Genomic DNA, 69,649 nt, shown 5'->3' with positions numbered 1-69,649 from the left:
GTGCTGACTCGCCCTTTGTGCTCACAGGATTTGCATTTTGCAGTCAGCTACAGCCCGGCGACTGTCTCGTTGGTCCAGTTTTATTCCCGTGTGCCCGAGTGCCGATTACGCCATATGAGGAAGTGATGAATGCCCCCATTGTCACAGATCAGCCCGTTGAAGAGGAGCGTAAACATTAGAGTCTCATGTTGTCGTGTCGGAGTTTCGCCAAGACAAATTTGCGCTCGACTACAAACAATGTTTAGTCTGAAATGCACCTGCTATCTTACCAAGGATTAGATGAGAAAACTGACACCGCTGTAACAGCAGGGCGTGTAATTTAAAGCTCGGGCACAGTGCGAGACCACAAGCAGTACTTATCTAGATGGTTGGTTCAGATGTTGGTGTCAGTTTGTCTGAGCATCATCAGAAGGGCTTCATTTTAAAAAGGATGGGGGGGGGCAGGCTTCAGAGCAAACAGAGCGGAGTCGTTCCCGCGCCCCCGGGGTCTTTTGTTCCCCTGGACTGTTCAGCACATCCGGTGGAACCTGAAAAACACGTCGCCCGGCTCAGCCTGACATTTGCTGTTGTCACAGTTAGTCAGAGGCTTCAGGGGAAATCAGAGAGCCAATGATGATCAGCGCTCATGTGGTTGTTTAATTGCTTTTATCAGAATCAGAAGACTTTATTGGAGAAATTATTTTGGTTACAGTGCTCCAGCAGAAACAGTAACAAAGACAGACACCACACTAAGTAAGAAGTAGACACGACATATACATGACTTATATACATATAAGTCACTGATTGATAAATAGCTGAATAAGAGGAGAGCGTGTGTAAAAAGGGCGCAGCTATTGCAGTGTACAGTGTGTTCAGTGGATGAGTTGGACACATTATTAGATACTCAGAAATGTGGATTTGGTCATCTGGACGTTTCAGTGGGTGAAACATGAGACCGTGGTTGAAGGTTTCTCGCGCTCACAAAAACCTGACGTCCAGATCCACCCTGCTGGTACTTCGTTCTCTGTGTTATTGATTCAACGAGGAGTCCCAATGAGACGTTGCTCCATGCTGACAGCATCTCACAGCTGCTGCACATTAGTTTGTTTCACCGCAGCCCAAAGGTGCTCTGTTAGAGGCTACAGTACATTCATGCTAAGTTCATGTTAAAGAAAGCAGCGTGAGATGATTTGATCATGATCATGGTCGGCAACAATAAACTGCTGTTTGCTCGCTTGCATATTTTCTCTTCTTCTCACCAGTTTTCGGATGATTCTCTGTTTGGAAAATCCCCGATCAGCAGATTCAGGCCCAAGTCTACATATCCCAGTGCACTGAGGTGCTGCCATGTGATTGGCTGATTGGATGTTATTCCTCTAACATGCAGTTGAACAGGTGTGCTTAGGAAATCTGTTGGATGAGCTCATCTTTGTGCTGTCTTATTGTTAGTCTGTATGCTGGGCTCTGTGAATAAGCTGAAATGAGTGATTCAGTGATTGAAGCCTTTTCTTCCATCACGTCGGTGCCAAACTGCATTCTGTTGTTCCCACTTCTCAAAGCCGATCAGTTTGCAGTTGTTTCATAGCCAATAAAGAGCCTTTCAACATTTTACAAGGTGATTCTCTGTTCGCAGCTTTTTTTCATCGGTGCTTCAGGATGCAGTGTTGTTCAGGGCTGATGCGGGTGGCTGGGAGGTCTCTGTGGCATTTCAAAGAATTAAAAAGAACTTCCCCCATCCACGCACACGCGCGCACACGCACTTATTCAAACACATTTTCTGGTAGTCCAATGCTCGTGGTGCCAAGGCAAATTAGCCTCCTGGCAGCAAGCATGGAAAACCTCCTTCATGTCAGAATGTGAAGATGTGGGCAATTTAAGAAGCGAAGTCTCTCCCTGGAAAGACCCGGGGGCTTTGTGTAAAAGTTTCTCGCCATTATCAAAGTTGTTTTTGAAAGTCTGGAGAGCATGTGTCATGTTTCCAAGTAAATGGCTGCATGCATGTATATGTAGGGTAAAAGGGAACCTTAATGCCTGAAGGAACCCTTCTGCACACAGAGTGATGTGCAACGAATCAAAAGGGAATAAAAGCAAGCTGAGAGATTCTCTCACCAGGTACACATCAGGTGAACAAGATGCACTTTTGTTGATGGTGCACTTAAACTCTGCGTGAGGATTTGTTGTTTCGAAGATTGCAGCCTGAGGCGGTGCACTTCACTCCAGTCGGACCATCAAAGCAAGCGAAAGCTGTTTCCTTTGTCTATATGAGCTGCCTTTGTGTCCTGCTGATGGTGTTATTTGAGATTTTCTTTGAGTACGTCTCGGCGTTCAGAAGCAGCTCTCTGGGTTTGGTTTCATAGTCTTTTATAAATGTAACTAGAAGGTGAGGATTTAAGCAGGCTCGTAAATCTGAAGGATAAACAGGAGAGAATAATTGCATCGTCCTTCGTTCATCCTGAAGACAGCGGCGCTCCCGGTGCGAGTGCAGCTCAGCTCTACACGGGGGATCTAAACACAGCCTCTCTGATTTAGGAGCTGGAACGGAGCAGTCGCCAGCCTCCCACCAGAGCTGGCAGGATCGGTTGGCTGTCTGGCGGCTGTTGCTGATGAGGGGAAGGCGGGTGGAGTGGGGGAGTGGAGACGGGCAGACGCTGCCAAAAGACCAAAAGGCCACTAACTGCTGTAACGGCAAACACCAGACTAGGACAAAGCCGGGTGGATTTCCTGCACGCAGGGAAAATTATTTTGTTGCTAAAAGTCTGTTTATATAATTACTCAGTAGTACTGCAGCAATTACCTCTATAGAGTTACATCCATGCAGTTCTACAAATCCAATGAGGAAAGTTGTCACAAAGCTGAGACCATGACTGAAAAAGTGTGAACGGACCCTGAGACTCCAACTAATGCAAAACCCCCCAAACTCAGCCCCAATAACACATCACACCTGCATATCAGTTCCTGCGAGCACCTGAGCTGTTCAGCCTATGAGTGATGTTTATTCAGAGCTGCTTCCTTCTGTTCAGCCACTGCACCCATGTTTGAGGGATGGAGCTGCATGTGGGTGTACACAGTTTGCTTCAGGTAATAAAAGCAGTTTGGCTAAGGTTAGATCAGGATATTGAAGTTAAACATTAGCAAAGTCATGCCTCGCATTGCTGCTGACTTCAACCTTCAAAAGTATTCCCTATTCTTTATAGGCAAAAGAAAATTTAGCAGATGTGTTCATTAAAAGGTTTCCTTCTTATGTTGAAAAGAAAAGCAATCAAAGTGTGGTTTCTCCTGCAAGTGTTAAACATCCATTTCAAATCACGAGCAGCTGATTTCAGCTACTTTAAGCACTGGTAGCATCGATCCGTGATCAGCGGTCCTCTGGGTTTAAATGCCTTGTTGATGCCAGATGTGAGAAGCGAACCTCCCGACTGTTGGAGCTGTTAGGAAAGCAACAGTGACTCTAATAACCGCTCGTCACAGCCAAGATATGCAGAAGAGAATCTCTGAATGCACAACGCAGAAGACCACACCTGTCAGCTGAGAGCAGGACACTGATTCCCCTCAGGCTCACCAGAATTAGACAAAATAGAAGCTTGGAAAAAGTCGCCCGCTCCGATGAGTCTCGACTTGGGATGGTGGGGTCGGAATTTGACATAAACAGCAGGAGCGCAGCTGGATCCCCGAGTATTGATTACGTGTTGTTTAAATGCAACACTCTGCCATGTCTGCTGACGCCGGCGTGTCACAAAGCTGAGATGATGTCAAACTGGTTTCTTGAACAGTGAGTTTACTCTACTTAAATGGCCTCCACAGAAAGCTGATTTCAACAGAAGGTGTAAGGTCAACCCACAAGCCTGCAGCTGTGTGATGCTAGCGTGTCACCATCATGGTGCCGACAGGGTTTAAGGCAGGACCACCCGGAGTCTAGACGCTGATGTGGTGGTGGAGGTGAAGAGGTGAATGATGGAGGGCACAGATTTAAACCATGAGAAGCGGCGCCTGATTGGTTCAAAGAAGGTGGGCGTGAAGATGATTGGACTAGAATAATGACGTCGGTATTGAAAGCAGTAACAAAAGCAGCTGAACACCCAGGAAAGCAGGCAGATGACTGATTACAGATCTTAACTTAACCATAAGCTTCACTTCTATTAGACAAACAAGACAAAGTTCAGTTTCCAGGCAGACGCCACCAAGTATCTCCTACTCGACAGTTAACACAGCTGTGAGTGTCCCGAGGTTTTCATCACCTCTGAATTTACCTGATGCAACAGAGGCGACACTGTCTGCTGTGAAACCACTCTTCATGGTGCAGACACATGAACAGTGTACTTTAAATCACACAGTGTCTCTTTTGATCCACGGATCTTATTTCATTTGCATTAAGCAGGATCACACCTTACTGTCACTCGGCTCGGTCATCTACTGTAACTTGCACCCGAACCTGTTCCACACAAAGGCAGACTGCTCTATTGTTAGTAAAGAAAACCTCTCCCTGCCGTTTCTGCTCTTTATTCCTCCCCTCGGCCCTTTGGGAAATGGTGTGTGTAACCAATCAGAGAGCAGCAGCTGGGTCCTCGCCTTCTTTGAACGTAACCTCGTCAGTTCAGTTTCCTCCTTGAACAACGCGCCCAGCTACAGTGAGATTTGTCATGAATCATTCAGCGGTTTGCTTGCTTGCAGCGGCCGGCCTCCGCCGGGCCTTTCCTCCTGACTTTCCTCCTGACTGGGAAAATTATTTTTGTATATCAAAAGCAGAGCGAGCTTCTCGGGGGAATTCGAGGGGTCTGAGATGAGATGCAGGTCATGAAGCTGCCACATGGCACCTTCTGCACTCACACTTGTTTGTCTGTCTCTATATGTGTGCATACATCCATGAGAGTGTTAATGCAGCGTGTCTGCTTCATTAGTTTTGTATAAGCCTCTGCGCTCTGCTGTGAATGAGGAGGGAGGACGACACACGTCAGGCCCAGACGCAGACAGATGCTGCTGACACATCTGAGTGTCTCTATTGTATTTTTCATCCTCGGTGTCACGTCTCATCCGGAGTGGTCAGCCAGACACGGCTCAGCAGAAGGGGTCGCCTCGAGCGCGCACGCACACTTGTGGTTTGTTTTCATAGTTCTGTTTGGGTGGGACTTTCTGCGGCGTGTGTGTGAGAGAGGGCGGGTTTAAATCTGCCACGCTGCAGCTCCGAGCCCTTCATCAGGCTGTGGACGATGCTTTTGATGTCCGTCTCTCTGAGCAAAAGGGGGCTTCTGATTGGAGAGGCTGCGTGTGTGTTTTTATGTGTGTGAGCATAAATTTGTCACCTCGGGCAACCTATCAACCCCTTCCATGCCAACCCAACCTTGAGCAACCCCCTCCTTGAGCCTGGCTCCGTGCCGACTGGGAATTCATGTCTGTTTTATTAATGAGACTCGGAGGAAATGGCAATTACATGAAATAAAATCTCAGTGCATGAGATAAAAGAAGGAGCTTGGGAGTGTTTTTAGTTGGTAGAGGAAGAGAAAGGCATCTTTTTGTACCACACGAATCCAAAAATGCCCGGCTTGCCTGGAATGTCCGCTGGCTCGACTCCGCTCTGCCCACGGTCTTTGCTCATCGGCTACGATCGGCGGATGAAGCCATTGTGTGTGTTTTTTTTTTTTTTTCCTGTGAATGAAATTGTCCCCGTGTTGACTTTGTGACGTGACTGCATACCGCTCCTCTGCCAACGCACATACTTCACATGGTCCTCCCACCTTTGTCTTCAAAGCGGAGGAGAAAAATCTATAAAATACTTCTATTTATTTATTTATTTTAGAGAGGCACGCAAATATTTTGTTAATATCCCATTTTATACAGAACTTTTGCTTGAAATCATATTTTTTGAAGGAGAAAAGCTGAAAAACATCAATGAAAGTTTTTGCACTTTTCTCAGTTTTGCTGTTTTGTGCAGTTAAACCACTGAAGAAGCTCAGAGGACCCGTCACTCTGCTGCACGTGCCAGCAGCATGAGTGCCGTATAAAGACAGCTTTGCAGAAGCCAAACTCTTAAATATCTGCAACAGCTCGCTGACGTGTCCAGGGTGAACCCTGCGTCGCGCCTCGTCAGAAGATCGGCTAGAGTTAAGGTTTTGCTCCAGGGCCTCTGCAGCTCTGGACAAATGTCTTTTTTAGAGAGCACTAAGATCCTCCAGCCAACTGCTCCTAATGCAACCAAGGTCTCGTTTAAAAACCAGAGGTGACCGTGCATTTGCCATTGCGCCCTTAGACTCTGGAATAATCTCCCAGCTGACATCAGGACATCGGAATCAATTCAATCGTTCAAATCCCGTTTAAAAACACACTAGTTTAACGTAGCTTTTCTCAAATTAGTTTGACGTTCATTCGGCCTGCAGCACGCCGTGTTAATGCAGTTTTAAGTATAATTGTACTATTTGTTCTTTGTTCTGCCCGCACTGCGGTTTCATGTGAAGCACTTTGATGTACACTAGCCTTTTAAATGTGCTACATAAATAAACTTTGACTTTTTATTTATAGATCATCAGTTAGATAAATGTAGAGGAATAAAAAGTGTAACATTTTCCTGCCATACGGAGCCAAGTAGAAGCACGAGCAGGAAATGGAAATACTTGAGTATGTATACAGCACCCCAAAATTGTACTTGCAGTAAGTGCAGCACTTAGTACCATTTAGTCCCACAATCAGGGGTCGTTATCGTCATGACGACTTGAAATTTGAATCTGCAGGCAAATAGCAGTAAAACGCAAGATGCTTGTTTGGTGGAGCTCGAGCCTGAGTGCAAGGAAGCAAATATATGAAGCCCATCAAAGACCTGAAAGCTTTGATGGGCTGTGTCCTCCTCCTCTCGTTCCCCTGCAGTCTACCGGGTAATTACTGCATTGTGTAAACAGCTATTTCTGTAGCAAGTCGGGATGCTTCCATCACAATGCTCACATCTCCCTCTCTCTCTCCTTCACAGCCACAGCTCCTCGCTGCACTCAGAAATTAATCTGGTGGAGAGAAAGTGAGAGAGGGAGGGTCAAAGGTTGCACAAGTCTACAGGAACAGGCGCAGAGTGAAATGTTCATACATGTGAATGCAGTTTTTTTCAATGTCACGCATGCATAAGTTCAGCTGCACAGCATGTGTGTTTGTCACTGAGATCTTAATTAAAGGTGCCAAACAACACTGCACGCATAGGAGTTTACTTTTTATTGTTCTTTCCATTTATAGAAACGTTGGAGGACAAAGATGATTACAGGCTTCCTGAACGTCATGGCAGAACACCTGTATTGGATTTCATTAAAGTCTACCTAAAAATGCAATTAAATCAAAGCTTTCACAAAGCTGCAGACTGGAGGTAATAAAAGCTTAAATGTAGGAGTAACGAAATAAACAAGTAAGTAACAAGCCGTTACCAATAACAGCGATAGTGATACTTTTAACTCACAACAATAATGATCACTGTGATTTTGAAGTACAAACAGCTGTAGACGTTTTCCATAGTGCATGTTTCAGGTGGAAACCCCGACTTACGACATGAATTCGTTCCCGAGGGTCTTTCGTAAGTCGAAGCACCCATCGCGCCTTTTGAGTGAGGCGATGCTGTACGATAGATTGACAGACCACGTGACTTTCGCGCATTGCATGCCGGGTACTAGTGGCAAAACAATGAAAGCAATGCATCAAACGCAAGCATTTGCAGCGCCGCAAAACGTTCATTCTCGGTTCCAATAAATTCTTGCTTTTTCTTTGCCCCCCAAAAAGGTTATGTACAAAACGAAGGAAACAATGCCGGACCGTACAAAGACAGACTTGATGAAAAGTCAAAGAAAAGATACGAGGAAAAAATCAAAGGAGTGAAAGGGTCAGACCCTCACGAGCACACAGAGTGGACAAAAGACGTCAGCATGCTGCCCAACTTTCACCACGCTCAGATTTATAATCATACGGTTCTTGGAGTGAGTGCATAAACTCATGAAGTTTAGTAACTTCATGCAACAAGCCCAGGTACAGTTTACCGACGGATGGGTGCAGGACCTTGAAATGCACCGTGTAGAACGAAAGACCATCGTACATATCATAAGTTTACCAGTCTCACAAATCGTCGTCATAAATACACATTCGTTAACCGTTTATTAATTGGACCTTTAAGCTCACGGTAATTAATTAGCAGTGGAAATAATTTCTGGTAGCATCACAGAAATGTAGCAGTGACAATAATACTGTATGCTGTAATCGTACTGGACAATTAGTGATACAGAACAATACTGTTTTATCCTGTGAATAAAAGTATATGTTTTTGTCAATGTACCATAATAACAGAAGCGAAACGCAATATTGTGTCAGGACAATTCACTATTTATGCACAATAAACAAAGGAGCGACAATTTCTGTTCAGCGCCAGACTTGCTTGTAACCTATATCACCAATTATGTTATGAAAAATGACGCATTAACTACAACAGAAGACTTGCCTTCGTGTAAATGCTTGGAGCAGACTAACCTGTGAGCTGGAGTGTTCTGGGACGTTATATTTGCTCTTTGAATGGCTGCAATCCAGTCGCCTGTTTGTTACCTCGGAAACATGGCTCGAACAATTTCTCTTCAACGACGTAATCCGATAAAAACGATCTCTTTACCCGTCGGCTTCCCGTGGCTGTCATGCGACCGGCTATTGCAGTTAATAATACAACAGCTTCTTGACATTTTTGTGTTTCTTTTCATCGCTGTGTGACTGATTTCGATTGAAAGCCTGCGTGCGCTAGTACCGCTTGCCACGAGTTCCCAGAATCCTTTGCGGTTTTACCCCTGAATGACGTCACATTTTCTAATTGTTGTCTAATTGGCTAATTGTTAACTAGAACAACGATACGTCGTTCAAGTGGAACAGCGAAGCGCAAGTACGGAAGCCAAGGGGTTGTCACATGATTGTGGGCATTGTAGGCTCAGCCAATCAGAGTTCAGCCTTCCTAACTTGAATTTATCATGAAATGGGGTCTTCGTTGTACATGTTTTTATTCCCCATTTCATATTGGTACCAATATCGGTACTGGTATCAGACCACCTCTAGTTTTAAGACTAAATTCCACCTCGTTAAATCAAATGTCCTGTTTTTTAATGTATATTTACTTTAAATTCCAAACACACAACACTCTGCATATGGCTCAGTCTGCTGCCAGCACACATTTAACTCAGGAGATTCAGTTCTGCCTTGCTTGGTGCTAGCCGACCTGTCAGCTCCTCAGAGCCCCTCACACACACACACACACACACACACACACACACACACACACACACACACACACACACACACAGAAAGCAGAGACGAGACAAGCCCTGCATTCGCTCCAGTGGTTAGACTGTCTGACTGGCTGTCTAACTGTCTCACACTCTGTTTACTCCTCATTTGCTTACCCAGCCAGCTCTGAAGCCGTGGAGCGGCTGCCAGCAGAGATGCCCGCAGCTATGGAGGGGGGAGGGGGGGGATAACAAGGGGGAGACAGAAGGACAAATTTGACACCAGTAGCAGAGACGGCACAGACACAGAGACGGGGGACGGCATTGTTTGGTAATTGTATACTCTTACAGGCTGGACAGGCTTGTGGTCATTTTCTCAGTAGTAAAACGAGGTAGACGGTGAGGCGGGGCATCGGTTGATGAAGATTGATTTGTGCCTGTGCAACCAGGGAGACTTATGTAAGACTGAAGGAGGGACGTTTCCTCCCTTCTGCAGTTCGACTCGCCTGCTGATTTTTTCAGTCCTGACAAACTTACACATGCAGACATGCAGTCTGCAAACTCCCCTGTGCGTCCACACTTGGACCACATATTTGTAACTTTTCTTATAAACGATTGCAAGTTTTTGTATGCAAGTTGGGGGATCATGTTAAATGTTATTTGACAGGACAGAGCGGACAGTAGACTGGAAAACAGGGAGAGAGTGAGAGGAAATGACATCAAACCCAGGCCACCTAAACCAGGTGAGCTATAATGGAGCCGTTCACAATAATATCTCGAGATCATAGGAAGCCTTGAAGCATCTTAAGATGAAGATTTAAGCACTTGAACAATCTTGATGCAGACCGATAGCCTTGATTTATTCCCCTCTGAATTTAAAATTCAGAATTAAAGCCCCTTTACTCTCGGCTCAGATCTGAGCTGCCCAGAAGGCCTTTATTGATCCATCGATCGGGCTTCCTCCTGCCGACGCGTCATCAAGGCGTCTCCTTTTGTTCCTGTCCAAAGCAGGCGCGGCCCCCAGCTGAGGGGGTCTCAGGCCAGCGCACGCATGCCAATATTTGGGTGAGGCAGAGTGCAACGTCTCTGTCCGTTCCACCTCACTGCTCCTTTTCTTATGGGTTCACAACAACCCCCCCGCTTCACACACAAACACACGACCACAGACACACATGAGGATGAAGCATAAATGCATATGTGCACAAAAACCACACACACATAAACAGAGACTCCACATATCCTCCAATCCAGTCATGACAGCTCATCCAACCTTCCATCCCCCTTTCCCTGTGTGTGTGTGTGTGTGTGTGTGTGTGTGTGTGTGTGTGTGTCTCTGTCTGAGGTTCTTTTGTGTCCAGCGGACTTTGAAACGTCTATTTATTCGCCGTGGTTTAATTGTGTTGTCGGCAAGTTCTGTTAGCATCACAATAGGAGCCACTGACCGACCGGCTCATGGTGCCAGGCCTCCTTTCAGAGAGGCCGTTTCATTTTTAATGCGCCTTTGCATTGTTTCCAAAAATTCATAAATTAACCTTTTGATGAATCTCTTACCCACAGTGGCACAAACGTGTGCACATGCTTGACTGGACACGGCCCGTTACAGCCACCATGCAACGGCTGCAGAGGCACATTTTTCTTTGCTTACATCCAATTAACAGCACTCAGTGCACTGCTGAGCAGTAACAGCACACTTTGAAGTTTCTTTGTCTGTCTTTGGAATATTTTAACGACGCTGTTGCATTATGTCACTCGCGTTAGGCCAAAGACTGAACATGTTGGTGTACAGAGAGTCTTTTGGATTTTTTTTTATCAACCTTTTAGACATTTAGAACTATGCAGACAAGAATTCAATGCTAAGAAAATGAAAAACCTTCAGACGATCTGTTTTCCCAGCTCCCTCTTTGTGTCTGACACTCTCAGGCAAACACAGGCGCACTCACTGATGTCTTCATCCATCTGTCGTTCTCAAGCATTGTCAGGGTAGCTCATTTCATCTCCACTGAGGCCGAGGCGAGGAGAAAACAGAAAGAAAAACAGAAGGGGATGAAAATAGTGACGGTCTAAACTGAGAGTCGGTGTGTTATTCTGCAGCCAGAGGACAGAGAGTGAGAGCTGGGGAGGAAGCTTGGACGAGCTGGACCGTGATCTGAGATTTTCCACTTTTTTCTCTAACTTTGTGTTTGTGAGATCAGGAGTCTGATGCCATCGAACTGTGACAACTACAGTCTCTGTGTCCAAAAAGCCAAAACGAAAACACTGTCACTGTTTGAATGCTTGATTCACGAGTGCAGGTTATCCAATAATGCAATTGCAATGTTTTTGTTTTAATGACAGGTGTGTGTGTGTGTGTGTGTGTGTGTGTGTGTGTGTGTGTGTGTGTGTGTGTGTGTGTGTGTGAAACATGTATTTTCTGTTCTGATCTAGTTGATCTATGTCTAACTTAAAATCTGTCATTGTGCAGTAATTCCTTTTTTAAAAAGTACATATATCAGGGTGTGTGGTGGAGCTATGCTACAGTATCTAATTTACAGAGTTAACAGTCAAGTCTCTCGTTCCTGTGACAGTTTTCTAAATGTCCTCTTTAAACTTTGTTATCTTTTAAAGCACAAGTCAAAGCCCTGCTGCCCGACTGTTTAAACACCTCAGAAGTGGAAATCCTGCAGGTTTGTTACAAACCTCGAGCTGTAGGCAGCACTCACAGGCTCCGCCCTCACGTTGAGTGTGGGTACATTCCTCTCTGGTGGTTCTCCTCCCTCTTCTACGCAAACGTGCCAGCCCCACTTCCTCCCACCCAACGCCCCGACTGCACTGTTTGTCACAGGAGGAGCATCTCCTGACTGCTGGTGAGAATCATCAGGGTATATTTTAAAGATCTGAGCGTTATGATGGTGATTTTAGAAGGGTTTTCTTCTCTGCTTCACATACCATGTGATCCTGACGCGTGATATTGTCAAAGAGATCAAATATGAGCAGTTAATCTGAGCGACTCCTCGGTGCACAGAGAGCAGGAAGCTGGTAAAATACCAAAAGCGCTCCGAACCTGCATTTGGAAACTATCTGAAGCACCTGTGTGATCGTACAGCTGCTGAACTCCACAGAGGACGAGCACGAGTCCAACAAGATGACATTTATTGAAAAGTAACAAACTATAGAACAAGTAGTAACAGACTGTTTCAGTAATAGCTTAATATATCAGTATATCCGGAGCATACTGCCATACATCGGAGACTTGCACAGAGAGCAAATTAACATATTTTTGACGATTTGCTACAAAAAGGCTTCGATTACTCACACTACCCGACCGGGTTAAGACAAAAGATACAAAATTAAGACAATTAAGAGAGTTGTGCAAATTTAAAGCCTTCTACAAATGAATTACGAGGCAAATGTACAAAACTATACACACCAAAGACTTCTGTAAAGACACGGAAAGAAAAAAACACTATTGCAGCTACAAGGCTATCACACTAAGTTTTGTTATTTAAATCCATAACAACACTAAAGTTAGATATTCAGGTTTTGGCAACATTTCTGTTTCAGATATGACCGACGCTTTTAAGCACAATCAGACATTTTCCACTTGGCAAAACGACATAAAGAAGAGTTTGTATCACAAAAAAAAAAAAGTACATTCACTAGAATGAAATCTGTTTTCAGACGAGCGATAACAAAAGATGTAACCCTTCCTTCAGCAAGTACACATGACCCTGAGACAGATAAGAACAGACAGAAATCATCATCTGAAAGCCGACACAGACGAGTGTCTCCTTCAAGTCGTGATGGGCCACGTTCCCTCTTTTTTCTTCCTTTTTTTGCGAGCTTGTATTTTCAGTTAGGAAGAGGATACAAATTTAGCTCAGCAAGATTGAGGGAAGCCCAAGTCCAACTTCTAAAAACACAGACAGGAAGATTGTTTCTGTTCACAAAATCATACACTTCCCCAAACGTCTCCTCTCCCTCTGCACATGCCGGCCGCAGCAAAGGTCTAATTCAGTCTGAATAAATTACACCTGAGTAAACAGTGTCAGGAGTGGGCGGGGACAAAGAGGGACATCTCGACTTCCTTCTTCGCGGTGAAACAAGCTAAAGTGTCAGTTAGAGCGGTGATGCACTGGTGAGAGGATGCACGTCTCCGGACGAGCAGTGCAGGGCTGACAGAGCGACAGCTACAGAGAGAGAGACGTGCTCACAAGGCCCTGCTGGACACGCACCAGCGAGTCCACTTCAGACTCGGGGACAACACGGCAAAGTTACACAAGAAGCACGAGTAAACACATCGGGTAAAAAAACAAAAGTCTCTGTGCTGTTTCCAGGCCTTCGCTCGTGTGCAGTTGGAGATAATGTGAATCAGTCTGGATGGAGAAACGACGGGAACACGCAAAACCCCCTCCTCTTCCTCTTCCTCCTCCTCGGAGCCGCCGAGGGGAGGCACATTCCTGCATACCAGACTCCGAGGCTCATCTGAGGGAAAAAGACAGAGAGGGATTAATGTGCTGGTCCCGTGAACTCTGCTGTACAAGGACCCTGTATGAGAACGCCGGGCACATGACCAGAGGGCCTGGACGTTCTCAGGGAGAGGAAGGCAGAGACCTCCAGGCTACACAGCAGCTTATCACTGTGCTGTTTTATCAGGCTTTGGCCACAGAGCATTAATAACACCTCTGAACGCAGCAACATTTAACCACAGTCCATTTAACCATTTATGTGGCTTAGTGATGAATATCTGAGGGTGCAGAAGTTGGGACCTGTGAGTGAAAATAAGCTTCAGTGAACTCAGATAAAAAGCACATATTCCAAAAACCATCTGCTTTATCCTGATAGGAGGCTTTATGCTGCAATTCCTGCATCTGCAAGCTGCATTTTTAAAAAATACAAACACTGTAATGAATTCTTTGGAATCTCATATTCCTCTGCAACCTCACTGTCTAATTTTCCTCTCGTGGCGGTATGAGGAAGTCGTCCTCTGGATGTTTGGGACGCTGGACAGAAACCTGAACCTGGTGGTTTGCATACTGCACATTTGCAGAGATACTGATAACCCGCCTGCAGCGTGAGGCAGCGAGTTCGTACTCGGGCTCTGCTGGGGGTTTGTTTGAATAACCTAAAGACTCTAATTTCCACGGCTGACAAAGCCCGATGATACTACAGAAGCCTTCACTGATCCACGCACATCTGTGACTGTTGTGAATACTTTGCCTGAAGCGTAACAGTCAGACACAGTTGGAGAATATTTGTTTGCACGTTTAAACTCTTGATTGCTGTGATAGGCTGGAGCTGTTCAGGCTCTAGTTGTTTATCGCTGCGAGCGTGCTGATTCTACCACTGCAGCAGACGTGGCGGTGACATTTCCAAATCTCTATAAAAGCTTCCTTTGAAAAGGAGCTTTATTGTTATGCTGCGTTCCACCTCCTGATATTTATTCTTGAACTCTGTCAGAGGAGTTTTGCCTTGTGAAATGAGTCGTCTGTGATTGGCTGCTTTTCACAAGCGGAAGATGTTAAAACAGCAGGTGGGTGGAGCTCCAAGCGTGGAAGAGAAAGCCGTCCGTCGAGCATTTGAACAGCCTGAAGCTTGCAGTGATTACTGGCACACACACTGTATATACACAAACCTTGGCTTTGTTAAATTGTAACCACTATTTTATCTTTTTTTGGCTTTATTGCAAATAATCATATCATTCCAATTTTACCTGTTCATGGTTCAGTAAGACTCTACAGCTAGGCTCCTCAGCTAGCTTAGCTCATCCTGCCTTGAAAAGCAAGAACAGCAGCACTCCTTGCATCGCATGCAACTTTAGGCCTCTGCTTTCTCTGTCAGTGCACATGTGCACGGCTCACCGGCAGCACCGGTTGCTGTGCAGATGATGAAACCCAAACACGCCGCCACTTTGCTCAGACCGTGACAGCTCTGTTTATCAAAGCTTCATAAGAACTGCGGCGTCAGGCCGTCACGTCCAGGGTACGACGAGCTGAACCGCGGCCCAGACAGTGAAGAACATTCACCAAGTGCTTAAAGACACCAAAGCAACAAAGAGGTAATGTACTGCCGTGGTTAGTTCATCCACTGAGAGATAATATCCTCGTCTCACATGACCAAACTTTAGCTCGCTGTCACCTTGGATGAACTCCAGACCGTCACTTCCTCGTTACCTGTCACATCAAGGTCAGTTTTGCGCAACACCGTGCTGCATCGTTTACAGCGTTCACCTTTCGCCCGCATTTCAAAGTACGGCTCTTCATTAGACACAGCTGTAACCCAGGAATTATCCAGGTGCGCTGTGTGCGTCCAATCAGGAGCAACTGCTGCGTGCCTCTGCAGCCCAAACAGATGGGCTGGGACTAAATGCTGCTCTGCTTGGATCAGCCAGGTTCGCCTCATGTTTTCACAAAAGCTTTCGTCTCATGAAATTACACAACGTCCAGTTTGAGACACCTGGAGAGGAGCGGCTCACAGAATGACACCTGGCATGTTGCAAAAGCTGCATTTAACTAAAACCCACATCTGCATCTTCTAGAAGCCCAACGAACCAAAGCCAGTCCTTTCTTTAGCCCAGTCCTTTCTTTAGCTGTCCCCTGTGTGCAACAAGGTCTGTGCCATGTTTACTAATGACCACCTGAAACTGCAGCGTATTGACCGATGCATGAATCGCAGTCACTTCATTTACATGAGTTTGCATTGTTTTCAGGGATGCGTGAAGGACTCTGGGAATGAGCTCCGGCTTACAGGCATCTTGGTACGGCTCTAAAGCATAATGAGGCGCGCCTGATGAATCGCTGCAGAAACAAAGAGCATCTCTGTGACTGGACGAGCCTCACTTTCAGCACCACTTCAGCAAATATTACGCAATTTGGATTAATTACCAGGCAGACACACTGTTTCCTTCCCCAGCTGGCTCTCTGAGGGGGGCCGCTGTAACTGTATGACAGCTCGTCTCTTTTTAAGGGTCTAATCGAATTAGTCTGGGTGATTATTCAGCCATTTTAAGCATCGTCTTCCCTTTTCTCCTTTTGTTAGTCCCAGCATGGAGAAAAGACCAATAAAAACACCATTAGGTTTATGCAAATTTCAGCATTTGTGCTGAGGGCTGTAATGTGGCAGATTGATTACTCGAGGGACCCGAGACCAAGTGTGCGTGCACGTGCTAACTCTGACTGTACGTGCACGTGTGCGTGTGTGTGTGTGAGCTGGGGGGGCGGGCCTTGTTGTACACAGATGCCACAATAAAAGCTTCATTCAGCCCGTGCTCCTGGTGGCCCTCACAGCGAGGCATTAATAAAACATTAGTATTGAGTGACTGAGGCCTCTGCTGTCCTCCTCCCCGATCCCACCGTGACCTTTCCATTTCACAGCAGCTGTTTGGGGATGAAGAGAAACCACCAAGGAGTCCCTCGGTGACCTCTGACCTCTCCAGGTGTACCCTATCACAGAGAGCCATGCCCACCTCACAAGAGCGTCGGTTAAAGCCGTTAAAAAGCTGAATTGGGGGGGGGGGGCAAAAGCTCAGGCATCATAACAGGCATTTCAAGGCTATTACAGTTCAGTGGTGAGAGAGCGGGATCCAGTTACGTGTTGTCTGCCTGTAGTCTGGCACCAACGACGGACCAGGCTGCCCCCCCCCCCCCGGATGCCATCCAGCTTATCATTTCCCAAAAGACGCACTAAATATACGAGTCTAAACAAAATTACACGCGTTTAGTTCTGCGTGTTTTAAACCCGTCTGTGAACGTCACAGGCTCTTACTCCCATTCCCAGAACAAACACGAGCCTTTACAAACACTCTTCCCCCATCCACAGTGGGTTCTGGCTTGGCCTTGAAGTCTGCGGTTAGTCACATCTGGTGGAAATGCACAGGGCAACAAACTGCAGTAGATAGTGACAAAAAAGAAAGACACAGCACGGCTGGTAATCCCATACAGGCCACGCAAACCACAAGGCGACATTAACAAATCTTTACTAATGGGAAAGCAAGCCACACCTTCATTCCTCCCAAATTAGAGTGAGGACGGCTGGTTTTTACTAGGAAGGGCAATGCCAGCAATGTGTGTGTGTGTAAGTGAAAAACAAGTGATTTTACTATTGTGTAAAGTCTCACCAGACTGCTGGGAGGAAACAAACACACACACTTGCAGAAACACAGTATTCTTCTCTCTAACCCCGGCTGAAAGTTGAAAACTTTGGAGCAACGTATTTTTAGGCAGGCGTTAGACTCGGCTGCCAAGCGCTGGAAAATATAGCTTTGCTTCTCCTGGTCTTACTCGCTTATCTCCTCCTCTCCTTCAGTTTGTGCGTACATTTGTGTTTGCCCCCCTCCTCCTTTCTTGGGTGTGTGAGAGAGAAAGTCAACAAGGGTCTGGGGAAGGAGTGTGTTTAACAAGCTGGAAATCTGAGCTTTCTCCATCTGTGCAGTAATTAAACATAAAGGCAGTCAGCAGCAGGACGGCAGCTACTGTAACTGCGAGGTTCATAAAGACGCGGTTCCTTGATCTTTCACAGGCAGCCTGTCTGTCTCCATCCCAGCCCAGAAACCTTGGCTACCATGGATACAGTGGCCCATACCAGCAGCCCCATAATGCTAAGCCCCCAGCCCCATCATCTCCAGCTGTTTACTGTCGACACAAGTCACACATAAGCCTCCGCTTCTCGCTCGCCTCTGCTTTACTCTACTTTCAAACTCTCTGGCAGAATAAAAAGAGGAGGTGCCTTTACTGTTGCTTTTGCACTGTGGGGGAGGAGGATTTACCCAGGATGCACCTGGGTCTGTCAAACAGAAAATAACAAAATATGCACAGAATTTTAACTTGAGCTGTATCCACTCTGGCTATTTTCTAGCCAAACATTCGTCAAGCACATATAAGAACAGCTCACATTTACAGCTGCATTTATGATTATCTGATCGAGTCCGTCTAGTTTCAGTCAACTTGGTTCTTAATCACGATCTCTCAGTCTCATGGTGAGGCGCACAGCATATGAAGCTGGAGGAGACCAAGCAGTAAACCCCCAGGCTGGAAAGTAAAACCAGCGCAAAGCAACAAAACCTGAAGTTTCTCAAGAGGCCACTTGAGTCTGGCCCCAAAAGCGAGTCAGTCCACTTATGCCTGGATTATACTTTGGTTATGGAGGTTATGGACAACTGGAGACCCGAAGGCCAAGCAGTCACTCCTGCTTCTCTGAAGTCGGCTTGTTTTCTTGTTTTGACGTCCTCAGTGCAGCCATCAAAAATACAGATCCTCATGTCACTGCTTAGGCTTCAGACTCCCACATTAAAACAGCCAGGAGTGAAAACATTTGCTCTCTACAGACAATTTCAATTTCCATCACAACAGCTATTTTTTCCAAAACACGGGATGGCAACTGCCAGACGACTGAAACTGAAACTTTGTAGTCGACATTTACAAAGAAACGGCTGATGTCATATTAGCCGTGTCCATTTTTTGTTTACAGTCTCTGTAGAAAGCAATTAAGTTAGCATGAAGAGTAGAAGTTAGTTGGACCTCTTCTAACTTTAGTTACTTTTGCAGAGTCACATGCAAACACTCTTGTTAGCTTTAGACAGAGCAGATAGAGCCAGGCTAGCTCTTTCTACTCTCTGTGCTAAGCTAAACTACACGACCGCTGGCTGCAGTGTCGTAAAACCCCTCCTTGTTTTTTCCTTTACAGTTTTATTACTGTAATAAAGATAAAACCCTTTAATTTCAAATTCAATAACTACTGCAGCACTCAGCTGTTTTCCACGGATCGCACCAGAACTGAAATAAGGTCACAGCACGGGCCTCGTGAAATTTCAAACCACCGGGAACGTGTGAAAATTAAATAAATAAAGCTGCTCACTGCGCTTGTCATTGCACCGTGTAAAAGCAGAAAACGCCTCAGGAGTAAAGCATCAATCGATAGACTCGCATGAAACTGAAAACTGCCCCTGCCTTCCCTTCAGGCTAGTTGGCTCCTATTATTCTTGAGTTGTTGTAGTCAGTCATATTTTTATACCCTTTAGACTTTCTCTGTTCCTGAATTCCTGATGACTGGTTTGACTGTTTGTCACCATGGGAAAAACTCGTCAGCACGTATGGAATTCATTTTTCTTTTTTCCTTTTTGAAATCCTTCAAAACCTGGGATCAAGTCGAGGACTTGTTTGTTTCCCCGTCCTGTAAAATGTCCAAATCTTAAGTGTTGCTTCACACGAGCTAACAAACAGAATGTCTCTGATCTTATCTAAAGCACAGCGAACGTGACGCATCGACTTTTCAAACTGCCTCGTTACAGGCACCCCGTTAGCAGCATCGGGCCTGCAGAGCTCCCTGCACCCTTTTGCCGTTCACTACAAGCACAGACCTGATGCCTGCCTCTCCACCTCGCTCCCGTCAGTGTCAGAGGTCTTGTTGTGCAGCTCTCGCTCTGTAATTATCAGCACCGCTGACATTCCTCCTGCTCTCTAAACCAAGACTCCTCCATGTTTACCCGACACCCAGCCGGCACAGCAGCTAGATAATGTGTAACCACTGTAACCATTAGCAACCCTGAAAACACAGAAGAGTCTTTAAACTGGACGGTTTAAAGAGGCATTCACCTGGACTGTGTAACAGTGTAACAGTGAAACTGTAACAGTGTAACAGTAACAGTGTAACTGTGTAACAGTAACAGTGTAACTGTAACAGTGTAACTGTAACTGTTACACAGTGTGCTTTATGCTAGCCAGGTCCCACACATGATCTGAAGATTTAAAGGGGAACTATGAATAGCACACATACAGTAATTGACATCTTGTTTGTTTGCGTCACTTTAAGAAGCTACAATTACTCACCGCAAAACCTCAGAGAGTCAGTGCATCTCTATGCTGAGAGGTACTTCCATGTGCTGACGAAGGCAGTGGGAATGAGCGAGTAGGGCACGCTGGTCACGCTGTCCCAGGAGTCTGACGCTGGATCGTAACAGTCTAGCGTCTTGCACCTCTGAGCCCCAAAATACCCTCCGACCACATAAAGCCTGTTTCCCGACGCCACAGCGTGACAGCTGATCCGCTTGGCTGTCACGTCGCCAAACTTTGACCACTGATACGTCTCGCTGTTGAACCGATACGCCGAGCTGGCAGAGAATTCGGTGTCGCCGCCGATCACGACGACGTGGTTGCCGACCACGGCCGCTGCCGTGTATCGCCACAGCTGCGGACAAGCGGCCGGCACCGACCACCGGTTCTGGCAGGGGTCGAAGCACTGCACCTTGGGGTATTTGTCTCTGTTTACGCTGGTGCCCCCAAAAGCGAAGAGTTTGTTTTTGGCGCCGACAACGGCAGCGTTGCTCACTCCTTCTCTGAGCGGGGCCACGAGGGTCCATTTATTGGTCTGAGGGTCGTACTGTTCCACCTGCTTGAGAGAGACAGATGGAGAGGCGGGGAAGGATCCGGCGAGGGAAGTGTGTCCTCCCACTACGTACAGCATGTGGTCGAGCTCCGCGGAACCGTGTCCGAACCTGGCTACCAGCATCGGCGCCGCTTTAGACCACTCGTCGTGTAATGTGTCGTAGACCCAGACATCTTTGGACGCTCCATTCTCAGATCCACGTCCTCCAGTAACATAGACCTGAGGGACAGAGAGAGAAAGCGTGTTTACATCGTCGAGGGGTCATAAAGAAAAATGACACATTTAAGTCGATTCATTGCTTAAATACCTTGCAACCAATGGCGCAGGCGCTGCACTCTTTCCTGGGACTGGGGATGTCTGTTTTGGGGGTGATCTCCTTGGTCTTGTTATCAATCACGTAGACTTTATCACACATGAAAGTCTGACCTCCGAGCAGCAGCAGGGCCTGACTGACTTTTCTTGGACGTGCACAGAATCCAGTTACGATCCCATCGTTCTGGAGGATCCGCATCTTACACCGCACAGCGTCTTCGACGATTTCCCGGCACACCTTGTGGCACATCACCAGCTCCTCTGAAGCGACGTTCTTCAGCAGGTACGATTCAGGCAACAGCGCCAAGCGGACGCAGCGCAGCAGCTCGGGCAGCTCGCTGTGCCTACGCTCCATGTCCGCCTTGACCCAGTCGATAACGGCCTCGTACACCAGGCTCTCGTCCTCCACCTCCAGTTCCTCGCTAAGGATGAGCTCCTGAACTTTGTCCTTGGGGAGGCTTAGGAAGTCTTCTGTCCTAAAGAGAGTAGCAAAGTTCGCCAGGCACATCCTCCACGACAGCTCATACAGTCTCTGACACTGGTGGGCGTCGGACAGCAGCATCATCCCGAGACAGTTGGACTGGTGAAGGTTCTTTTCCAGAAACTCTGCCGCCGCGTCCCTGATGTCGTGAAACTGAAGCATGTCTCCAGCTTCCAGCAGTGACTCTGCATTTTCCTCATTGATGATGACCCGGGCTGAGTAAGCGTAGTCAAGCAGAAGCTCCAGCACTTCCGGGTGGAGAGAGTCGTGGAAGTTGACGTCACCGTCGTGACTCTCCCTGAGCCCGCCGCTAAACATGGCCTCGAAGTACCGGCTGCAGGAGGCCAAGACGGCGCGGTGGCAGGGGAAGGAACGGTTGCCGGCCTTCAGCACGACATCTGTGAAGACTCTGCGTTTGCGTAGCAGGTTGAGCTGAGTCAACAGGCTGTCCGCGTGGGACGTCTTGTGGAAGAGTTGGATATTCATTGAGCCAGAACTAGAGCGAGACTTTCTGTTTTCGTGGTTGCTGACAGACATCTTGACTTGAACCTGGAACACAGAGACAAAAAAAACATGGATAAGTTACTCTTACAGCTAATTCTAACATTTCTATTTTGATTACAGTTGGCCAGATAGAAATCTTTTGATGTGAGCACTCCTCCCATTTGATGATTAAACAAAAACTCTGCCGCCACCGATGAATGGGCTGTACATGAAATACTCTTATCAGTATGTCAGGCTGCAGCGGAAACGGACTTCAGACTGTGGAGAGATGAAAGGAGATCAGATAAGGCGCACTCCCACGTAAACCCAGTGTGTGTTAGTGCACCAGTGATTTACACAGTGCAGAAATCTATAAAGCATGCATCACTGTCAGAGCCGTGAGAACAACCGGCTCTTAGAATAACCTTCAACGATTAAGGTTAGGCTAGAAGCAACACCTGGGTGTTTCCACCCTCTTCCATTTCAGGGCTGTGAGTCACCTCCAAACTCGGCAAAGCCAATAAATTCCTGCCAGCTTGTTGTGTTTCTCAGCTGGCTCACATACAGGAGCTTTCAAGCCCACATAAGATGTGACACCTCAGAGCAGCTCCTCCAGGATAAAATTATGTAACCGCAGTGCAACAAGGGAGAAATAGAGGAGGGGGGGGGGCATTTTCTGATCGTTTATATATGAAGCTTGAGTGGGAGTGACATTATATGGTTTGTTTAAAAATTCTAGGAAATATTTCAGCTACCCACTTGTCCTGGCACGGCGCGGCGGGCTAACAAAGAGCCCACATATAACTTGAAAACGACCAAATAAATATCTTCCGCTTTAAAGCGCCCATTGTTTCACAGCAGATAAATTTAAATCGGCCATTCAACCCAGCTGAAAGAGGGACGGTGGACTTCCGTGCAGGGGGGGGGGGGGGAAACAGCGTGAAATCCAATTCGTTGTGTGCAGTAAATGTGAAACTCTGGTTAGCACTTCCAGCATGCGCTCAACTTTCCTCCCAAGTTAGCAGCTGCAAAGCATCGGCCGAGATCAAAGGAAACACTGTTACAGCTCGGTAATAACGCGCGCGAGCGCTGTGGTACGGTTGGGTCTTACCTCGGTGGGAAAGGCAGCGATCCCGACTCCTTTCTTTATCTCGGCTACAACTTCCACCCGTCGTCGGGTTTGTGTTTGAAGTTGTGGCACACTTCAGGCGAGTCCGCTTCCCGACTTTAAAGCTGTATCACACCCTAAACTCGCGGGAGACGGTTCAGCCATCTGTTTGTCTTCACACTCTTGGGTTTGTGCCCGAAACAAAACAATTTTTGGAAAGTTAGCCGCTCGCTGTTTTCTGTGGGTGAAGCCAAGCAGCGTGCCGGAGAGCGACGAGCTGAGCGCAGAGAGAAAGAGTCGAAGCAGCAGCGGTGGTGTTTCCTCTGGCTCCTCCCACTCCTGCTCCCGCCGGCCAATGGGCTCAAGCATCAGCGCAAAGCTTTCCTTTATTCTCCAGCCAACCTGGATCAGTGTCCGTCATTATATTCAGAAACCATCGCCATGAATCACCCGAAACACCTGTCACTGTATGTTTCACCTGCCTGCTTTGTTCTCGCCTTTCCTTGGCTTGCGCGTAAAGAAGAAAATCTCCATTTCAGCGCTATCAATGAACGCCAAGAGCCTGTGTTTGTAAAGGATTTAGCGGAACAACACAATGGAAAAGGGGTGTCTGTGAAAAAAGACATAACGATAGACAGAAAAACTATCCAGGACGGCATCGATGCTGGGTGTAAATACGCACAGGGTTAAAACTACACGTGTAATACAGGCTGATGTTTAAGAAAGGTTTTCCTGAAAGCTGTTGCTGCTGAGATTTTTACACTTTGATGTCACAAAACAGTCTAAAGATCACTTAAAATGACCTTCATTTCACAGACCAGTCTGCTCACCCAGCTCTGAGTCAAATGTGACCGAGATGAACAGCATAAACATAATTTCATGAAATAACTATTGTTTCTAGAAAAAATCAACGCATTGATTGTGAAAGACAGCGGTGTGAAGTTGTAAATAACTAACCACGATTTTTAACTGAATGAAAGGTAAAAAAGTTACATGGAGGTTACATCATATAAGATTTAATAATCTGCTCTCTAGAAGGTTTTCAGAAAGTCACAGGTCCACCCAGCACACCCATCCCCACCCACAGACAGACCAGAAACCACACAAACATTTTGCCTAAATTACTGAGATTTTTTCAGATTTTTTTCCAACTCGGTCAGCTACTGCATTATTTTGCACCATTTTTATAACACAGAGGTCTCAGTGTTGCACAGCTCTTCCATAATGCTCACAAGAATAAACATTGTGGCAGTAAATCCCAAAATTTTTGATTATTTTTGAAAACCACAAAAATAGCTACCATGTAGATAACAGAGCCTATTCCATGCAGTGGGATGGGCTGCAGCAGCCCCCTCGTGAAGCCGAATAGGATAAGTGGGAGAAAATGGACAGATCAACTGTGTACATTTTAATTTTGGAATGTAAACTATCCACAGGTTGACAAAGAATTAAAAATTAATGATTAGAGTAAGAAAACTGCATACTGAAGTTCTTAAAGGATTTTCGCACATCATACAAGATGGCCAATCAGTAAAATATCTGGAACAACAGTCTTAGTGATCATATGATTGCAGGTTGAGCGCTGTGAGATTGTTTCTTCAGCTGAATTCTTGGCATTTTCTGCAGGAATTAAGCACTCGTGAGGTTTGCAACAATTCATAAAGAATGCGCCTCGGATCCAAGCAGCCTCTCAGGATGAGAAGCAGGTCAGTGAGGAGTCGTCTAAGTCAAGCCCGCTTGTACTTGTCTGCAACTCAAAGTTTTAGAAAAGAGACTAAAGTGAGAAAATGTAACAATTAAGCGTCTGTGAGCGCCAGCCTTTGCTGGGACATGCCCTGACATGTGTGATTGATGATGTGAACAATTTATTCTGTTAAGGTGTGTCAGTTTCAAGGCTCTCACGTTGTTCCAGTGGGTGAATTTAAATGGATTTGAATTTCTGCTAATGTTATTAGTGATTGTCGTGCTTTGACAGGCCACAGTGTCTGCTGTGGAAAAGCGTAATAGAAGTCAGCAGAGAAAACCTCATGGATTTAAACAACACTGGTTTGTTTGTGCACCGAGAAGACTGAAGTCCACCATCTCGGGTTTCCTCTGCCTCTCTTCCTGTTTTGAACTCCTTCTTAGTGTCGCTCAGCAGCTGCTTTTGAAGATTACAAACTGCTGCTGCTGCTTAGCTTTCAGAGTTTGTGTGGATGAGAGAAGCAGCGTTTTAAGCCGTCTTCCCTTTTATCCACTATTTCCTCTCCTATTATTTGCTTGACAGGGGATTTACATTTGAGTGCATCTCATTTATCAAGTAAGCAGACGTCTCTTTCTTATACAGCGAAACGTCCTGGAGTAACCTCACACCCTGGTGCAATACCTCAAAGTCTGACAGTCATAAACTGGCTGGTAATTCACAATTTTATAACAATTGTAGCCGCTACTCATTACTGCTGGAAGAGCCAAATGCTTTTATGCACACAAGTGCCTGAAGGAGATTAAGAATTTAAGCAGATTAGATTAATGAACTCATGATTGTAATCTAGGGTTAATTCATTTTGCTTTAACCCACTCCTCCCCGCCCCCGGCCCTTTCGACCCCCAGGGCTTGAAGCCTAACTGGTCTGTGGAGTGTGTGTGTGTGTGTGTGTGTGTGTTGTTCCAAGCTTTGTATGACTGGTCATTAATTACTGTTGGGCAGGCGCAACACTAATCAGACCCCCTACGATTGTTCATCAACACCCCCGACAGTGCAATAAACCACTCAGTGAGCGTCTGTTTAGATGACAGTAACCGCCACTCCATTGTTGCCTACACTGTACCACTTATTTGTTCGCTCAAGGCAGGTGGTCTTCTTAGTGAGGTCATCGAGTCTGAAACATAAAGCTGGGGGTCCTTGGAGAGGCCATCCTTAACCCTGGGCCCCAACGCAAACAGCACAGAGCTTCTTCTGACTTTCTATTCCTGTAGGCGACTCTGGCTTTTCATTTATTTTAGCCTGCAGTAAATGTTTTGGCTCATGACCTGCTTATCAAGGACAGCTGACATGTTTAGTCCTAACATTTATTGAAAATGATGTTATCTTTAAACAAGTAGATTTGACAGAATTGTCCCTCCTTTTAGAGTGACAGCCCATCCATAGATGGAAGAGAAATGCAGTTTAGTCTTTAGAAGGATAAAGTGTATCCTGATCAAAGTAACACACAGAGGATCAGGAAAACTTGTGCTCAGACTACAATTTAAAGAGTGACTGCTCCTTTCAAAGGATGTCCGTGTGTAACTATTTTAAATAAATCTCACAATCTAAATTTAAGGGGTGCATTAAATATTTTATATCATTATTTTTAGTTAATAATAAAATAAATAAAAATTATGACTTATGGGTGGAAAATAAATGAATACAAAATTAATTTCAGTAGAGGAAAATCAGCCTCGTTACAGATTAAAGTCTTATTATGTGCAGTGACAGGAAAGTTGACCTCACATGGTGTTGATCTGCACAAAGAGCATCTGCTTCATGAACAGTCACAAACATGTGTCGACACATGTAACTGTTTACAGCACACTAACTGAACTTAGTCAAACTCGAGGGAGTATTTAGCGGAGAACAGCTCCACCGTGTGGCAAACAAAAGCACTTTTGTTAAGGTGGATCACGTGCTGACCAGGCATGTCCTTCTTCATGTTGGACTGCACCGCATTTTTTACCCCTTGCGCTCCTGTCACGCATATTGAGACAATGTGCCGCACTTTGACCGGCTCTGCGGGATGCGTTAAAGTCTGGATTTTTATGCCCAACACTCTAATGCGCTAACTCTGAAACCAATAGGGGGGGAAAGTCACCTAAACGTTACACGCTTTGCAGATTTTGAATCAAATTATCCAACAGAAAATTTAGCCGCAGTTTATATCGTTTTTTTTTCCTCTGGATAATTTCATTAGTTTCACACAAGGAAAAATGTGGCGTAAAGTGACACTACACGTGTCTCTTAATTGGCTAGAAAAATGCTAACGTTGGCTCAGTAAACATTGCATAGATGATGAAATCTAATGATGATTAACAGACAGGAGAAATAACAGGACATAAAGTTCAGATCCGCTTCATCCTTATTTTATTTACTTAGCAAGAATTGCTTTTAAATACCATTTATTTGGCCTTTACATGCCTCCCTGTATTGCCAACATGTCCCACAAAAACACCGTTTTTAAATGTTCAAATGTAAATATACATAGTAGTACTGATCTGTAGGAGAAATGCTACTTGTAGCAGTACAACCTATGTTGGAGGGAAAAACTACATTTCCCATGAAACCGAGTGGCTTACACGGAAATGACGCAACAAGCACAGCTTCTGTCAAGGGCAACGGAAACTAACGCCGGCTAAGGCTAGCAGCGGCTGTTTGCACGTGTATTGGAAAAAGCTCCGCAAAGGTGAGTTTGAAGAACACGACTGAGGCGGAAATGGACGGCTTTGGTTCAGACTTCTCAGCAGGAGGGTCCGGCGGGAAAATGGACACCGGTACCATCATGGAGCAGGTCAAGGTCCAGATCGCGGTGGCTAACGCTCAGGAGCTGCTGCAGGTAGATCAATGAACACGGCTGCTAAGCTAGCAAGCGCACATTGAGGCTCGAAGAAGTGCTGACTGCTCTTATCCTCACGGGTCAGAGCTACACAGCTTTACAGTAGCTTCGTTTTTCGTTCTGTGTGTAAGACTTTTATTTTTTAGCCCGCAATAACTTCCATAAGGTTGATGGATCCTGCCAGCATGTAAATACATGGCTCATATAAACACGAGCCAGCACTGAAATGCTGCCGACACAAAAAGATCCTTTTGAGCCACAACGTTGGAGGGTCTTTTAATACATCTGTTTTTTTTAAAGTCATGCAAATATTCTGCGCTGCTGCTGTCAGAGTAGTAAATGCTAATAAAACACTGTTTCTATTTCAGAGAATGACCGATAAATGCTTCAAGAAGTGCATAGGCAAGCCTGGAAGCACACTGGACAACTCTGAGCAGGTATGCACTGGCTGAGTCGCTTCAGTGATGCCCTGCTGCCCAGAGCAAAGAAGTGATCACGTTTTAAGAAAGCAGGAGGGCATAACGGAAGTGCTGCAGGGCTCTAAGGCTTACGTGACAGGTGCTTTTGAGTGGGGCAAGCGCAAAAACATAAGGTGCTGCTGAGGTACTGCATCATCTTGTAGAATAATATATCAGGTTTATCGTAGGATAAGGTGGACCAACATGTATCCACTCCTGAGTCTTCATCAGTGTCTCGTTTCCAGGTTAGAGTTGATCTGGGTTGGTCTATCTCTCTGCAGAAATGCTCCTAGCATATATATATATATATATATATATATATATATATATATATATATATATATATATATTTATTTATTTATTTATTTATTAGGGGTGCAACGATACACAAAATTCACGGTTCGATACTTTGGTGTCACGGTTCGATATTTTTTCGATACAAAAAAATGTTCATGCATTTTTAATTTGTCATTTATTAAAATTATAAATATATATTTTAACTCAAAAGTACAGTTTTTAAATTTAACCCTAACCCTTGTGCGTGTTTTTTATTTTGACAGCGAATGCGCACCTGCGGACCACTTATGTGCAGCCCTGGTTATTTAGCTCATCATATTGCAGCCACAGAAATTCTTTTATCCATGAAACCATAAAGCTGCACTTTCTTTTTGCCTTATAGTCTGATTTGTCATAACTTCTCCGTTTTGCGGTAAGCTTTTCTTTGGCTGTCACTTCTTCACCCTGACCTGTCTTATTTGGCTCAGCAGAACTGAAATGCTTTTACACGCTCACTCACATAAGCTCAGCGATTCTCTGCGCGATCAACCTCTCACATGTTTAAGCTTGCTGCGGGAGATTTCACTTGTCATGTTTGCATAGTAAGCTAACGATTAATAAGACGATGTCAGAGGAATTGGTGCACAAATTATCATCACTCACAGATCAGTGCTGTCGCTCTCTATACACAGTTCGCACGATTGCAAAGTGAAAGCAAAAAAAACAAGCACAAATTCAAACGCGATTTCAATATGTCACATATTGACAGTGGCTCACCGATGCCAATGACATAATTACCCAGCTACATTTCTGAAAGAATGCAAAAGCATTGACATATATTTTTCCTACAATAGCCCGACGGGCAGGGCAGAGATAGATTTTGGTAGCCCGACTGAAAAAAATCGCTAGCCCCGGGACGTCGGGCTAGCGATATTGCAAGCCCTGTATCTGATTGAGGAATCACTCATCTTTGGAAAAGAGAGTTTATTACAGAGAAATGGCTCTTTCCAAAATAAAAGCTATACTATCCGCTTCTTCTGGGCTATATTCTCAGCAGCATAAGGAGAATCATGTGCTAACAGCTGTCTAAATGACTCTGCTAAAGTTAGTAGCATGCTTGCTTGTTTTTTTTCTGCTTCCACTTGTCTTTGCACTAGGATGATGTCGGCGTAAATGTGCAGTCATATTCGTTGTGTTCCCACTAGTGCTTTCAGGTTAATCTCGTTGAAATGACCTTAACGCCACAACACGGCAAATCTCCGTTAACGAGCTACCGCCGATCGCTCCGTGCATGGGGCTAGACGGCAAACACGTTAACGAGCTAACTGCGCTAACACACTAGTTCACACCAATGTAATTGAGCATTGCATGGCACATCCAACATACTGTTTTACTTTAGTCCATGACTCGCTTACCTTCAGGGTCATACGTCACATGAAAACCAAAATAATTCCAAACGCCAGATCTGAATGTTGCAAGGAGAGCTTAACTTCTGTCTCGCTAGCTTGCCCTGCGCTCTTCCTTCTGACGATGCTGTCTGTGTTGAGCGCTCAGTGGATCTGCGCTCGACAGTGCAGCCTAGGCGGAGTAGTCGAACACAGATTCACTGAGCGCTCAACACAGACAGCATCGTCAGAAGGAAAATTGATAAAATAAATTACAAATGTTGTATTGTTCGATACATATGCGTACCGAACCGAAAGCACTGTATCGAACGGTTCAATATCGATACGAATATCGTTGCACCCGTAATGTCAAAGGAGCTTGCAAAGAAAAGCGTCTGGACTTCTTTAAGTTGCTTGAAGACGTTTCACCTCTCATCCGAGAAGCTTCTTCAGTTCTAAGGTCAAATGGTGGAGAGTCCCAGATATAAACCTAGTGGGAGTATCCCCCCACAGAGGGACAAAAGGACCCCCTGATGATCCTCTAATCACAGACATATTGCACCATATATATATATATATATATATATATATATATATATATATATGAGGAGTGCATCAGAAACATTTGTTTGTATTAATCACAGTTTTAAATCGGTTAAACTCTTTGTAGACCACGAGTGGTTTATTTCTCTGGACTCTTTTTGCTTTGTCCCTAACAGAAGTGTATCGCCATGTGTATGGACCGCTATATGGACGCCTGGAACACCGTGTCCCGAACATACAACTCCAGACTGCAGCGAGAAAGAGCTCGCATGTGAACTCTCTTCATCTTTCCCTTCTTCAGGCTGCTGCACACAGCGAGGGCCGATGCAGTGCTCTGCAGGAGGGCCAGCGCCGTGCACGACTTTGCCACGCAGCGGCGCAACATCTGTCACAGTACCTCTGACAGGCAGAGCACAGCCTGTGGACTGCAGCCATAACGGTGTCTCTGTGGACAGTTTTTATTTTGCTCTGAGGAACAGTTCACTACCAATGTTAAATCGATTGTGTGTTTTACGTTAGAAATATAATCAGTCATCTTCTGCGGGTTCTTGCCATGCTGATTGGAAACACTAAATTACCTGCTTAGGTGTGAATGTGTTTTAAAGTGTTTGCTGATGCTGTGGCAGGAGGCGGAGCCTGCTGTGCTGCTAAAAGGACTCCAGGTGCAGTTTGGCTCAATAGGCCCAGCTTACTTACTGTGACTCATCTCCCTGCCCATCGAATGCTTCTGCCTGTAATACCAATAACAGTAAACTTCTCCCAGTCACTGCAGACTCTCCTTTAAACACTGCTTCACATTCTTTGCCGGGTGCTTGTGCTTAGAGATTAAATATTTCCTGGAGCCTTAAAGGAAAAAAGTGCTTAAAAATCATCAGGAAGAATCGAAGCGTTTTGGTGTTTTCGCCAGCATGAATTTGACATTTCCAAGCCTCCAAACAGACCTATATCAAAGTACACCTGGAGAACAACACTGTTTTGTCTGACATGTTTTCTGGTTGTCACTCTATCTGCTGCCCTCCACAGTAGTGGGTTTGTTCCAGCGGGGTCTCCCTCGCCCTGACGGGGTACTGCACCTTTCTCAGCTTCGTGTGTGTGCGGTTTGTTAGATGTCTGGGAACCTCCTGAGTTTGTGTGAGGAGCCAGAAAAGCTGTGAACATCATTTGCAATCAGTGATTTTTTTTTTTTCCCCCAAGAAAAAATAATAAATTAATCAATCAGGTGTTCTCTCGTTTCTGATCAAAAATATCCACCAACAGAACGACACCGAGTCCCACGTCACTGACTTTGTACAGAGTAGACTTTCCCCACAAATCCACGTTGCAGTAAAAGATCACAATACCCTTACATTTACCCATAAATGAATCCCATATTGTCCACACAAAATACACAAAGCCACGTGCAGTGTGTTTACCATCCATGACAATAAATAACTAATAAATACTCCAAATGATCCGTGAATGAATGTTTAAGGCACAGATCAGGATTGTTTCCTCAGTTCAGGTAAAGCACAGCACTACCGCCAGCACCCGTGACCGGAGGGTCACAAAGGTCAGGGCTGTGTACACAGTGTTTGTGTGTGGCTGTTTAGCATGACCTCAGTTCTCTGCAGACACAGTTCTTCCTTCATCAGAAGGGAAGGTATGTGGATATCCAGCTCCTGATAGACGTCACACGAGTGTAAACTCCCGGGAAACCGACTCGGCCGCATCCGTGTCCCCAGCTGGTTACTCCAGCGATAAACCACTGACCGGAGGGCTGACGACACGCCAGCGGCCCTCCAGAGTCTCCCTGCAATATCAAAACACATCAACAGTTTCATTTGGAATTTAAATAACTTTAAATTCTATATAAATGTGCTCTATAAATACAGTGATGATTGATTAACTCATTTATAAGAGCCGACTGAAGATGAGTATGGCAGCAGGGGAGTAAATGTCAGTCAGTCTGCAGCTGAGCCCGGTGCTCTGACCGAAACAGGAATGCGTGAGGGTTTCGTTACATAAGACGATTATGGAGAGGGTGCAGCGGGGTGGCCTGCCTTCGCTGAGGAAGACAGCGATAGAAAATGTTTTCTATCAGGTCAGCGTTTGTGAGGCTAGATTTATTCTTTTTGGAGTTTTTTCTCTTACATCTGATTCTTGTTTTTAAACCTTAATTTATTCGTCAGCCTTTTTCCAAAGGTGAACCAGAGAAGCCTGTAAGGGGGGAGATCAAGGTTGACTTTGCTCCGGCCTGGTTAACCATTCCCTGTAAAGACACCACAGTCATACTTCCTCCAGCCTCCGAGCACTACATGCAGTGCACCAGCCTGATGTTAAAAGTCTGCAGGTTAGGAACTTTTTAACGATTGTGAAACAGGAAGTGCAGAAGTCTGTGCGAACATCTTACCAAGCAGGTGTCCCGACCTCCCGCCATGAATCCCGCACACATCATGTTTGAAGTCAGAACGCTACCGTATGATTGCTGACAGTCCGCCTGGTCAATGATGTTCACAGCAGCTTTCTGTAGCAGGTTGGTCAATGAACCTGAGGAAAGAGCATTGCACACAGAACAGGTGTGATCGCAACACCTGAGCACCAGTTTTTTTGTTGCTGTGGAAACAAAATTCCATTCAGAGGCAGATAAGGCAGAAGCTAAGCTGATAAAGGCTGCAGTCATATCACATTCACTCGTGAAAGGCCGAACAGGCCACGGATCACGGAGCTATTCCTGCTTTTCTACCTCTGAAGGCTGAGTCACGTCAATAACGTGAAAATGATCTCACCTCTCGGGCTCCCCTGCCTTTATTTCTTAGTAAAGACATTTCATTTTTTTCCTGCGTGACCTCTAAATGCAGGACGTTTCGTTTCGTGGGTTCATCTCTCACCTCCCTCTCTCATGGATCCCCACCCTGTGATGTAGCACTCTGCGCTCTTTAAGAAGCGGTGTACTGGTGATGGAAGACAGACAGACTGGATGGTGTAAGACATCGGGGCTGGGACGGCCAGCTCCAGCAAAGCCACATCGTGGTCCATGTTGGTGCCATTAAAGGCCGGGTGGATGATTACCCTCTGGATGGGAACGACCAGGGCTCCTACCCCAGATCGCAGCACAGATCCCAGGCTCACGGCCCAGTTATTGGGAGTAGAGTCACTTTAGATGTAAGTTATTAATATTAGAATCACTCCTGAGCTTTCAGTGAAACGAGTTTTGATATAAATGTATGAAATACCTTTTGAAGCAGTGCGCTGCAGTCAGTAACCACCTATTGTGAATGAGCGTGGCACCGCATCTGTGAAGCCTCTGGTACTGAAGACTCCCGATCCAAGGCCACTCTCCCCTCCGAGCTGTGACTCCACCCACGATCCTATGGGAGCCCAGCGCAGGGCGCACGCCGCAGTCTTAAAAACCAAAAAACCAAAACGCAGTTAAGAAGAATGACCCGTAAGTCCCTCGTGCTCCGTGCTTCATGCATTTTAAGTTTACCACAGTTTCTTTCATCAGCCCCATTGGGACAGTCTGCGGCTCTGTCACACTCCGGGTTGACCTTGCTGATGCAGGAAGTGGAGCTACACTCAAAGTTTCCACTGCAATTCAAGGCTGGAAAAAACACATTCATTAAATAAATGAACCTCAGTAACCGATAAAGCTCTTAAGATTAAGGAGCTTTCAGGCTGACATTACCAGACAGTGGTAGCACTGCTGCAGGCGACACGTTATCAGCTGAGGTCCCGAGTGCTGGTGGGGTATTAAACTCTGTCCCTGTGGGAACGTGCTGGCCATAATCATGAACCGAGGTGGGATCAGTCTGGCTTAGAATCCAGTTACGGAGCCTGGTAACGCGGGAATAAACCCCAGGTTTGTTGACCTGAGCGCAGCCCACACCCCAGCTCACTATCCCGGCCAGGAAGAATCTTCCCGGGGCCCCCTCGCACACCAGAGGTCCTCCGGAGTCCCCCTGCACATGACACACATGAGCTGACAGATACTCTGAAAAGTGTCATTTTTGGTAACTTTCAACTATTCAGCATCAGGTAATCCGTCCTGGTCGGTCAGGATTAGCATCATTAGGCTTGAAAGTCACGGAGCTACTGGGAGATATGTCTCAGAGCATGTTGTCTTTATCAGGGAGACGACACGACAGAAGGGGCACGACATGTACAACTCTCAAATATCAGCTGCTGTAATTCACAGCTATTGCTTTAAATGTTGAAACAATTATGTAATAAGTGCATTTTACACATTCTTAAAGTTCATATTTTTGTCTAAAAAAAAAAAAAAAAAACATTTTACGTACAGAGAGATAAAATTTCCAAAACGTTTTCGATAATTTATGCAACATCAGATATTTTGAAGTGGATTTCTATCAGACTGAGCCTCTCACGGTATAATTAACAGCACACGGTTATGCTGAGATGAACAGATGGCTCATAGTCTCAGTTTTTAAGGTGAGAACGGTGTGAATATTTTTAGCGATCCTCAGACCTTCATACAGTGGGGCAAAAAAGTATTTAGCCAGCCACCGATTGTGCAAGTTCCCCCACCTAAAATGATGACAGAGGTCAATAATTTGCACCAGAGGTACACGTCAACTGTGAGAGACAGAATGTGAAAAAAAAAAATCCATGAATCCACATGGTAGGATTTGTAAAGAATATTTTCGTAAATCAGGGTGGAAAATAAGTATTTGGTCAATAACAAAAAAACAACTCAATACTTTGTAACATAACCTTTGTTGGCAATAACAGAGGTCAAACGTTTACTATAGGTCTTTACCAGGTTTGCACACACAGTAGCTGGTATTTTGGCCCATTCCTCCATGCAGATCTTCTCGAGAGCAGTGATGTTTTGGGGCTGTCGCCGAGCAACACGGACTTTCAACTTCCGCCACAGATTTTCTATGAGGTTGAGGTCTGGAGACTGGCTAGGCCACTCCAGGACTTTCAAATGCTTCTTACGGAGCCACTCCTTTGTTGCCCGGGCGGTGTGTTTTGGATCATTGTCATGTTGGAAGACCCAGCCTCGTTTCATCTTCAAAGTTCTCACTGATGGAAGGAGGTTTTGGCTCAAAATCTCACGATACATGGCCCCATTCATTCTGTCCTTAACACGGATCAGTCGTCCTGTCCCCTTGGCAGAAAAACAGCCCCATAGCATGATGTTTCCACCCCCATGCTTCACAGTAGGTATGGTGTTCTTGGGATGCAACTCAGTATTCTTCTTCCTCCAAACACGACGAGTTGAGTTTATACCAAAAAGTTCTACTTTGGTTTCATCTGACCACATGACATTCTCCCAATCCTCTGCTGTATCATCCATGTGCTCTCTGGCAAACTTCAGACGGGCCTGGACATGCACTGGCTTCAGCAGCGGAACACGTCTGGCACTGCGGGATTTGATTCCCTGCCGTTGTAGTGTGTTACTGATGGTGACCTTTGTTACTTTGGTCCCAGCTCTCTGCAGGTCATTCACCAGGTCCCCCCGTGTGGTTCTGGGATCTTTGCTCACCGTTCTCATGATCATTTTGACCCCACGGGATGAGATCTTGCGTGGAGCCCCAGATCGAGGGAGATTATCAGTGGTCTTGTATGTCTTCCATTTTCTGATGATTGCTCCCACAGTTGATTTTTTCACACCAAGCTGCTTGCCTATTGTAGATTCACTCTTCCCAGTCTGGTGCAGGTCTACAATACTTTTCCTGGTGTCCTTCGAAAGCTCTTTGGTCTTGGCCATGGCGGAGTTTGGAGTCTGACTGTTTGAGGCTGTGGACAGGTGTCTTTTATACAGATGATGAGTTCAAACAGGTGCCAGATTTTTTTTTCACATTCTGTCTCTCACAGTTGAAGTGTACCTCTGGTGCAAATTACTGACCTCTGTCATCATTTTAAGTGGGGGAACTTGCACAATCGGTGGCTGACTAAATACTTTTTTGCCCCACTGTAGGTCATAGGTCATAGGTATAGTCAGGCTACATTTCACTGTGTGTTATACTTGTATAACTATGCATGTGACAAATAATAAAGAACCTTGAACCTTGAACCTATAGACATGCCCCACTGCATGTGAACCGTTTTCACCACTGACCTGACACGAGTCCACCTTGCCCTGCAGGAATCCAGCACACATCATGTTTGGAGTGATCGCTCCTCTGTACACAGATGACTTATTGCACACCTTGGAGTCAATGACTTTGACCACAGCTTTCTGCAGCGTGGAGGGCAGCGTGACTGCAGAAGAACACACGACACACTGATTACTCCCACTTGTCATATTTCACCTTAAATGACAAGACGACAGCTTTCAAGAACAAGTTTTTAGGATTTTCTTTTCTAAATGACTCGTCTGTTGCGTTTTGTGTGCATTCCTGCGGACTCACAGCTAAACTGGTGTACGGCACCCCAACCGGACACAATGCAGCTCTGACCAGGTGCAAAAACATGAGATGGGGAGGGTATGCAGACAGGCTGCACGTAAGAGCTGAACGCGAGAGGCGTCTCCAGCTCCAGCACAGTTACATCATTGTCCGTGGTCATGGGGTTGTAGTCTGGAGACAGAGTTATGGACTTGATGTTAATCGTTCTGGACTCTGGCTCCTCACCGCTCACCAGCGTCGCCCCAACCAGGGCTGTCCATTCTTTGGGGTTATTGACCCTAAAACCAGAAGAGGCAATCATAAATGATGGTGTATATTCATGAAATGGGATTGTTGTTTCTTAAAGACTTTTCTAGCATTTTTTCAAAAGCCAGAACAGAATATTTGATCAAAAACAGAAAAAACTGAAAATCATTTCCAGGCTCGTGTGCAGATGTGTCCTAATACTGATTTATTGCACGACAACACATGAGGAAATGTGTTTTATGTAACTGTTTGCAAAGTGGTGAAAGAAGCATCATAGTCCTGTTTAAGTAATAGTGGGAAAACCTAAGGATCAAAACACTGCTACAGTAAAAGTACCCAGAAACATATACATCACAATTAATGATGAAGTAATATGCAAATTAATTTAATGGTGCACTGGTAGATAACTTTATTACTTGTGTACTGCTGGGTATCTTTATCAGTCTTGCCCGCCTTACCTCTCCGAGCCTCATCCCCACGCACCAGCTGCTCCAGGGGGCGGGGCCTTTTCTACATTGTGAAATAACCTGACCTTGCAGTTAGAGAGGCCGCTTCACTGTCCGCTTTCAAAACATGTCTTAAAACCCATTTTTATTCTTTGGCTTTTGACCTCAGTGAGACTTAGTTTCTCTTGTAATTAAATTAGTTATTTATTTAATTATTTTATTTATATCTTATGTAATTTTATTATTTAGTTCAAATGTACAGCACTTTGTGTCAGCTGTGGTTGTTTTAAAGTGTTTTATAAATAAAGGTGATGATGATGATGATGATGATGTACCAACGAGGCAAAGAATACTAGTAGACGTGTGTTTGAAAAACAATTTATAATTAAAGCTTTAAAATGAATAGCATGAACAACCAAGCACAGTATTTACCTCCAAAATAGCGCGGAAGGAGCAAAGCATACAAATACTACAGCGCTGTAAACAGTAAGTCCGTGCTGTGCTTCTGTAAAGCACCTGTAAACTGTGAGCTACATTTCACCTCTCCATACTCTCAAACGATGACATTGAGCATGTGAAGGTTAAAAGCTTAATGATTGTATTGATTAGCATCCAAAATTTTCAAACGACTGTTTTTAAACGGGTTTAAATCAGAGCTACCTCTCAAAGCAGTGAGCTGCGCTGACGAGCCAGCGTTCATTGACGATGGTGGCTCCGCAGATGTGCCGCCCATGGAACCTCAGGCTGACCTGCCACGGCAGCTCCCCTCGCCGTGCGTCCTCACCGCCCACCACCCGACTGCCCGTGGCAGGACGCGTACCGCAGGCTGTGGGTTGGGTGAAGAAAAACTAGTGTAAGTGATTAAAAGCAGATGTGTCCCAGTATATTCTGCTCAGGTCTGTGGTAACGATGCACACTCGTTAATAACAGAAGGAGTAACGGAGCTACTGTGTATGTCTGCTGTAGTTTGAGGAGTCATTCACCACAGCGAGCTTCATCAGATCCATCTGCGCAGTCTGGGACAAAGTCGCACTCTGGGTTTACTTTAGTGACACATTCTCCGCTGTCACAGGTGAAAGTGTTGTCAGGACAGCTGGCTGCAGAGCCAAAAATACTTTCACTACGCATGAAATAAATGAATAAATAACAACAACAATACATAGTAGAGTTTTTGCAAAGCTGGTGACTTATTAAAGTTACAATTCTCACTTCTAAAGATAAATTTGCACATTGAAAACCTGCTGGATGAGCTGAAAAATGGACTGTTTCAGAACACAAAGGCCGATTTTTGGCTCCTGAAAAGCTGAGACTTTGTTGAACACGATTTAACAGGATAATGAATGAATGGATGTTTGGGAGGAGGACGGACGTCTGTGCGGCAAAGCCATTCATTCCAGATGGAAGTGACATCATTAGGTGAACATCTGAGTTTAGCTTGGCTAATAATAAAAGAAATGAAAATACTTTTTTGAGGTTATGGAAGTCAGATAAAGAGTTTGATGTATCCGTTTCTTATACAAATAAAGATGTAAATGATAAACTACATTTCCACTGCTGTAAATTTATAAAGTGTTCAAAAACATTTTTACAGTTTTCACTGTAAATTTCATTTACAGTAACTTTACTTTCCTGTAAGTACTTTTACAGTCATTTTCTGGCATCCAGCACATTACTGTTAAATTTGCAGCACAAATGTGTGTTTGGTTTTGTGCGTGCGAGTGTGTAACTTACCTATCATACTGTCTCCAATAACATAAAATGACTTTCCACTGGCTCCTACAAAGAAGGAGGAGTGATAGTTACGATCTTCGTCACTCCTAGTAAACGTAAAGACTCTGGTGAAACACACAGACTGGTGACAGCTTTACTACCCAGCAGGATGACAGCGTCGATCTGTCCAAACTCAGGCACCTCCAGCGGTTTCCCGTGCATCGATGAGCTGAGCCCTGCACTCAGCAAGTCCTGAACAAAGTTTTCTGAATACTGCTGGATCTTGGACACCCTGAAGACGAGTCGGAGCGTCGCCATCACATCTCCGTTAATGTTACTAGGAAGGCGAGAAGAAAACTGGCAATGTTCCATCTTACATCCTGTTTGTGTCTTGAATAAATGACCCAGTGCTTACCCATAGGCAACAATGCTGCAATCAACAAAGTGACGTGTTATGGATGAGGCGGTGAAGACGTTTTTAATCTGAAAGGTGAGAATCAGTAACAGTTGAACACCTTTAACATTAAGACCTGCGCTCTCATTGTGTTGTGAATCAGCACTAACCCTGGACTTTAAAACTGAGGACAGTACTATGAAGAAACCAGAGCTCTTATCCTGCAGTGCAGCATCGTACTTCAGACCTCTGAGCTCCACTGTCTCCATGAAATGATGCTGCTCCTGCACAAGGTACGCTGCGGGTAAAGCAGGAGGAAGTTATCAGTAAGTGATGCATCTGCAGTGAAATCTTTAAACGGTTCGTGCTGGTTTAAAAACGTCTGATAAATGAGTCACAAAACATTACACCCAACATTCGTGTGCAGGCTCACCTATAACCAGGCCGACAAAGATGCCAATAATAAGGAAGAAGAGGAGGAAGAGTATGAGACCGCTCCTGTAGCAGACAGAGCTGGAGGGAGCGGGAGGCGAAGATGACCACGGCCCTCGGCCTTCATCCTTCTGCGCTTCCATGTTGGATTCACAGCCGTCACAACCCACCGTCGACTGTCTCCAGCAGCATAATGCCTCACAGGCAAAACGATTCAAGCCTGCGTGAAATAAACGTGCTGCGTGTCACTGCAGTTAGTGTGACATGAGACTGAGAACTAGTGATGGGTCGTTCGCGAACGAAATGGCTCTTAGAGCCGACTCTTTGACGTGAACGACGTGAGCCGGCTCCTTATCGCGAGCCGTCACGTGGGTTTTTTTTCCTTTCTTTCTCTCACCCTCTCTCTCTTGCACTTTTTTCCCCGCTTCACTCTGCACGCGAGCCTTGTGCTTTACGCTGGGCAGAGGGGGGAGGGGCGGTAGTTACACTCAGTAGCACAGGAACAGAGCCAGAGGGAGAGAGAGAGAGCCAGGGACAACAACGTCACGTTAGAAAGGTATAGTAATCATCCACAACTATTTTCGGTTGCAGATGATAAGGGATTCAGAAAGTTTATTCATGCAGGCCCATATGACAGAGAATATGCATCTTCTTTTTGTTTTCATATTATAATTTATATTTAATTGTGTTGTGGTTTGCAGTGTTTTGTGTTGTTTTCACTTTAAATTTGTAAAAGGAAACAGCTGAAAATTTAAATAGTTAAAAGTTGAAATGTGAATAGTTGATTTTTGTATTATATGATTTATTTATTTATATGATTTATTAGTGCGCATGCGCCAACCAGCGTGCAGCCTGTTACAGTCGCTCCTGCTTTTCTCTTAGTTTAGCTCTTTTTTCTTACGTATTCTTTTTTTTTCTGACTTGTATTTTCCTCCGTTTTCTATCTCTTACTCAATCATGTGGATTGAGAGAGTTTTTGTTCTTCTGCTGGCCGTGGAACTGTTACTTTTATCAAGGAACGGGACCGCGGCACATCTCTTACACTCACGGACTGTTTACTCCAGAGATCAGCTGATCGCCCTGATGCCGGCCGGCTCGCTGGCCAGGCCCGCAGAAGTACCAGCTGAAATTTGGAGGAAAACACATCGGGGATGCAGAGGTCAAGGACAGAAGAGAAGAAAAAAGGTGACGGTGAGACAGCGGAGGCTCGAAGCGAGGAGGAGGTTTAAACCGTGTCTGCCGTCTATCGTGATGGGTAATGTGCGATCGTTGGCAATTAAAATCGACGAGCTCTCAGCACTGGTACGGAGTCAGAGGGAATACCGAGAGTGTAGCCTGATGTGTTTCACCGAATCATGGCTGCACCAGGACATTCCCGATGAGAATGCTTCCGTGGAAGGCTTCCACACTGTTCGGGCGGACAGGGACAGCATCGCTAGCGGTAAGCGGAAAGGAGGTGGGCTTGCTGTTCTAGTTAACAACCGGTGGTGTAACCCTGCCAACATAACAATCAAAGAAAAGATTTGTTGCCCGGACACTGAACTGTGTGCTGTTGGACTCAGGCCGTATTATTTACCCAGGGAATTCTCTCACGTCATCTTGGTGGCTGTTTATGTACCCCCCTCTGCTAACCCCACAGCTGCATGTGACACTATCCACTCTGCCATAGCTCGGCTACAGACTCAGCACCCGAGTGCCTTTATTGTGATCTCGGGTGACTTCAACCATGTTTCACTGGACAATACACTAACAACATTCAAACAATATGTGGACTGTCCCACCAGGGGAGAGAAAACTTTAGACTTGCTGTATGCTAACGTCAAGGATGCATACAGCTCCTCCTCCCTCCCCCCACTTGGTAGGTCAGATCATAACCTGATTCACCTCACCCCCCGCTATGTGCCAATTGTGAGGAGGGAACCTGTGACCACCAGGACTGTTAGGAGGTGGTCAGAGGAGGCCTTAGCAGAACTACAGGGCTGTTTCGAGGTGACCGACTGGGAAACACTCTGTGAGCCTCACGCCGAGGACATCAATGGGCTTACTGAGTGTATCACAGACTACATAACTTTCTGCACAGACTCCATTGTTCCAGCTCAGACTGTTCATTGTTACCCAAATAACAAGCCGTGGGTGACTAAGGACATCAAAGCCCTCCTCAACAACAAGAAGAGGGCTTTCAGAGGGGGCAACAAAGAGGAGGTGAGGAAGATCCAGGTGTTACTAAAGGACAAGATCAGAGAGGCTAAGGACAATTACAGGAGGAAGCTGGAGTGGAAACTCCAGCAGAACAGCATGAGAGAGGTGTGGAGGGGCATGAAGACCATCACTGGATTCAGGCCAACCAACAGCAGGGGAGCTGAGGGAGGTGAGAATAGAGCCAATGAGTTGAATCTGTTTTTCAATAGATTCGACACCACAGTGTCTGCTCCCACCCCCACAACCTCACCTGTAGTCAGCCTGGAATCCAGAGCCACACCACTGTGCCAGCCTCTCTCGTCACATGTTGCCTCCCTTGAGATTCCTGACACCCCTCCCCCACCCATCACCTTCACTCAATACCAGGTTGAGATGCAAATGAGGAGACTTCACTCAGGCAAGTCTGCTGGACCAGATGGAGTGAGTCCCCTCGTCCTCAAGACCTGTGCCCCCCAGCTGAGTGGAGTCTTTCATAAACTGTTTATGCTGAGTCTGAGTCTGCAGAGGGTCCCAGTGATGTGGAAGACATCATGCCTCGTCCCTGTACCAAAGACGCCACGTCCCAGTGGCCCCCAGGATTACAGGCCCGTGGCACTGACCTCCCACATCATGAAGACCCTGGAAAGGCTCATCCTGGACCAGCTGCGACCCATTGTAAGACCACATCTGGATCCCCTTCAGTTCGCTTATCAGCCTCGTCTCGGAACTGAGGACGCCATCATCTACCTGCTCAATCGTGTCTACACCCATCTGGACCAGCCGGCGAGCACTGTGAGGGTCATGTTTTTTGACTTTTCCAGTGCTTTCAACACCATCAGGCCGACCCTCCTGGGTGATAAGTTAGCAGCGATGCAGGTGGATGCTTCTCTGGTGTCCTGGATTGTTGATTACCTGACAGGAAGACCACAATATGTACGTCTCCCACAGTGTGTGTCTGACAAGGTGATCAGCAACACAGGGGCACCACAGGGGACTGTCCTCTCCCCCTTCCTCTTCACCCTCTACACCACAGACTTCAGCCACTGCACAGAGACCTCCATCTTCAGAAGTTTTCTGATGACTCTGCGGTGGTTGGATGCATCAGCAGGGATGATGAGACAGAGTACCGGGCTGTGGTCGACTCCTTTGTCACGTGGTGTGAGCAGAATCATCTGCAGCTCAACGTGGCAAAGACCAAGGAACTGATCGTGGACTTCAGGAAGACCAGGAAACACTTGACCCCTGTTTCAATCCAGGGGGTCAGTGTTGACATCGTGGAGGACTATAAATACCTTGGAGTACACATTGACAATAAACTGGACTGGGCTAAAAACACCACAGCACTTTACAGGAAGGGCCAGAGTCGTCTCTATTTTTTGAGGCGACTGAGGTCCTTCAACATCTGCCAGAAAATGCTGAGGATTTTCTATGAGTCTGTTGTGGCCAGTGCGATCCTCTATGCTGTTGCATGCTGGGGGAGCAGGCTGAGGGTCGCAGATGCCAACAGACTTAATAAACTAATCCGTAAGGCCAGTAATGTTGTGGGGATGGAGCTTGACACCCTCAAGGTGGTGTCGGAGAGGCGGATGCTGTCCAAGATAAAGACAATGTTGGATAACACCTCCCACCCACTCCATGACATGCTGGTCAGTCACAGGAGCACGTTCAGTGAGAGACTGAGATTACCGAAAAGCACCACTGAACGACACAGGAAATCATTCCTGCCTGTGGCCATCTCCCTGTACAACGCATCCACTTAACACACTGTTTGCTGCTACAACTACACATGTTTCTTTTCCAACTATTTATTTATGAGTGAAGTATGTATGTGTATATATGTATATATTGTACTATTCTTAGTTAGTGTATTGTCTGTCTTGTCTTAATGTTGGTTTAAAATGGAGCACTGTAACAAAAAATAATTTCCCCCAGGGATTAATAAAGTATTCTGATTCTGATTCTGATTTATTACATTTTATGTGGAGTGAATAAATAAAAGTATATTTACGGTGGTCCCTAGAGACAAAGCACATACAAACTTCAAATCACGTACGAACTCTGAAGCATGTACAAGCTCCAAAACACGTAAAAACACGTACAAACTCCAAAACACGTAAAAACTCCAAAACACGTACAAACTCCGAAGCATGTAAAAACTCAGAAGCACATAAAAACTCAAAACACGTACAAAAGACAACAGAAGTGCTCCAGGATGCTGGGCGCAGTGTTGAGCTTTTGTTATCTTGTGGCTACACAAGCCAGCAAGTACCAACGACCGGATTTGGTGTGTGATAGTAACAGGTAGATTAACTTTTTTTTAAATTATTTGAATATATATGAGTGCCTGTGTATAAATACACAAACAATACACACATGCTTTCAATTGTGTAATTTAAGTGATCTAGTAGCTCTGCTTTGGAAGTTCAGTTCATGCTAGAAATGTGTTTTGGGGTTTGTACGTGTTTTGTCTCTAGGGGCCACCGCATATATTTATATATAAACATATATAAATAAAACCACTTTTTTTTACGTTAGTAATTCCTTTTGTGCATAATTTTATATTATTGTTAATAATAAATAAATTAAAGCAACAAAACAACCTGAAGAGCCGGTTCGGAGCCGAAAGAGCCGGCTCTTTTTAGTGAGCCGAACCGAAAGAGCCGGATCTCTAAAAAGAGCCGGAAATCCCATCACTACTGGGAACATGATTTTAAACAGACACTTTTACACACACGCGCACGCACGCACACACACGCGCACACGCAGAGTTACATTTAAAGATACTTTTAGTTCTCACAAACTGTTTGTCAGTAAAGAAATAATGATCATAAATACTCAAACTATTCAAAAGTACAAAAAAAGTTACCGCCCGGCGGCGCAGCCTGAGGAGCGCGTAAAATAAACCACGGAGGCCATGTCGCTTGGCAATCACAAATCAGATGTGGGGAAAGGTCACAGTGAAGACAAGAAAACGTCCGTAAATCTTTGCAGATAAACTCCACACAGCGTCTCAGGTACGTCTCACACAGCGGAGCTTTAAACAATGCAGGCTTTATGTTCTGAGGTAGACTCACTCACCTCTTCATCTGTTGCTCTCAGCACTGACATTTACAACATCCCGAAGTTCCAGCAGGAACAGACACGGAGACTGAAGACCGGGCGAGGAGACCAAGAGGTCCGCTATTTGTTCCTTTGGCCAGGAGGCGTGCCTTTCCCCCGTCCCGCAGGTAACCCACCTTTTTCTGTTTGCCTTTGAAAGTCGGTAAGTCTTCACAAATCTCTGGCAGACCCTCCTTCCATGCTTGTTGATCCCTTTGGTTACACCCCGGTGTGCACAGGTGTTTCTGCTGTTACCTCATAGCTGACCTGCAGCTGACCTGCTGTCCACAGTCTCCGGGTAAATATCAAACACGCATCCTTCAGTACAGCAAGTTGGAACAAAGCAGAGATGAAAATGGCTCGAAACGCTCCAGAGCGGCTCCGGTGCTGCTCGTCAGTGCTCCACTGACACAGTGACTGAGCAACAGGAGGAGGAGGGGCCGAGCCTCCTTTAACTCGGCCTTTTTGTTCCTGGCTGCAAGTTCTGCACTTACAACAAGCTGGCAAACCATTAAGGCCCACAGCGCCTCCAGTCTGACACTTTACTGACCTCTTGCATCGAGGTTAATGGTGCACAAGTTTAAAGTGTATTTAAGGCTTTATTCATAGTTTCCATAACTGAAAACACAGTTTAACTACTCTGTAATTATTTGAACAGGAACAGTTGTCCCTCATTTCAAAGCACATGGGTCAACTTTTAACAAACAATGGACACGTTCTGCTGTACAGCTCGAGGTGCAAACTGGGATTATTCCCCCGCCCTGCTAAAGCACAAAGGTGCAACAGCCTCTTTGTTGGTGTGTTTACAGGCTTGAAGTTTATCTTCTCACACTCAACACACACTCCCAGTATTCCTTTCAAAACTTTAAGTTCATGACCAACATCATCACACTGTTAACTGGCCGCTCACACGGCTCACTGAACATAACCAGGTGGTGTTTAAGTACAACGACCACTCGCTGTGAAGTCAGGGGGCTGAGACAGAAATCAGCTCTGGCCTTGTTGTATTTTTGTGATTTCATGGTGCTCCAGATGTTTGCAGCTGGTGAAACTGGACTCCACATCGATCAGCACACTGTGTACTATGATGCCATGCTGCTGTAACAGATTCATGTGTTTCAGCATCGTATTGCTGAAATATGCAAAGCCTTGCCTGAAGAAAGACACCACTGGGTGGGAGCATGTGTTGGTCTAAAACCTGTAAATACCTTTCAGCATATAGTCCACGTCCACAGACACTGACACCCCCCCCCGTGACAACAGGGATGGAGGCTTTTGAGCTTGGTGCCGACAACAAGCCCGATGGACCCTCTCGTCTTTAGGCCAAGTTTTCAAATAATAATTTAAATTCCATCACAGTTTTCCGCCAGAGAAGGCCGGGACGTTTCTGGATCACGTGGCTTCTCTTCAGATTTCTTCTTGTCTTTAATGTGCATTTGTGGATGACACAGTGAACTCTGTGCAGTGATTTCCACAACAGGTACATGTCTGTTTTTATTAAAGTTTTTGATTTTTGGCCTCTTTTGATGATGTCTTGCACTGTAGACATATTGAGTCTTTAAGTTCTAAAACTTTCATCACAATTTGCATATTTCACAATTTCTGCGAAACTGTCTCTAAGATGCTTCTTCCACAGCCGATCATGTTGGGCCTCAACTGGCAACAGCTGCTTCGTACAACTACACACAAACATAACTTCACCTCTTTCGTAGCCTCCATATCAACTTTTCTGCAACATGTTGCTGCCATCACATCTTAAAATGGCACATTTACTTAAATTATGAATAAAATTCAGATTTATGAAATTTGCAAATCATTGCATTGTTTTTGTGCACATTTTAAAGAACGTGCCAACTCTTTTGGAATTGGCGTTGGATTGTTAAGCATTTGACGTATTTTTTTGCTGGCTAAGCTGGACAGCGAGCAGTGACGCTCAGCTGTAGAGCAGTGGGTCCAAAAGTATGGAGCAAGCCACAGAAGTCTGGATGAAAGGAGAAAAATAAAGCGGGAACTCATTTCAATAAAGGAGTTTTTAGGAAGGATAAACACGAGACTGCTGATGCAGTCATGCCTGCGTCTCTGAGTCTTTGCTTGGTTTTACCGAGTGATTAAAAACTGCGAGGTGCAGCGAGGTGTGAAATGGCAGAGAACCCGTGAAACTCAGTGTACGAGATAAAAATGGAACCACATCTAACTTGCAGCAGCAGCTGAGTCATGCTGCTGTTAAACTACAGCGACTTTCACGAATCTCTAAATCACATTCAAAGTGGTCGTTTTCACAACCTTCATGTAATTCTGAAGGCAAAGATGTGCAGCCAGCAGAGTAGAGCAAAACTTCCAAAAGTCGGCATAATTACATTTTCACTTTATTTTCTTATCAAAACAACAAAGAATAGTAAAAAGTTCACTTATTCTGGATAAAAAGAAAATGGTACTGTTTACACATCCCACATTTATGGGCTCTTTACAACACAAATCTTTACAAATTTGCACATCAGACTGAAATAAAAGTGAAGTGCATTCAAACCTCTTTTTGCTGCTTAACTAAATCGTCTTGGCTCCATTAATGATCACCGTTATTGTTAAAACGAAATAAAAACTAAGGAAAAGAAACAACGAAATATTCAAGTGTGTACAAGTACGTGTAAGTTAGCAGGGGAGAGCTTGTGCGTTAGCCGTCCTGCTGCTGTATGAATGGGTTTGGTATGGCTTCCATGCCATCCTGAGGACAGATCAGCACTACGGAGGTTCCTCTGCAGACCACCAGCCCCAGCTGCCGGGTGTCTTCTGTCAGCTTCAACTGGTCATCTGGATCTAAACACAGGAGTTGCAGGAGCACACAAGTAAGCGTCACGTTATCTACGACAGCATTCGACGCTGCACGATCAGTTTAAATACAGACACGGCTTTAACAGTAAGCCCCACCAGTGTTCAAGTAACTCCTATGAGCTACTCAGTTTCAGTTTTTTCAACCCTAACTTCACTGTGGTGTCGCTGAGAAGGTTTAGCCTTAATATCTCAGGTGCAGGAGCTCCACCCACCTGCTGGAGAGGAGCTGAGTAGCTATTTCAAACAGTCAATAACATGAGGCTCAGTTTAAGTTAAAAAAAGCAAAAACAACAAAACTTTAATTTAACTCAGCTGGGCTCACACTTACACGCTGACGTGACTTTAGCATGAAAACTCCTCAGTGTGAGTGAAGGCTACAGCTGTCATAGCTCACACTGAGGCTGGTGGTCGGCCCTGAGCTAAGGATCAACGCTTGGTGAAACACACAGCTCGACTCAGTATATTAAATAACATTTCCCAGTTGTGGGCCCATCTAAATACTTTCACCATCACCAGTAGCCTTATTTTACTGGGTCCTCCTTCAGTAGACGTGATCACAGAAACACTCAGGTTAGTCTGGGCACTGCCTCAGTGTTGCAGATGACTCGTTTGGGTTCAGGTTAAAGGAAACGCAAAACACTTTTCAGTGCTGGCGCAGTCTTGTGTCATTCTTTGTTCCTGTAAATCATTTTTCCCTCGCATGGTCTTGACTTTAAAGCGCACACTTACCGCGCATATACTCAATAGTGCCGTCCAGCACCAGGTTCAGCAGAGGGTCAAATCCTTTAAGGACACCGCTGGCTGAGGAGGAAACAAATACACGGTGTAAAGTCTCCATTAGCTGGAAATAAGGACAGCAAATCCCGCAGCGCTGCTTAACTGTTAGCTTGTTATCATAACTGATCCACCTACCTTCTCGTCCTCCTTGAAACTTTACACGAATCGGCTTATCGATGTATTTGGACAAGTCGAAGATGCTCTCCTTTTTCTTTTTGTCTTTATCCTGCGCAGAGAAAACAAAACACGCCGTTTGTGAGTCGCATGTGTGCTAGCCGCGCACACAAACACCAGCTGAGCCCAGTTAGCTAGGCTAGCCGTGTTAGCTAACGTGGTACAACAAAAACACCTTATATTACTTTGAACGTGCTGATTTAAACCCGGGTTACGGCTGAAACACACACTCGCGGGCTAACAGCATATCCGACAACGTTAAAGGTGCAAAGGCAGAAAAGTATTTGAATGTACGAACTCACCGCCATGTTAGCTGCGTGACACGGAAGTGAAATTTCGACCTCAAGATTGTTCCACCAATCAAAACACCGAGCGCCTTTACATGACGTCACTGCTTTTTAAAATGGTTTTATTGACTCTTCATGATTTAATGTAATGGGGCTGGTATGATAGGGTGAGTTAGTTTTTATATTATAATATTTTATATTATAACTCACAGTTTTATCATCAGCATCTGCTTTTGGAACTGACCCCCTTTTCCTTTGCTGTCAGTCGAGGAGGGAAAGTCTATTAATAGCACCAGCTGGTGTGTTGGAAAGCAGAGGACGAGGATCCGAGCAGAACGCAGGAGGAGGGGTGGCTGTTTGTTGTGACATGGCTGACAGAGGTGACCATGAGCTGAAACTGCAGAGCTTTGAATTGACGCTTGTATCAGAAGAAGAGGATGAGTCTGCTTCACAGGTGAAGGACTCTGAGGCTGATATAACACCTGATGCTAGCCTACAAGTAGAAGGAGAGATTTTTTATGTCAACCGCCAACATCTGGCCCTGCAGAGCCCTTACTTCAGGGCTCTGTTCTTTGGCCGTGGGTTGGAGAGCAGCAAAAGGCAGGTAGAGATTAAAGGTGTGAGTCTGCAGCATTTCAGGACCTTGATGGAATATACCACAACATGCAGCCTGTCTTTGGACAGAGAAAATGTTACGGGCATCCTCGAGACGTCCGACTTTTTGCAGCTGGAGCGAGCCAGGCTGCTGTGCTGTAAGTTCCTGGAGCGTGAGCTGCACCTCAGCAACTGTTTGGGGATGATGGCCTACGCCTGGCAGCTGGGTTGCACTCAGCTTTATGCCGCAGCACGACAGGTGGTGCTCACTCACTTCTCCGCTATTTCAGCTGAAGAGGATTTTCTGTCACTCTCAAAAGAGTCAGTAGCAGATCTACTTGCCAGCGATGACCTAACCATCCATAAAGACGATCTGGCTCTGGAGGCAATACTGCGCTGGGTGTCATTTGACCCTAAACGAGAAGAATATTTCCTGGAGCTCATCGAGCTGGTGAGGCCCGAGTCTCTGTCCTTGCCTTTCATCACTGAACTCTTGACCAGAATGAAAAGCTCTGACCCCAGAGCCAGGCTCATCATAAAGCTCAATGAACATTTCCCAGCATCTTGGTCAGTGGGCAGGTCAATGATGAGGACCAGGGCCAGAGAGACCCTGTTCGTGCTGGGCGGGCCTCATGATCAGGAAGAACAGGCGCTGTTCCAGTATCACCCGATGAGTGGTAGATGGCAGAGCTGCGCGCCCCTGCAGAGGAAGAACCTCACACAGTACTCCGTGGCTGCAGTGGGTAATGGATGCATAATGAAACTGGCAAAAGTTAGATGTGTGCTTATTTTTCCATGTGCTCGTTTTTATGATCTTACATGAATATTGAACATTAAATTTTCACAGATTTTTTAAAATTTCCTTTTTATTTAGGAGACAGCGTGGTCGTGACAGGTGGCTACTTCCGGGATGTTCTGTGGTTCAGTGTGGATTGGGTCCGGATCTACGAATGTGGGAACCAGCGCTGGGTGGATGGGCCAGCCCTGCAGAAGTCCAGACACAGCCACTGCTCCATAGGGCTCGAGTCAGTACTGTATGTCCTGGGGGGAAGTATGGACGAAGGTCTTGTGGATGATGTAGAAAGGCTGGTCCTTGGGTCAGAGGAGGGTTGGGAGGCAGTGAGTCCCATGGTCAGGGCCGTAGAGAGGGCAGCCACTGCTGCTCTGGGGTCGTGTATCTACGTGGCGTGTGGGCTGGATGAAAATGGCGAGGTTTATGGTGGAATTCAGAGGTATGTGGCGAAGGAGGATCAGTGGGATGTGGTCTCCTATTCTCCAGTTCCACGGTGAGTATCTTTCTGACACTGCCAGATTTACATTCTTATGAAGTTTGAGCTTTCAAAATAAATGATACAGGATGATCAGCTGACAATTAAACAGAAAGATTAATATGTTTTTCTTTAGATACGACCTGGTTGCCACGGAGCTCAACAGTGCCCTCTACCTGTTCGGAGGCCAAGCCCTTCGTTTTGACATGGAGACAGATGAGTGGACGGAGCTGGAGGAGGAATGTCTGAACACAAAGTTCTTCTGTGGCTGCTCCTCAGTCACTGGGCAGATATACCTGCTCAGCGAGAGAAAGAGTAACAAAGCATTCCCGAACATGGTGCTGCTGGACCCTTACATAGACACCTGCATTGAGGTAGATGATGCTATACCCTGTCCCGTGCCCCTCAGAGGGTGTGTCACCGTAAGAATGATCCCATGATGCTCTATGATGGTTGAATGAATGTGGAATTGTGCAAATCTCTCGAGCCATCCCTCTTTCTTTATATTTGGTCAGGAAAATGGGAAATGGGTGCAGCAACTCATGCAAACCTGAAGGGAAAGTCAATATTTGGTCTGACCACCTTTAATTTTTCAGCACAGGCTGAAGTCTCAGGCAAGCTTTAAGTAGTCTTCAGGAGTAGTTCTCCAGGCTTCTTGGAGGACATGCAAAGCTCTTCTTTTATTCTATTCTCTGTTAAGATGATCCCAGAGATCAATAACGATGAGTTCCAGGCTCTGTGGAGAGCAGGAAGCAGGCGGAGGTTTGAAAGTCAGAAGAAGCAGAATACATATGTGTGAACAAGAGGGAGACATGCAAAGAGCAGTGATGGTGAAGGTAGATCCGTTTAAATATCAACCATCCAAGAAAAAGGAGAGTCCAGAAGAGAGTGCAGAGTGGGTGGAGTGGGTGGAGACGAGTGTCAGGAGTGATTTTAGACAGAAGGATAAAAGCAAGAAGCTACAAGATGCTGGAGAGCTGCTGTGATGTTTGGAGATGCTAGAAGCACGCCTGGAGGTGGAGTGACGAGGACTGATGGAGCTAGAAACGAGTACAGTTAGAGAGGAATGATTTGGACATGTGCAGAGAAGGGATGGTAGATATATTGGACAAGGACGTTGAATATGGAGCTGCCAAGCAGGAGGCAGAGAGGAAGACCTCAGAAAAGATTCATGCATGTAGTGAGGTAGGACATGCAGACGCTCGGTGTGACAGAGGAGGATGCTGTCAGTCACACGGTGGAGTTCCTGCAGATCCCCAACTGCACTGGCTGAGACTCAAACCATGACAGAGCCTCCACTGTGTTTCACAGATGGACACACTGCTGTACCTCTCTCCTGACCTCTCCTGTACACACTGGCCACGATTTGAACCAAAAATTACAAATGTAGATTCACTCCACAAGACTCGTTGCCACTAATTTTAAGTCCAATTTGTGTGTAATTTGGCAAACCTCTCCCTGTTTCCTTTCATTAAGAATGGCTTGTGGACAGCCACTGAGAACATTTCTGAGGAGGCTTCAGCGAACAGCAGATGGATCAGCTGAAGGGCCAGATGCATCTCTCAGGTCCTGTGTCACGGCTTTGCTTGTGTGGTTTTTTTCATGTAACTCTTTAGGACAGGACGTTCAGAGACTGTTCATCTGCTGTAGACAGGCCTGCCACCTCTTTAATCCTCCACAGATGTTTAAGGACTCGCTGCACAACATAAAAATGAATGAAAAAGCAGCCAACCTCCAACCTTCATGAAGCCTGGAGCAATACTGCTCAAGAGCACTTTACAAACATACCAAGAGGGTGTCAGTCACCTCGATAGCAAAACATAAAGAAACGTTTGCACAGTAGTGTGTGTGTGTGTGTGTGTGTGTGTGTGTGTGTGTCTTCATTAGTATGAACAAAATGTAAAAGTGTTCCATAAAAGCTTGACTGAATTTGTACAGGTTTTATTCAGAAGTCATTTATTTAAACTGTTCGAGTTGTCACAAATCAACACTCATAATAAAAGTCAAATGCAGGTTTCATGAGGACATGACGTGTCTCCTGCTTTTATATCTTCTTAAAAACAACATCCAGGTGAGTCTCATTCACTGCGTCGGCCGTTTAGCGCTCCAGCATTTCACTTTAAACCCCCTGCTGTGCGGTGGGCGTCAGTGACATCACACCGCTGCACAGACACGCCCTGTTTCTAGCCCTATCACAGCCATCGTTACATAAATGATGACTGGATTAGCATGTTCACCTGCAGCAGCACGGTCGGAAGACACATGTAAAATCACACTAGCAAGCATCAGAACACAATTTGGTAAATATTAAAATATACAGCTCCTAATATCTCTACATTCATTTTTAACCAGGAGCATTGCATCGATGCATTTAACGCCACTGTCTAAAATAGCTCAATAATGCCCATCTGTGTGAATCAGGTAGAAATGACAACACAAAAACACGTAACACACGTTACAATAAGGTCTTTCCTGTGTGTTGTTCCAAAAAGGGGAACCCTAGTAGCACATAGACTTCATATCTTAGTGTTCAAAACACAGCAGCCAAGGCACAAAACAAAAGACCCGAGTAGGAAATCATGCTGCCCGTGAGAAAAAGACACGATGCACAGACACGCACACGGTTCACGTCCGTGTTTGTAGAAGAAATACTTTTTGTAAAGGCATCAGAAAGGGCAGCGTCTTCTTTGTGCACCAGGGGGCGCCATAGTTCTCCTAAAAAGTCTAAATCTGTCGCAGAAAAATACAACTTCTTCAATCATACGAGGGATTCAAATACAGATTACAGTGAATAATGAATAAAAACAGCCAATAAAGTGATTTATCAACAGATTTACTACAATCAGAACTGTGTGCATGAGCAGCCATGTGGACATAAATCAGTCAGAGTAGTTTGTTCCATTTAAAATAGATTACACCATATTATACACAAGAATTAATATGTTTTAATACAAACAATATTTTTTTAAGCTCTCACTCAAAAAAAAGCAAAGATGAACTAAAACGCTGTCCTGAATATTTTCAAGTACTTATAATACAGGGACCAGAAACGGCATCGCAGTGATCACACGCTCTCCTCATACGTGTTTTTATTGTTTTGATATTAGTGTTATGAGTGGTGTCACATTCGGTGGATCAACAATCATCTGTGCTTCTTTGCTCAGATGCAAACCTACCCTGACCTGAAATCATCAACGGACCATGTTGGAGACATGGAAGTGGAAGCGAAGCCGTGGACTCGATGTGAAGCCACTATCTGGTTTTGGGTAGTCTGCTGTTTCTATTTGTCTGGTTGGTCAGGTTGTTCAGGACGCAGTTGTTAGCCAGCGATGCCAGTCTGGAGTTAATCGCATCCTTCCTCTGCTCCCAGCTGCACTCACCCCCGTCTTCCTCTTCTTCTTCATTGTCATCTACCGGACTTTCCTCATCGCTGCGCACGTCTCCCTCGATCTGTGGAGAAGAATAAAAGTTAACCATCCGATTCCTCGTTTCCTGCTATCGCTGCTGCTTAAACAGCCCTTCGTCTCACCTTGCCCACGAAGGCAAACCTGTAGAACATGCGCAGGATGAGATAGGCCCAGTAGATGTGCAGCAATTGTAGCACTAACAGAAGAGCGTTGAAGAAATAATAACCAAAGAAAGGCTCGTAGAACTGCATTGAAACGATCAGGGTGGTGTGGATGATCCTGGAGGGCAAACACAGAAACAGTGAGATCAGCTGTTCCTACAAACTCTCGAGCTTCAGAGCATCGTGTGTCGTACCGATAACGGGAAACTTTATCTGTGCTCTAAGACAAACTGTACATCAAACCTAGTTGGACATTTGCACACCAACACATGAAACTACGTCTGATTTAACAGTTTCTTACCTGCTTGGAAAAACATACAGCCTCGTGACGAGGAACACCAGAGCAAAGAGGACAAACAGGACGTCACATGTCGTCGTCCACAAGGCGTAGTGCAGCATCTTACCCACCTGTCAGAAAAAGGAAGGTAAAAGTTCCTGTGACTTAGAAAAGACAGTGAAGACGTTTAAGTGCTGTGAGTGTGAGCCCACCTCCCCACAGCTTCCCGTTCATCGGCCCCTGACAGTAACGACCTGCTCAGGTGTTTTCAGGTTATGTCATCAGGTTTGATTTGTGGTCACACAATTACTGATGTTCTAATCTCGGACGTACGCCAGGGTCAGCTCCACCCCCATTTTCACTTTTAAATATAAAAAGTCATTTTTAAACATCGAGCACTTCAGTGTGTTTGTCCTGCAGGGGTCTCAGATCTGAACAGGTTAAAGTGTAAAGACGTCACCTGAGTTTACTGACTCGAACGTTATCTCTTTGTTCCAGGTGGTTTTAGCGCAGCGAGAGAGAAAACAAGTGGGTGTGGCTGGCTCGAAATCAAACCTCAGACTCACTGATGAACTCACCTGCACTCAGTAACTAATCATCTATTGGATATGAAGCCAGCATCGTTTTCCCTTTATGATTTTTATCAGCGTCCAGGCGACACCCTGTCACGCCCGAGTTGACACGACTGCATATTTCCTCATCTCATGTAACGCGGAAACAATCATCATCGTCACTTCTTATCATTGAAACAGCCTCACAACACCCACGGACAAAGGAACAACTGTCACTGAGGTGGTCATACCTTTACAGCCAGGACAAGCAACAACAGAACAAAACCTCTCGCTGTGCGCGGCTCGCAGGACGTGTGTGCTCGTATGAAAGAAGAAGGAAATTCACAAAAATACACAACGGGCTGAATTCAAGTCAAGTTCCTCGTTTGTGCAATAATCTGCCATTTTAAACATTTGTGTGCGAGCATAACGATGCAGTCTCCTCCACACTGCGCCGTGCAAAAGTCTCGAACCACCACTCAATGTTTTATATTTTGCTTCCGAGGTGCCAGGCGCTCCTGGAATTTTTAAAAGTAGCCTTGAGCAGCGGTTTTAAACTTTCTCACCCATTTTCAGTCCAGTCCTTGGACCTGAGTCACTTAACACTAGGGCTGCCACAAACGATTATTTTGATAGTCGACTAGTCACCGATTATTTTTGCGATTAGTCGACTAATCAGATCATCATCCATTGGACGTAAAACTTACAGCTTATTGCACCAGCAGCATCTGCTCTTATATAACTATCATTAGCTTACAGCTTTAAGTGTGTAAGGTGCTAACTAAAAATAAAGACAAGATGATAGTTTATTAAATTTTAATGAAATTTGCAGATTGTTTCGGTGAAGTTTAATAAACTCCTTGCTATCTAAAATATAACAGGACACCGGAGTAAATTCTGGAGCATCTCACACTTCTGATGATCAGCTGTCTGCTTGACGTTTATTCAGCTGTGTAAAAACTATAACTTTAATCTCAGCCAAACCGATTTACTCAGGAACAAATAAAATACTAAAAAAAGGCCAAACAATAACAGTTTTAAGTTATCTAAGTGACTTATATATCATGTTTAACCTGAGTAGTGAAAGACGGCAGTGGGTTTGAAAATATGTGGTGTCTTGATAAACTGAGCAGATATTTGAGGTTTACACAGCTACATTCCCGCCTGAAAATATGTTAAACATTTATTTTGTGACCCAGAAAGAATAATAAGAGTAACATTAAAACTAACTAGCTGCCGCCATTGTTGGAAACTGAGCTGGGCCGCGCTATGAATTCTGGGACACAGCTGCTTCTTCTTCTTCTTCGGGGTTTAACGGCAGCTGGCATCCTTGTACATGCAGTGCTGCCATCTTCTGTTTCAGTCCGTTATTACACTCTTAAATCCTGCTACTTATTCCTGCGTCTTTTGGGATCTTACAAAGCTTCAAACGACGCGTCGACTATTAAATCAGTCGTGACTAGTCGACTAATCGTGGCAGCCCTACTTAACACTGATGAATCGGTCAAGCTTGAAAAAAAATGCAACTCAAGTGTTGTGTCTACACACAGCAGACAACTTGGCAAAGACCCAACTCAAGTTGAACCTCGAGGCACTTGCAGGTTATTAGCAGCCTGCTGACCGACTCCCATTTCTTTTGTTGAACTTGTGAAAAAGGCCAATCATAACAGAGTTTGACAGGAATATTTCAGCATCATGTGAAGTGTCTCTGTGAATATTTTTAAGGGAACTGAACACACGGAGGACGAGAAGAAATCCTGTCCTTGAAAACTTGGGAAAAACCAGCAAAGACCTGTTCCAGGACCTGAGGGATACATCTGTCCCTTCAGCTGATCGTCTACTGTTCACTGAAGCCTCCTCAAAAATGGTCTCAGTGGAAGGGTGGCTGTCAAAACGTTACTCTTAAGGCAGGGAAGCAGGGAGAAATGGGTGGGCTATGCCAAATGACACAAGAAATCCAAAGAAAATCAGTGTCAACAAGTCCTGTGAAGTGATGAATCCACATTTGATCCAAATTTTGATTCACCATTTGGAAACCATCCGATTGGCAGCACTGACAAACAAACTGCCACTGCAGTCAAAACGAACCTGGATGGAAAAACATGGACCAGCCTCCCAGAGCCTGTTCATAGTTTCCAGTGTGGTATCATCCTGACAGGGAATGGAACAAAGCACAGCCTCCAAGAAGAGAGCTTTGGGATGTGCCTCGTGAAGCCTCACAGAGTTCAGGCTGTGTTCCAAAATAAAGGTGGTCATACGAACATCGACTTCCCTGCTGTGGCAGACGCTTGTGAACGAGGCAGCGTATAAAAGTCACTTTCATTTCCAAATATGCTGCACTTACTTCCCTTTTGTTAGAAAACAAAGAATGAAGTAGTGGCGTTTGTACTCACAGTGTATCTGGAGGCAGGTGTGGTGTTTTACCTCGAGAATAATGTCGGCAGAGTCGTGGACCAGCATCACCAAAGTGCCCACCCTCACATAGTTGGCAATGTAGGAGAAACCGATGAGAATTATGGTGGCAATATGATGAACCACCTGCTCCTTGAAATCCTAAAACACAAACACACATGCATGCACGCATTTAAAAACATGCAGCAGCATAAACAGCAGCTGCACGGGTGCCGTTTGAAACCAGCATGATTGTCTGCACTGATTCGTTAGTTTAAATAAGACAAATGTGACAGCAGCAAAGCCTCCTGAAGGACAGAAGCACTGAAATGAGATGACTGTGAATATTCAAGTATTCAGTACAGTTCAGGTTTCTGTGGAGAGACTGAAGTGAAGATTTAATATACTGTAACACTCAAAGTACAGAGTTATAGATAATTACAGTTACAGATAATCCAGAGCATAATCTGCATTTGCTTTTTTCACCATTGGACTAAAACGTTACATTTCAGGGATTAAATGTGGAATAATAATAACCAGGTTCTTTATGTGTTTTCAGTTAATACTCACTTTTCGCTTCACATCCACAGAGATGCTCAGAAGCAGCGACAAATAGAAGCTCATCTCCAACATGTAATACCAGTAATGAGCCTCAGACACAGGCTGATGAAGGAGAGGGAGAGAGCAGCTCAGTGTGATCATTCAGTGGTTAAACAGAAGCTTTTCCAACACCATGCTTATTTGTTCAGACCTAGAAAGCAACAATGGTGATGCACGCAGCAGCATTCACAGACAGATGTGTTAGACTGTTAATCACTGAACTCCAACGTGAACTCTAACTACATGCTTTTGAGGAACTGAAAGAGTTTAATAAACAGTTTTCTGAACTGATTCCTTTAAGTGTGCTGAAGCAGGTCTGGGCTTTTTGGGGTAGTGCAGGCAGATATTCAACTCTGCTGAGTATTTACAGCTTCACCTGTCTAATAGCTTCAGGGGTAAAATCTAGCAAAGGTTCAGTGGCCACGTAAGAACTCCTCGCTCTCATTTACAAGCACAGAGGACGTGCTTCATGCACAGGAAGTCATGGCGTAATCTTAAAGAAAAACATTTGGAGAAGACTCAAAAGTGAAAGTTTGCAGCGACACAATGACAGGAAGTTGACTGAGGTATTTACCCTAAAATACGTCCTTTCTGAGAAAAAAAAATCAAGTCTGCAGTAGCAGAGCTGTTATCAGTTAAATGCAGATAAAGAGAGCCGTGGCTTCCAGGGAAGAATGTGTGCCATCATCCACACGGCAAGTTAAAAACTCAGGCAGGAAGGAAACCACAAAAGCATTCAGAGCTTTGCAGTCAAGGAAGTCGCAGTTGAAACATTGTGGATGGAGTCTGCATTAAAAACGATCAGCGTGCTCTTTCTGCACTTTCCTTGCTTTAAGTAGATCCTATTGTTCTTATGACCTGAGTGATGCAGATTTTCAGTTTTAGCTCACAGACGTCTCTGCCACTTAATTCTTCATGAATATAAATGTTAACTTAACAACAGAGCAAAGAATCAAATGACCATGAATTAAAGGATCTACGACTCATGTTACACTTGCTGCAAACCCCAGCATTTACACCCCAACGGCAAAATCTGTGTCCTACCTGTTTGGGATAACCCCTCCAGCACTCGCTCTGATCCCAGAACCACGGCATCTACAGGATGGAGGAAACGATAAATCTCTGTGCCTCGATCTTACTTCAACATCGTAGTAAGCAGATGTTCAGTGAAAGGATTCGAGTCTTTTAAAAGAAAAAAGTGACGACACACTTACATCAATTAAAGAGCCGAGCCCTGCTGTGAACGACGTGAGGTAGAAGACAAAGCGCCAGCTGCAGATAAGAACAGACGCATCATCGATTAGCGCTGGGATGCCACAGTGGCCCACTTTGATTTTAAATGGGCGAGACGAGTGACAAGAAAGTTTTCGTTTAGGAACAAAACTATCATGACCTGGATGATAGTTTTGTAGATGAATCAACAGAGAGACTGAAAATGTCGTTTATATGGTGGTAATTACTTTGGTGTAGCATGAAGCTCCACTGTGGACGTCTTTATCATTCAGAAAAGCTATAAAACTTAAATGTTGTAAGAAAATGTAAAAATTCAGTTCACATTTTCCAAAGCCATCTAGTGGGCCGGATCGGTGTCTTTGCTGGGCCCATTCTGGCCCCTGGGCCTTATGTTTGACACCACCTTATTAGCGGATGCTGTGTAAATGAACTACATAGTTCTATGAGATCAGACAAAGATGTGACCAGGCACACGTGTGACATCCGTCCAACAGGAAATGGCTCAACGACTGAGCGTATGAGAAGAAAAACTCACGAGGCCTCGCAGAACTTTTTGGTGCTGCTGGGTCTGTCCTGGTTCCTTCTGTGTCTAAACCAGGTCTGGATCTTTCTCTGCGAGAGTCCACACTGCTTCCCCAGGCCCACCACTTCACTCTGAGCACACACACACACACACACACACACACACACACACACACTATGTAAATACGAGCTGCTTTCTCATAGCAGGCATTGTTACAGCTTCATCACAGCACTCGTCCTGTCGACGTGTAGCTCTGCACCCACAGAGATAAATGTGCACGACCACTGTTAGCGTGACCTTCCCTCCCTACATCACAGCGCCGAAGGTCCCTCTGCTGAGTGAAACCTAATTACAGGGTTCGGTGTGACACATGCATGTTTTTATTTGGCTACACAGGCTCTCTGCACCCCCAGCATCAGCTCCAGCTCTGTATCAAAGGATAAACTGTGACACCACACCGAGCAGTGAAATGATTTTCCCACGATTGCGTTGTGCAACAGAAATACAATCGTTGTATTCAGGAAATAAATCTACTTTGTTTCACAACGTGTTTGTGGCCAAGTTATTTACATGGGGAACAGCAAAGTCGTTAGCTTCTGCTGCTGCTGCTGCAGCTGCTGCTCGCGGCCCCATGGAAATAGATTTGCAAATAAGCCAGAGCATGCGCACGCGCACGCACACACACGGGTAAAAACAATGTAGAAAGGCGCTCGTGGAGCGGTGCGTCTCCACTCGATATGCTCAGTCATGCCTCGTCCTGACAGGTGTACACCCCTGCCTGTCTGCACAGCAACACGGCTGCTCTGCTGCAATGCCAAATTACACCAAGAGGAGGGTGGAGGACTTCCATGATTCGGAGAAAAGTAACAGTTACACACTAATAGCGCTGGTTTGTCCTCAGATTTTAACTAATTATTCTGATTATCAGCAACATAATAGGAAAGATTAATATCAAAGGGACAGACGGGATTATGTTTAAAAGGAAGATAACTGCTTCTCTCACAGTGCAGCGAACACGCTTTTTGTAAGCTCGAGCCTCGCAGCCTGAGCTGCATCTCTGTGGGGACGGCCCGTTTTCAAACTGTTCCTCGTTCCAGAGGAAGCTGGCACACAATCTCACTCTTTCTCCTGGATGGAGCCACACCCAGCACGCATAAACTGTTTGTGTGACACAATAACAGATGTTCCTATTTATTAGGGACACACTAAACATTAAGAGTGCCTGGCTCAAGGTGAGATTCTCCATTTAAATTTGCATAGACTTTGCAGGATGTTTACATATTTATATAGATGATCATGAGATACAGTTTATGTAGTCGTTCTTTAACCAAGACGGAGGTCTGGGCACAGATGTCATTTTTGAGCTCAGTATAAGTATAATCCTAAAAAATGGGAAATGCTTTGTAGGTTTTCATGTTTTCAGCACACTAGAAAAATCGGTGCATTAAACTGATCTTTAACCTATTGGGCTGCATGCTTATAAGTGACTTCAACAATTCATTTATTCATATATTGGTGGAAAATTTACTGTATTATACAGATGAGTGTCACATTTAAAGCAATGACTCCCTGTTACGTGTACCATAGTTACAGTAGTGCACTCCACGGACAGTTAGAGGCTCCTGTGAACACCAACCTGCGATGGCTGCTGGCTGTGCTGTTTATAGAACGCTTCCAGCTTTGGGATGGAAGCGGCTCGAATCTGAATCCGATCCTTCACACCTAAGACTTTGCTGAGGGGGATGGCGATGACCCTGAGAAGACAGAGACCAGAAGAGATGAGGAGGGGAAAAAATGCATTTTGCTGCTGTTTTATATTTATATGCATATATGTGCATAATAGCAAATGCAACCCTGTTAATAAAACAAACGGGAGTAATTCGTTTTGCAGTACTTGAAGGATTAATGTGTGATGTCATCAACATCTGCTCGATGTGCTCCAAACACAGAAGAGCAACGAGAGGAGCTCGTTACTCCTGACAGCCTGTGGAGCTGCTGCCGTGGGCGGGTTGTGCCCAGACAGCCATTATCCGATCCAGCATCTAGAGACACTTGATCTCTGTGTGTGTGTGTGTGTGTGTGTGTGTGTGTGTGTGTTACAGACGGAAGGAGACAGAAAGATCAACAGAATAATACAATATGAGGGTATCAGCAATGAATACATGTTTAGATAAACGTGCGTGTGTGTAATTCTATCTCAGAGATAATGATCCTGAAGTGTGCACGCAGGGAGAGATCGGAGATAATGAGAAGGTCAGGGCAGCTTCACAGAGGGACACACAGTGCTCTGGTTACAGGAACACACACACACACACACACACACACACACACACACACACACACACACACACACACACCACACACACACACACACACACACACACACACACACACACACACACACACACACACACACACACACACACACGGCCTGAGAAGATTGCGTGGAGACACCTTCCAGCTGGCCGACGTCTACGCGAGCACAAATGACGGTGCCCACCCCTACGACCTCTACGACTCGCACACGGCACACGCCATCATCCTCTGACCCCGGACTACTCTCACAGCTAATGTTACCAATCTGCTAAAACATCGCTGATGAAGGCACAGACGAGGATGCTAATCTTCAGCTCTCACAGACAATACAGCAGCTGACGATGATGATAATGGAAAGGCGTTCAAGCTGTGGTCATGTGGGCCGCGTCTCTGCCAGCCCCGAATAAATTCTTGTCCTGTTACCAGAGGAACTGGTTAACTGTACAAACAGGTTTACTGTGACGTTTCTTTTAAAGCAGCTTTGCTCACAAGCATAAATGTGATCGGCAGAATACTGTGAAAGCTCTCAGGTTCATCAAATGTCTGATTTTGTGCCACTAACATTCTGAAACATTCAATCCTGTAAAACCAAGAAAGTGTTTGAGACGCTGAGACAAACGCATCATCAGACCAGATGCGCTCACAGATTAACTGTAGCCTCGAATTATTATTATTTCTCTTAAATTCATCCAAAGTGTTCAAATGTTACGTTAAAGTAGAACGCTATGAAATGCTTATAAAGAGGAGTGAAGATCTACTTTCTTCTAACTGAAATATTCGAAAACCAAACGCAGTCTTTTAAGAAGTGTCAGGTATCTGAAGATAACATTCAAATCCCTTCAGCTGTGACAGCAGAAATATTCTGACCTTTTCTAAGGAATCTCTTGAAGCACCGGGAGGACACATTTAATAAGCACTAGTAGGACTTTCTGTGCGATCACCCCGACAGCAGTCACTGACTGGTTGGTGTGGACTACACCTTGCAGAGGCAGCTTACAGAGAATCAGCATTAGTAGCCATGCATCGTAAAACCTCAGCTATAAACTTCTGTAGTCGCCATGTCCGAGTGTTTTCCCTCAAAAACACTCGGACACACTTTAACACAAGGCTGGAAAGAGCCTGGGGGGAGACGGGACTCTCACACAGCATGTAGCACATGAATAAAGGGAAAAGGAGGCGTTCCTCAGCAGCTTAGCAGCAAACACCCTCCAGCCAGCCACCATGACCAAAACAAGTCAAGCAGAAAATTACTTTTCCCCCACAAACAGCATCACACTGCTTCCTTCAACTAATTAGGTAAAACTGAAAAGGACAAAACTGTGCGCCACATAACTTACTGCTCTGCTGATTTCAGCCTATTTAATGACAACAGCCAAAAAGCAGAGCTCGCCGTGAGCTCGGCCTCACCTCTCAAAGATATATCTGATGGCTATAAAGATCAGAGCTAGTGGCAAGGTGTAGATGAGATGCCTGGGTAGAGGGAAGTGGCTCTCTCCTTCCTTCATCTCCATGTCTTTCCAGTGATTCCCAGGAGGGATCCAGAACTCTTCCCGCCACAGCCACTCGTTCAGCAGGGCCTCCATTCTGTGGGGCATGAAAGAGGAAGAGGTGAGTACTGTCTGGCCGCACAAACACAGTTTACCAGAACGGGAAGCGGATTCAAATTAATGACAAAGAGGACAAGAGGAAACTGCTCACGCACAGAAATGATGGAAAAGAACAACTGCACAGTGTCATCGCTGCTACTGCATCAGCTCACATGGCAACATGTTTCGATTACAAGATCAATGACGGTGATTTCACCTCTTTACATCTAGTTTATCAGCAGTGCAGTGTTTTCCCCAGAAAATATTCACAAAACATTTTTAAGCAATAAACGAAAAAGCACAGCAGCAAATACGACACCTTCAAATGAATCTGAATTATTTCCTGTTTCAGGCTTTAACAGGTTACATCTTCTGTTAAATGTAACCGCAGACGCACAGCAGCTGCCGCCTGTCACAAACATGAATCAGATGCAAACCCGCTTGTTCCTGACTCAATGGGACAATCAGCTTATCAGCCTTTCAGAAAAGACACCACGTGTTCAGGTCCAAACACCTGAGCAGCGCATCGATATTATCAGCAGACGTGTCTCTGCCTGCTTTTCAGCAAAATCTACGCAGCGCAGCCTTCATGCGTTCAAGTCTCTGTCTGCACACACACACACACACACACACACACACATTGTATGCTGTAAGCTCACTACTGTTATTCCCTGTAAACGGTTTGCACGGTCTGGGTTTAAAAGCTGCTGCTGCTGCTGAGATCCAATCGATCCGCGTATCGATCAGGTCGTAGCTGTGGAGGAACGTGAGCGCAGATGTGAAAGCCTGCGCAGTCAGATGACCAGACAGACCGTAACCACTGTGCGCCGACTGCACGGCGAATGCGACAGATTAAAACGCGCAATAATTGATCCATCAGCTGTTATTCGCGGAAGCACAGCAAACCCACGGGTCCATCAACCATTCAACAAACCACGCAGAGAGCTTCGAAACAGCGTTTATGTATCTAACACACCGCAGAGAGGAGATGTTGTGCTCACCTGTCCGCGATCCTGTGATGGGAGATGGAAAGCGAGGCAACAGCGGCAATTTAGAGAGGAGGGGCGTGTGGACGCACCCGCTCCTACCAGCGGGCGTGTGCTGTCATCATCATCATCATCATTCTCTGCTCTGGATCTTGCGCCACAACACGAGGATCGTAGTATTTTCTCACCAGCCAAAATCTGCTCAGCCATTCACGGGGACAATGCCACGTGCTGCCGACAGGGGGCGAGAGGAGACGCGTTCAAATGAGATTTTCTGCTCGGGTTGTAATTTCACTTCTGTTTATTTTGGGGGGTTTCCAACATATCGCAATTTTGGTGGTTAAACATGAGGCCCGGGGGCCAAAATGGGCCAGGAATAACTTCAGTTCGGCCTCTTAGAAAAATATGAAGGAGGGCAAAATATGGCTTAACTGTATTTTTTCAAAATAAGTTTTACAGCTTCTCCTGCTGACAGAGATCCCCCCCCCCCCCCCCCACACACACAGCCGTGTATACTACACCAAAGCAGTAGAGCAACAGTTTAATAATTAAATGACAGAAACCGTTTTTTACTGTCTGCGACAGTTTGGCTAACATTTTCATCAATCAAACAAAAGTTTCTATTTTTTAAATATGGGACAGTCTGGACGCTAATTTTACACAGTTATCATGCAGAAAACTGAGATTTAAAAAAATGATATTAGGGTAACTTTTGGATGTCCAGTTAAACGTTTTTACACTAGCAGAAAGAGTTTCAGTGGTATGTGTAAAATTAATTTAACGTTCCTGGTCTAAATGTTTCATGAGGCAAATAGAAAATATTAAATTAAAGGGATTTTCTGATTGTCCTGGAGACGTCTAGACAATAAGAGGCCCAATGAGAGCTAATATCTTCATGTTTTTTTCATGTATGATTGTATGTGGCTAACACATCTGCAAATGAAATCTTTACAGTTAAATATTATGAGCGCAGCTTTTAAAAGAGATTACTCGTGACCTCAGGATGCACTGTCACACAGTTTTACGAGTGATGTTAAAGATTATGTGCTCGTTATCAGCAGACAGGAAACCAGAAACAGAAGCAAAGCAGAGAAAGAAATGCGACACATCCTGTCACTGTAAAATCTTATCAACCTGTGTGTTACACCAGAGAGCTGATGAGCTTTATGAGCATGATCACATGATGTTGCCTTTCATTCCAGTCATATTTCAACAGCACTATGAATGAAAGAGAAATGCATGATGGGAAGAGCCCCACCCAGCAGTGCTTTATAACATACAAAGCTTTATTTTCTACTTAGTCACTGGGTCAAGGTCATTGAATTCAGTGAAAGCCAGTTAATTTATTTTGACATCTAAATATGTCACAAAACTTGCTTTTCTGCTTCTCACCCAGATAAAAAGTGATTACATAACTGGCTGGATAGCAACAATGAGAACCTGCACAGGTGCCCGATCACATGTCGAAGATGATTTTGTTCTCTTTATTTGGAGCTGTGAACTAATTCAGTGTATCAGGTAATGCAAGAGATTCATTACATGCTATAGTAAAAGTGTGCGGTCTGTTAACATAAAACACAGTTCATGTGGTGTTGGAAAATCATTTACAGTAAAATAAACACATCTCCAAAAGTGGATTCTGTTCATCTGGACGTCTTCAGTGGGAGAAACCTTTGGTCACTCATCCAGGTGACTCCTTCAGTCTCAGCTGACTGCAGGTTTCAATCTTATCAACAGGACATTTGCATAATGACTGAAACCAGCCCAGTGAAGGAACACTGGGCTGCGGTCAGTTCATGATCATAATTATGAGCTCACGCAGTGCTGCACAAACATGTTGCATAAATGTGCAGCTACACTCACATGTAGTCATCAACACATCCCTTTAATACAGGAAATTCAGTTATTTACATACTGAAATGCTTTAAAGTAAGATGTTAGCAAATGTACGAGGCATTATTAGGTAATTAGCACCAACATTTATTTGATCAGGTTGGACCAAAGTAAACAGAAACATCACGGAGCTGAAATCTGGACTCTGAACAATGTCACAAACTGAGCTTTTTGAACACAACTTTATGGCTTTAATGAGCAGTTTTCTCACGAGGACCCAGTTTAGTCAGTGTACTGTTAGTGTGTGTGTGTCTGTGTGTGTTTGTGTGTGTGTGTTTGTGTGTGTGTGTCTGTGTGTTTATGTGTGTCTGTTTATGTGTCTGTGTGTGTGTGTGTCTGTGTGTGTGTGTTTGTGTGTGTGTGTTTATGTGTTTGTGTGTGTTTATGTGTTTGTGTGTGTTTATGTGTGTGTGTGTATGTGTGTGTGTTTATGTGTTTGTGTGTGTTTATGTGGGGCGACTGTGGCTCAGGGGGTTGGGAAGCGCCAGTAAGACAGATGGTGCGATATGGCAGCCTGGCCTCTGTCAGTCTGCCCCAGGGCAGCTGTGGCTGCAACTGCAGCTGCCTCCACCAGTGTGTGAATGTGAGAGTGAATGAATAGTGGCATTGTAAAGCGCTTTGAGCGCTATATAAATGCAATCCATTATTGTTACTTATGTGTTTGTGGAACACTGGCGTTCAAATAAGCATCACAGTGAGTTTGTTTCCTATTTTAAAGCCAATCACAGCATGAGATGCACAAACACGTCACACTGAGACAAATATTAGAATAACTGAGTTTTTCCACATTAAAACGTATTTAATAATGTATCCAAGCACATGTTGAGAAACTCTGAATGTCTGCTGTAGTTTCAGGTGCTCTCAGCAGTTCTGTACTGACCTTGTAGCCTTATTGTGTTACATTATTAAATTCTGTCCTGTTAACCATCCTCTCCTGTCCTCAGGGAGGAAAGCTCTCTATGCTCTTTACCTTCTGCATGGTTGGTTTTTGGATTCTTTCCCTTTTTGATCCCTGAGCAATCACGACGGGATTACATCACAACTTTAATTTAGAAAAAGACTGCTAATATAAAGGTGAGCAGTTTTCTTTATGCACTGTGACCCTGAACCGTTCTCGTCATTGCCAGGTGCGTCTGTATGTGGGAACATAAGTGTTAGACATCAAGCAGACTTTATCCAGGGTGCACAAAGTCTATATGTTGTTTGACGATGTCCTGGTAATTGTCCAGTGAAATGACGATGGATCATTGGTTGGCATGTATCCTGTTCCTGTGTGCTCCATCCTAAACTAAACACAATATTTCAGAAGTGAGAACCTGTCGAGGACCTGCTGCTGAGTACTGCTTAGTAAGAATATGTCACCATGCCTGGATTTACAGAGTCATGTTAGCTACTAGTTATTTTTACTTTAATCTCAGGTTATTTACACCAAATAGCCTTTTCCCCCTTTTTTGGCCATTTAATCTTATCAGCGCTAAAGAATCTGTAACTACAGTGTAGAGATACATGAGCACAGCGGTGGTTTATAGAGGGAAATGGGAAAATGGGTGGGTGGGACTGTGTTATCGGTGCGTGTATGCGCTCAGGGTCTTTGTCTGTGGGTGTTTGTGCTGATGCCCTGTAGCGCCTCCCTGAGGAAGCAGGCTGAACAAGTTGAATAAGACCAGCCCTTTTAGCAATCACCTGGTGACAGTGGGAAGGAAAAACTCCTTTTTAATAGGCAGAAACCTCCAGCAGAGCCACGCTCAGAGAGGGGTAACCATCTGTTGTGAACGGTTGTGGGTGATAAACCTCAATAAAAATGATTCAAATATGAAAGGTCCCTTTTTTGATGTTGCCTAAAGCTTAGGAGATAGTTCCAGTTTACTATCTAACACAGCTGACAAGTTGTGTCTGCGAGGAAGCAAAAAGGTTGTGTGAGAGAAACAGTGGTTACTAGATGTAGCTCAGGTTCAAGGGACGTGCCCCTTTAGCCTTCATCACTGACTGGTGTCCAGTGACTTTAGACTTTAGAGCTTTTATTGTTCGGTTTCTTGCACACTGAAATTGGGTAGCAGGGCCACAAAGGTGCAAAAGTAAAGAAAACAATCTACAACGAGGAAAAAGCAAAATATATGTATCCATATATGTGAGTAAACTGTAGACATGGTGTATGAAACACTGAAACAGAAACGTTGTTGGGCTGTATAAAGGGCAGTTATATAATATATTAAATAAATGAATAATGGTGAAGGAGCTATGGTGGATGGTAATTCACTGAGAACAAAATATTGCACCGAACAAGGAAAGACTGAGATATTGCACATGGCAGTTGATCAATAGCAGCGTCAGCGTGGTTGTACGGGAGAAGTGTGCTCACACAGAGGTCTGACAGCTCACAGGAAGAAGCTGATCTTTAGTCTGCTGGTTTGCACCTGATGGATCTGAACCTTATCCAGAGGGCAGGATGTTGAATAGATGATGGTGTTCATCACCAACCCTTTACTCCACCCTTGAATATCAGCATGCAAAAGCCCTCGAGATGACTGGAACATATAATGTTTGCTTTGGTTACCATTTTAGTTTAGCATTAGCATTAGCACTACAGGTGTCAGGTATGTCAAAGGTAAAATCACCCAGGCAACATGGCTTTTAGGAACGCAACCCCTGATCTGTGAACACCAAATAAAAGAGAATTCACTACAGTGTCACAGGTGTTCACTCGCCTGCCTCCACAAGCCTGTGAGCTGATTGGCAGATGGCAGTTTTCTTTTAATTTTTTCAAAGTGCCATTAGGTTATAT

The 69,649-nt window shown here is 45.1% G+C and overlaps 6 protein-coding genes across 10 annotated transcripts; 2 read left to right on the top strand and 4 right to left on the bottom strand.

Moving 5' to 3' along the window:
* Positions 1–12,303: 12,303 nt before the first annotated feature.
* On the bottom strand, positions 12,304–23,271 carry enc3 (ectodermal-neural cortex 3). The gene is made up of 4 exons (XM_040052699.1): positions 22,934–23,271; positions 20,854–21,888; positions 19,991–20,765; positions 12,304–13,652 (listed from the first exon to the last, which is right to left on the bottom strand). Exons 2-3 carry the CDS (start codon positions 21,874–21,876, stop codon positions 20,019–20,021), a joined length of 1,770 nt encoding a protein of 589 aa, XP_039908633.1. The 5' UTR covers positions 21,877–21,888; positions 22,934–23,271; the 3' UTR covers positions 12,304–13,652; positions 19,991–20,018.
* A 3,964-nt stretch (positions 23,272–27,235) lies between these two features.
* On the top strand, positions 27,236–31,376 carry timm13 (translocase of inner mitochondrial membrane 13 homolog (yeast)). The gene is made up of 3 exons (XM_040052706.1): positions 27,236–27,494; positions 27,863–27,931; positions 30,333–31,376. The coding sequence occupies exons 1-3, from the start codon at positions 27,375–27,377 to the stop codon at positions 30,429–30,431; spliced, it is 288 nt and encodes a 95-aa protein (XP_039908640.1). The 5' UTR covers positions 27,236–27,374; the 3' UTR covers positions 30,432–31,376.
* A 369-nt stretch (positions 31,377–31,745) lies between these two features.
* Positions 31,746–45,605, bottom strand: tmprss9 (transmembrane serine protease 9). Its single transcript, XM_040052697.1, has 16 exons — positions 44,994–45,605; positions 39,739–39,957; positions 39,476–39,603; positions 39,327–39,394; positions 39,073–39,248; positions 38,933–38,977; positions 38,185–38,298; positions 37,862–38,027; positions 36,513–36,787; positions 36,221–36,363; positions 33,821–34,094; positions 33,623–33,736; positions 33,369–33,537; positions 33,024–33,289; positions 32,546–32,682; positions 31,746–31,945 (listed from the first exon to the last, which is right to left on the bottom strand). Exons 2-16 carry the CDS (start codon positions 39,878–39,880, stop codon positions 31,784–31,786), a joined length of 2,379 nt encoding a protein of 792 aa, XP_039908631.1. The 5' UTR covers positions 39,881–39,957; positions 44,994–45,605; the 3' UTR covers positions 31,746–31,783.
* A 1,753-nt stretch (positions 45,606–47,358) lies between these two features.
* lsm7 (LSM7 homolog, U6 small nuclear RNA and mRNA degradation associated) lies at positions 47,359–49,226 on the bottom strand. The gene is made up of 4 exons (XM_040052705.1): positions 49,097–49,226; positions 48,756–48,846; positions 48,573–48,644; positions 47,359–47,828 (listed from the first exon to the last, which is right to left on the bottom strand). Exons 1-4 carry the CDS (start codon positions 49,100–49,102, stop codon positions 47,686–47,688), a joined length of 312 nt encoding a protein of 103 aa, XP_039908639.1. The 5' UTR covers positions 49,103–49,226; the 3' UTR covers positions 47,359–47,685.
* Positions 48,840–51,742, top strand: LOC120747074 (kelch-like protein 23). Its single transcript, XM_040052686.1, has 5 exons — positions 48,840–49,248; positions 49,347–50,418; positions 50,550–50,961; positions 51,080–51,365; positions 51,644–51,742. The coding sequence occupies exons 2-5, from the start codon at positions 49,449–49,451 to the stop codon at positions 51,740–51,742; spliced, it is 1,767 nt and encodes a 588-aa protein (XP_039908620.1). The 5' UTR covers positions 48,840–49,248; positions 49,347–49,448.
* Positions 51,743–52,710: 968 nt separating this feature from the next.
* LOC120747087 (ceramide synthase 2-like) lies at positions 52,711–65,218 on the bottom strand. Of its 5 annotated transcripts, none has more exons than XM_040052703.1 (11): positions 64,990–65,218; positions 63,810–63,986; positions 61,723–61,840; positions 60,099–60,217; positions 59,545–59,602; positions 59,375–59,425; positions 58,301–58,393; positions 57,764–57,892; positions 54,813–54,919; positions 54,473–54,629; positions 52,711–54,393 (listed from the first exon to the last, which is right to left on the bottom strand). In XM_040052703.1, the coding sequence occupies exons 2-11, from the start codon at positions 63,983–63,985 to the stop codon at positions 54,196–54,198; spliced, it is 1,206 nt and encodes a 401-aa protein (XP_039908637.1). In that variant the 5' UTR covers position 63,986; positions 64,990–65,218; the 3' UTR covers positions 52,711–54,195. The 5 variants fall into 5 exon arrangements, with proteins under 5 accessions (XP_039908637.1, XP_039908638.1, XP_039908636.1 ...); XM_040052704.1 differs by lacking the exon at positions 64,990–65,218 and adding an exon at positions 64,648–64,979; XM_040052702.1 differs by lacking the exon at positions 64,990–65,218 and adding an exon at positions 64,308–64,609.
* Positions 65,219–69,649: the final 4,431 nt, after the last annotated feature.

The sequence above is a fragment of the Simochromis diagramma genome, unplaced genomic scaffold (genome assembly GCF_900408965.1).
Source record: "Simochromis diagramma unplaced genomic scaffold, fSimDia1.1 OVJJ01000419.1, whole genome shotgun sequence".
Taxonomy (NCBI): Eukaryota; Metazoa; Chordata; class Actinopteri; order Cichliformes; family Cichlidae; genus Simochromis; species Simochromis diagramma.
Note: the sequence above shows the minus strand (reverse complement) of the source record. Positions and strands in the feature narration are given on the sequence as shown.

Excerpts from the sequence above, each read along its gene's own strand:
- enc3 (XM_040052699.1), bottom strand. The coding sequence starts at position 21,876 with ATGTCTGTCAGCAACCACGAAAACAGAAAGTCTCGCTCTAGTTCTGGC. Across the intron at positions 20,766-20,853 it reads CCTGCGCCATTGGTTGCAAG|GTCTATGTTACTGGAGGACG; the intron begins GTATTTAAGCAA and ends TCTGTCCCTCAG.
- timm13 (XM_040052706.1), top strand. The coding sequence starts at position 27,375 with ATGGACGGCTTTGGTTCAGACTTCTCAGCAGGAGGGTCCGGCGGGAAA. Across the intron at positions 27,495-27,862 it reads ACGCTCAGGAGCTGCTGCAG|AGAATGACCGATAAATGCTT; the intron begins GTAGATCAATGA and ends TTTCTATTTCAG. Across the intron at positions 27,932-30,332 it reads CACTGGACAACTCTGAGCAG|AAGTGTATCGCCATGTGTAT; the intron begins GTATGCACTGGC and ends TGTCCCTAACAG.
- tmprss9 (XM_040052697.1), bottom strand. The coding sequence starts at position 39,880 with ATGGAAGCGCAGAAGGATGAAGGCCGAGGGCCGTGGTCATCTTCGCCT. Across the intron at positions 39,249-39,326 it reads TGCAGCATTGTTGCCTATGG|TAACATTAACGGAGATGTGA; the intron begins GTAAGCACTGGG and ends TCGCCTTCCTAG. Across the intron at positions 38,978-39,072 it reads CGACGCTGTCATCCTGCTGG|GAGCCAGTGGAAAGTCATTT; the intron begins GTAGTAAAGCTG and ends CCTTCTTTGTAG.
- lsm7 (XM_040052705.1), bottom strand. Across the intron at positions 48,645-48,755 it reads GTTTCAAGGAGGACGAGAAG|CCAGCGGTGTCCTTAAAGGA; the intron begins GTAGGTGGATCA and ends TTTCCTCCTCAG. Across the intron at positions 47,829-48,572 it reads CACTATTGAGTATATGCGCG|ATCCAGATGACCAGTTGAAG; the intron begins GTAAGTGTGCGC and ends TCCTGTGTTTAG.
- LOC120747074 (XM_040052686.1), top strand. The coding sequence starts at position 49,449 with ATGGCTGACAGAGGTGACCATGAGCTGAAACTGCAGAGCTTTGAATTG. Across the intron at positions 50,962-51,079 it reads TCCTATTCTCCAGTTCCACG|ATACGACCTGGTTGCCACGG; the intron begins GTGAGTATCTTT and ends GTTTTTCTTTAG. Across the intron at positions 51,366-51,643 it reads CCCTCAGAGGGTGTGTCACC|ATGATCCCAGAGATCAATAA; the intron begins GTAAGAATGATC and ends TTCTCTGTTAAG.
- LOC120747087 (XM_040052700.1), bottom strand. The coding sequence starts at position 64,139 with ATGACACTGTGCAGTTGTTCTTTTCCATCATTTCT. Across the intron at positions 58,394-59,374 it reads GGAGGGGTTATCCCAAACAG|CCTGTGTCTGAGGCTCATTA; the intron begins GTAGGACACAGA and ends CTCCTTCATCAG. Across the intron at positions 54,630-54,812 it reads CTGTATGTTTTTCCAAGCAG|GATCATCCACACCACCCTGA; the intron begins GTAAGAAACTGT and ends TTTGCCCTCCAG.